The sequence below is a fragment of the Melozone crissalis genome, unplaced genomic scaffold (assembly GCF_028551555.1).
Source record: "Melozone crissalis strain CALT ecotype California unplaced genomic scaffold, PUWL_Pcris_2 ptg000013l_1, whole genome shotgun sequence".
In the NCBI taxonomy this organism is placed as follows: Eukaryota; Metazoa; Chordata; class Aves; order Passeriformes; family Passerellidae; genus Melozone; species Melozone crissalis.
In genome coordinates, this window is record NW_026535791.1 from 55,661,838 (window position 1) to 55,733,926 (window position 72,089).

The following is a 72,089-nucleotide window of genomic DNA, read 5'->3' on the forward strand; positions in this document are numbered from 1 at the left end:
GATGGATGGATGGATGGATGGATGGATGGATGATGGGAAGTATTAAGAAGTGAAGGTAACAAGGATGAAACCTTTGAGGGAGGCTTGCAAAGCATGAATTTGACACAGAAGATGGAAGGAAGTCAGTTTGGCACTTAAAATGCAGTGCCAGAAAAACACAAGGGATGGTGAAATTGCAGTTTGCCTCATTTCCAAGCTGCTGTGAGTACGTATTTCACAGAGCAGCCCCCTGGCCTGCCGAGTCACCAGGATCACTTGCTGGCATGCACACAGCACACTTCCTATGCTTTTACCTCGTGAAAAACCTGAATGTTGTGCTGTTGCATAAAGAACGCACAGAAGGACTGATTAGCCGAGGTGAGGGAGTGTTGCAGTGCGAGGAGCAGGCAGGGTAAAGAGGCTTGCGGTTTAATCCCGCAGGATTGCAGCGGCTGCGTGTGCCCGATCCCATATCCTATAGACGGAGGATGCAGTCACATGATTGTTACCGCTTCCTCCCCATGACATCACTGCTGCTGCAGCCAGACCGCCCAGGCAAGGATGCTATTAAAATCATTGCGATTGGCCTAAATGATGTTGCATTGCAGGTAAGCAACATAATTCTTCGGAAAAAAATAATTTGCCAGTTGCTCTTGTGCCGCAGTCGTAGAGCCCAGCTCCGTCGGGCAGTTTCTGCTGGAAAATGAAGCGGCACATTTCCTCTGCGAGCCGAGGGTTTGCAGGTGCAGAGGCTGCCTGCTGGCTCTGTGCTGATCTCCCGGCTGGCATCTCCCGTGGAAATGCTGCCAGATGGAGCTTTATAGCTAAAGGAGGCCCTTTGTTCCCTGTGCTTTCCGATGGCTCCTTCGGGTGTCTGCGGAATTCTGCATTTACGTGAGCAGCCATCACCATTCAGTCGTGCAAAGAGAGCAGCAATAGTGTTTTGCTTGCATCCCCTGCCTTTTTTTCCCCCCTGAATCCTTAAAGGAAGTTGCTGTTGTGTCTAAACTTATAAAGGAATGAGGATTAACTTGCTTGAGGGGTTAAGAGGTGTATGTGGGAAAAGAGGCTTTTCCTTTATTGTTAATTTTTGCTGATGTGGTTTCGAAGCACCTAGTCTGACAGGTTTCCTGCATAATTTGCTGTAGTAAAAGGTCAGTTTTTCCTTGTCCTATATAAATGTGAAAAATCCTTTTCCATAAAGAATGTAGGAGACAACAGGCGGTTTTTTTGCACCTTTGCAAAATGCTGATCACCAAAAGGCCGAAAAATCACAGGCAAATTGTGCTTTTGGACTTAATATTTGTGGAAGCAAAGTCCAGATGTGGATGTTTAATTATTCTCCTGGTGTGGATGTTTAATTATGTGCTCTGTACAAATACATGAATATATATCTGTAAAGGAAAAAAAATGGTGACTCCCCTGTGGGGCTTTTTTCTGTATAGCTTTTAAAATATATTTTAGTGGTTTAAAATTTTTAATTTTTTAAAAGCTTTATTCTAATGCAAATGTTACAGTGTGAGGAACTAAATTAATTTTGAGCTAATACTGGTCAGAAAAGAAAATTATGTATTTTTTAAACAATTGTGATAGATAATTCTGTGCCTTGCCAGAGAACCGAGGATGACTAAGCTCAGCTTCATCAGGCAGAGAGTCAGGTGACTTTTTACTCCTGGTCTACAGGACGTTTTTTTTTATTCTTCCAAATCCTGTTCTTTGTTCAAATAATTTGTTCCCCTTATTGGAAAAATGTGAAAATTTGGCATGCCTAGAATCTCTGTGTGCTCACCTATACATTAAGGGGGGATATTTTGGATCTCCTGTGCTGAAGTAGATTGTACATCCTAGGGAGGGCTGAATTCTGGGTTCCAGGGATCAGGTATGCTGTTGTGTCAGCATCAGAAAATAAGGTGTGGTGGGAGGGATAAGTAGATAATGAGTTATTGAAATACAAAAATACAATGGTTGTTCCAAACTGAAAAGAAAAATAAATTTCAATTTTATTTTTCTCCAAAAGAACCTCTCCTGTCTTTTCAAGACTGAGCCTCTAAAGTGATGGAAATACAAACCTGTTGCTGCATGAGGTGATAGGGGTGGGGGGGGAAATTGCATCCTGCCAGTGCCAGTGCTGGGTTTCTTCTCCTTGGTTCCCTCTGGAGTCAGGGCTGGCTCAGTTCTCTCCAGCACTGGCTGTGAGCCCAGCTGTGCCCTGGCCCACCAGGATCACTGGGACTGTGCTCTTTGCCCATGCAAGGAGCACAGCAGGGCTGCCATGCAGGGTTCTACAGGTGTGAGGGGTTCCCCCCTCCTCTGCATCCTATGGAAGTGCCCTGTGGAAACGCGTGCCAGGCAGGGCTTCTCCTGGTCCCTCAGTTTGAGTTAAACGTCCTCTGTGCAGGAAGAAGGGCACCAGCCTGATGTGTGTGCTGCAGGCCCTGGAAATTAAGGATTTAAGTGCCCTAAGAGTTACTTAGCATAAAAGTGGGATCCAGGGGTCATCCCCAGCTGGAAGGGGCTGTCCCTGGCAGCACTGGGATGCCATGCCAGGGCTCCAGCACATGGCTGCAAGAGTGCTCAGCCCCTGTGCCCATAGGGGCCTCTCTTACACACCTTGTACCTTTTCAAAGGCAGTGACTGGAAGCTTTTAAACAGGGACCAGAGGAGGAGGAGGAGGAATGGAGTGTGTTGACCCTGGGTTAAAGAACTTCCTATCTGCCTGAACAGAACAGGCTCTGGAGCACTGTAACCTCCTGGGGCTGGGAACTGCTCCATCATGAAGCTGCTGTTTGCTGATCTGGAGGGCAAAGTGAGCAGGACTGTGACTGTAGCCAGGTGCTAGAGCAGGGGAAAAGGGGATGCTCCCAACACCCAGGCTCCTCCACAGTCCAGAGGCACCTTGCTTGTGTTGGAGGTTGGTGTTGTGTCATGTTCAGCTTTTCTCAGGCTGAACAGCTCCTGGCTCAGCATGGTGCTCAACCCTCAAAAGGGGTGTGGTGCCCAGAGGTCCCAGTCCTTTCCCTGGTTGCTTTTGCCACCACCCTGCAGCTTTCAGGGTACCCAACAATAATTTTTCCTCTTTGTGAGAAATTGTAGAGAAAGTGTCTTAATTCATTTCTGAGTGTGCATACATACACACCAGGTGTTGGGTTTTTTTTCAGCTTACTTCATCTCTAGCCTGGCAGAACTAAAAATTCACATATGATTATTAATGTCAAAAGAGAGACTCTGGCAGGGTTACACGAGGCTGCTGTTCCTAAAACACTTAACATTTTGCTCTTAAGCATCACCCCAAGGGAAGGGTCTCCCCATCCCGCAGAAGCTTCCTCTCAGGGGATGCAATAACTTGTCTGGAGCTGTGCAGCCCACTGGCATCAAAGGCAGCAGTGAAAACCAGTGCCCTGTGAGCAGGCAAACATCACCCTCCTGTGTGAAAATGACTCATAGCCTCTGCCCAAATCATGAGAATGACATGCTAGAACAGATGAATGGCTTTCCCAATGTGGGTTTATCAGTTTTATTTCAAGCTGAAGGCTCAAAAAGGTTTTCAGTGAGAGATGCATTGAATGCCATTGAATATCCCATTTCAGGAAAGAGCTGTTTAGGAATAACTGTGTACCAGGGCCCCTCCCTTCTGACAGTGCAACTCTGCTCTCTCTGAACACATTCACTTTTTCTTTTTGCAGTTCCGAACCTAGTTTTTCCTCTTAATCTTAAAATTGTCTGAACGAAGAGGCAAAGAACAGCACTGGTGCTGCAAAGCTCAGCTGTGTCTGACATGAGGAGGAAAACCCTGTAGCACCCCTGACTCTTCAGAGATGGATTAGAGCTCTGTGGCAGTAAAAACCATGGGTTCAGAAGGGAAACTCCCCCTCTTTTTTGTGAAGAAGAGGACTTGAGGAAAACCAAGAATAGAAACCATGCTCCTGTACTGTTAGGGCTGGTTTCCAGGGTGTCCTGTCTCCTGAAATGTAGTTTCTTACCCAGAAGTTGAAGGCTTCCAGTGTTTTACCTAATAAAATCTTGTTTTCTTCAAGAAGTAAGGGGGTGTGGGGTTGATTCAGTTCATGAGGCTCATCTGCCCAAACTTCTGGGCTGTTAGCAGAGGAGCATCCTTTAATAGAGATGTTTCAGCTCAGTTTCAAAACTGCAGATGAATATTCCAAAGGCAGTGATGCTTCCCTCCTGCTTTTTCCACAGCCTCAACATCTGCACTAACAAGTAAATTTATTGGAGGGACCTTTAAGACTCACTGGAAACAGAGATGTGAGTTTAACATTTTTTATATAGAGCCAATTTTGGCAAAAATTACATTTGGAGCTTGCAGGGAAAGAGCTGGGATTTTTTTCCCCCCCTTTTCTGACATAACTGAGCAGCTGAACTAATTTTGCTCAGACTTTCCAAGAAAACTTGAAGGGGAAGCAGGCACATGGTATTTCATACCAAAAGAAATTGTTTTCTAAAGGGACAGTCATCATGGAAGGAGCAGGGACGTTGGGATGTGGTTTACCCCTCAGAGGAAGAGAATGGAGGAGAAAAGGAGCAGAGGGAGTCTGGCTGTGATGGAAGGCTGGGGAGCCCTGGTGGCTGGGTATCAGCTCCCATCCATGCCACCCTGAGCCTCCCTTTGCCTGTGCTCCTGCTCTGTTCCCTGGGTCACCCCATGAGTACATGTCGCCACATGTACTGAAGGCTGTGGTTTGGTCAGAGGAGTGCCTCAGTTTTCTGCCATTTATCCCAAATGTTCCCCCCTGCCTTCCCCTGCTCTCCAAGGCCCTCTCTCCTGTGATCTGATGCCCTGTGTTTTCTGAGCTCTGCTGTGGCTTTGTAATTTTTTCCATGGAGGTTATTCAGGGTAAATCTGCACATCAAAGATGTGACTGTATTTAACTTGACCACACTATCATAGCTGGAAACGCCATAATATGTGGTGGTAGGGCCATACAATAAAACACTGCAATATTTTACTGTAGTGTTTCTGCTACTGCAGCCTGCCTGTGCTAGTGTGGTGAGAAACTGAGGGTTTGCAGAGCTATTTACTTGTATTTGGAGGCTGTGCAATCAGTCCTTGAATTGTAGGAAAAGCATTTGCCAATTTAAAAATCTTGTCTTTCCTCTGTATTTTCTCAATTTGTAGGGATTTTTTCCCCCATACTATGTTTCAAAAAAAGGGCTGTAAGCGAGTTCAGTATTTTCTGCTTTTTCCAGGAATCTGAACGTGATTACTCTGGTTCAAGGCCATTTTAACACCTTTTTATAAACTTCATCATTAAGACAGAAGGTCAATAACTTGTTTGGCTTGTTCAGTCTGAAGCTTCTAAATTGCATAATCTTAGATTGCCTGTAAATATTTTTCAACCTATAGAAAATCATCCATTTAACTTGCTGGGGATTCAGCCTGCTTGCTTTTGCTGAAGAATTTTTCTTTGTAAAATCACCACCCAACAGCATATTACTTCTTGTTGAGAAGAATGTTTAATAGCTGTTTACCTGTCTCCTCTATCACACATTGCCATTTCTAAATCATCTTCTACATGGCAGGTGGTGGAAGGGGAATTACATCCACACCACCTTGGCCTTTCTTGGTCTCTTCCAGGCTAAGCAGACCTCAGTCTCTGACCCCTCTATAAAAGACATAATCATCTCCCTGTACTTTTCATGCATGTCTTTCATGGTGACCCTGTTAATAATCTTGCTTGCTGCCTTCTCAGCTGCCAGGCCCATTTTCTCTGGCCAGGTGGTGCTGGAGACCCGTGGTGTAACTGTGCTCAGCTCTAGGAACTTTCTCCCTCAGCTTTACCCTCTTGGGGCTCCTTCTGAGCCCTTCCAACCTGAGCATTCCGTGGTGCTGTGATTCAGCTCACTCTGCTGGCAGCACTGGCCTGTTTGCCTGGATTCAGGCCCTGTGGCACCCTGAATTCAGGGTCTGAATTCCTTGGGAGTGGGGATGGATGGATGCTGGCAGAGCACCCAGCTCTCAGGAGGAGGTGCCTTTGCCTGACAGATCCCTTGAGCAGAGAAAGGCCAAGAGGCTGGGGCACCAACAGTCAATACAAGTGTTCGGGGCACAGAGGGGCAAACCACCTGCCTGTGCAAAGGGATTGCCAGTGTGAGGACTGCCAATAAAATTGCATTGTTCATTACTGACTACTACAGAAAATAAATCCCAGGGGTTTTCACAGCCCCCACGCTCCTTCCTTTCTGCAGTAACTGCTGTCATGTCATGCTACATGAACACAGCTCATCTGACCAGCAATTCAGGTGAGTGGTGGGCTCAGCTCCGATGGAGTCATGATTGGAAAGCTTTGTGTCTGGAGTGGGATCTCCTCTGTTTTATCACAGTGAATGTGTTGGTACTAGAGCATAGAGGAGCCCTGAGGCACACTGTGATCTCCTTTGGTCTGTTGGCTCACACATGATACATTGTTAGAGATGGAACAGGTGATGCTTTGGTCACCCTGAAAAAGGCACTCCAAATGTGAATTGAGAAACTTGCAATTGGCATTTAGGCTTTTGCTTTCTTCTCCCAGCCTCTTGCAAGGGTCACTTATGCATCCTGCCGTGTGTCACATAGCAACCCCCCACTTCAAGGAAAACAGCAAAGCATGTAGGTGAATGTTTGTCTGCTAGAAACATTTGAAGTGTTGAAGTAATTCAGTAACTGTGATCTCTTGAAAGTAACTTGAAACTTGTTGGAATTGCATTAAAAATCACACTGCCTGCCTCAGTGCAATGTATCCAATTAAAACAGAAAACAGGATGAGGAGAACATAGCATGGAACTAGCATGTCTAGGAGCAGTAGGTCAGGGCCAAGAGTTTTCCTTTGATGAGTGTTCAGCTCGTTGTTTTCCATCAGGATACTTTTCAGCCTCTTTGAACCGTAGGATGTTTTGGTCTGTGCTTGCCATGTCAGATACATTTCATGTCTGATCAGTCAGTCAGCATACTACCTGGAATGTCAGTTCCCTGATAGGGCTCTTCTAGCTGTGGCTTTACATTTGCACGTGCTGTAACAGTGCTCTAAAGCTGAGTTTGTCAGCATTTTCACTGTAAATGTGATTTATCACTCTTCTCTAAAACTTAGCTCCAAACTGATCCAAGTCAAGGGACGAGTTTACTCACTGTGAGGCTTGCAGAAAAAATGTGACCCTAAATACAGTAATACTACTGCCTTTTGGTTCTTTAGAAAATAACAAAAGTGAGTAAATGTAACCAGATCTTGTGTTTATGTAGTACCAGCTGTGCTTGTTGGTCTGTTCTGGTCCAGCAGCTCCCTGTGTTTGCACCCTGGCTTTTCTCATATGTTTACATGAATCTCTGCTTTTCTCATGTGTTCAAAAATGATCTGGTTTCCCACAGTTGTAAAGCTTCACAGGCTGATATTTGGACCCTTACTTCCAGCTTGCTCTCATGCAGCACCTCTGATATTTGTAGGGTAACTAATTCATTCTGGCTTCAGAACACTGTGCACCAAACATGGCTGTCTGGGAGATTGGGGACTGACCATCAGATTGATCTGGCCCAAGATTTCTGGAAGATGTGTAAGGTTATGTGGCAGACAGGAAAGGCTCTATCAGGAGGCACAATTGTCAGTCCAGCACTGTGGCCTTTTTTGATTTGTGACTCAGTCCCTGCCAGGACTGCTACATCTATAGGATCACAGTAGTCTGGCATGGGTCTAAATCCAGGGAAGCCTGCTAATGAGACCCCTGTGAGTTCCAGAGATATGTGATTCAGTCAGGTTTCTTTGTTATCTAGTTCAGTTTCTAGAAAGAACCTGTTTGCAATTATTACAGCAGACTATTGACACATGTGTTCAGTTGTAGATATTGTAAGCTAGTTAGTAAAAATGAGTGCTCACTGTTAAGGGTCTCTATTGTAGGGAATAAAATGGCTGATGGAATTCAAAGTGGATAAAAGGGAAAATGTCCCTAAGAGATTACAGAATGATGGGCTCCAAACTGGCCACTGTCTCTTAGGGAGTCACAGGAGACTGCTTAGTGTTGGATGTCTGCCTCAGGAAAAGCTGATAGAGTGCCAGAAATTATTAGGAAAAGACTAGGCAGGAAACAGCCCTTGCACAGATTATGTTGCATCAGCATCTGCAGATGTAGTGGAAAGGACGGCAAGGATGTCTAAGTCATGGAACAGCAAAGGGATAAAATAGAGACGTTAGACATTTCCTCAGAAAAACTCAACACCTTTCATTGTATACAATAAGCTCTGTCAGAGCATCCAAATCTCTTAGATGCTCAGGTCTGAGGAGCTGCATTTGTAACTAATTCTGCATGTCATGGTATTGCAATGCTTTCTTTTGAACTGGTAGTGTTGTGCTTATTAGACCAGATTAGAAGATGTCTACCTTTGACGTCTCTTTCTGATCAATAAACAGAAATTATCCCTTCTGGGAAGTAATCTCTTTCATTCTAATGTAAATAGTTCATTTCCTGTCATCAGCTCTGAAAGGAGTCTAGGTTTTAGTGTCCTGGGTGTAGTGCAGGTTTCTCATGCCAAATGAGACAACCAGCACCATGGCTGTTCATGCTTTTGCCATCATTGGAGTGTATTGCTGCAGTACCCCTGGCTATAATTCATGTTTAGATGAGGTTAGTTTGCCCTTAATTTATGTGTATTAAAATATCTAATTTATGTGTATTAAAATATCTGTACCTGGTTGATTGGTGTAAGGCTCCAGTTCTGCTGACAGAACCAAGAACATCTCTGCAAGCTTCACTCCGAGGCCAAGTTAGCTCATCCTGAAATAAACCTTGTAAATTATTACAGATGCCAAAGTAAAGTGAGGGAAATAAATGCAAAATAAAGACAAGGAAAGGGATACTTCTAGTGCTTAGTGATAGGATATAAGATGGAAACTCTAGTACTCAGTTTGAAAGTGCTGTAGCTAGGTTTTATTTACTAAAATTTGTTTTGCATGATCTGATATCACATCTCTGCTTTCAAAAGCATAGTACCTGAAGTGAACTTTAAGGCTGGCAGTCATCCACTTCACTGCAATTCCTAGGTACTGGTACGGCACCTTGAGTTCAAAGTTTGTTTGTTTTCTTAGTCTTCCATGGCCCTGTGGTCTCTAGCACATTTTTCCTCTCCTTGGACATGTTGTGTAGCACGTATTTTTGGGATAGATTCACACTGAGATTGTAATTATCCTACATACTTGTGGCCTGGCCTGGTATTATCCATCACAATACTGTCATGTGCTGGGCATTGACAACGTACTTAAAAAGCTATTTTTTACGTGATATAACTAGCATGGTGAGTAATTTTCTTGTGGTATGAAGGAAAACTTGCCAATGCTTTCAGTTTCCAGAAGTTTGTTTATTTAGCAGAGGGTGCTGCCTTTGCAGGCAGACAGTCTGAGCTGCACGTTCTTTACAGGTCCTTCTTTGCTCTATGGGAATGTGAGTAAAAACTGCTCACTTGGAAAGTCTAAAAAGGTTTATTAAACCTTAACAAAAATACAATGAAAGGACTACATAAGGAAAAAGCTGCAGTGCTGGGAACTGCCCCTTGTGCACACCACGTGCCCAGTTCATCTTCCAGATGGATGCTCAGGGTTTTGTACCCCTGGGGTTGCACCAGCCAGCCCTGGCCCCTCCCAAAGTCTGTCAGTCAGCTCTTCTTGACCATTTATCAGTGGAAACTGCTTTCTTATTACTGGATTGGAGGTCAGGTGTTGCCATGCTGCTCCCCCTAAGCACCAAGCTTTTCCATTCCCAGCTGCCCCATGCCAGGGACACCTGTGCAGCTTCTTTGTACCTGTGCTAGACAGCCCAGGCTGTCTGATGGCAACAATACAGGGGGGAAAGGGAGCTGTGGGGAGAACAGAGGACATCTAAACTACAATAACATAACTATACAGCACTAAAGCTTTTCTTAATATTCACACAATAGTCATACCTTAATTGCGAGAGCCAATCATCTCATTATCCATCTATAACAGGAAGAATGGGGTGAAGCAAATGATCGCAAAGTATGTTAACAAGTAATAGCATGGTCTAATCCTTTCACCTCATTTCAGCTTCCCTTTCCAGTCCTGGTGGGAGACACTGAGCTCAGCATCCCCTTGCAGCTCCAGCTCCTGTAGTCAGGCACTCATCCCACATTCAGATTCCCGTTTCACTCAGCCACCGTGGGAGCGTGCTCTCACCTGCTTGGCAAAGGATTGCTGCTCCCCATTGCTGCTCTTCTTAACTTCTGCTTTTTAAATCATCCCAACTTTGTGGCAGCTTATTTGTGCTCTGCAGCACTGCAAGGGACACCTGCTTTGCATTGAGTTTCCTTCCCCAGGCTGTGATTCACTTGCTTGATTCCCTTTCAGACAAACACGCCGTGGTGCTTGGAGATTATTTGATTTCTGCATTTGAAAGGGCTTCTCTTAATGGTATAATGGTGACCTGCTGGTTGCCTGTAAAATAATGCTTTTCTCAGCTGCTTGTGCTCAGCACATTGTCTGTGTCACCCAAAACCCCTACACAGTGGAGAGCAGAGCCTGACACAGCTGAGTATTCCTACTTATTACATTGCTGAGGTCCCCACCAGGGCAAAAAAATTACACGGTGAGGTTTCAAGTAAAACAGATGAAAATGGGGAGAGGGGAAGAAAAAAAGACACCACGTAAAGAGGGCTGAGCAGAGTGTCAGGGTTTATGGACAGTCCACTAAAAGCTTATCTGCTACATTTTTGCCTGTTCCAATTACAGAGTTAGGAAGTTTCCTCACAGTTTCAAAGATTCAAATTCTTGTGAAATTCCCATTTCTATACCTGGTGGAATGAACTGGGCAGCAGTCATTGGTGCTGTGCTGGCCTGGCCTCATCAGTGACCAGCAAAAGTTACCTTGTGTCAGTCAAGGAGCTACAGGCTCTGCAGATTCTATACAACCCCTAAAGTCTGTCTATGTCCCCGTTCTTATGTGGGTTTGTGTTTTTCCCTTGTAACTCCATGGTAACAGATTTTTTTAGATATACCATTTCAGATTACAAACCCGAGGTATTCTCTGCAAAATCCCATTTCCCAGGCATCTCTTTTAGGATGGGTGGGATTAACAATCTTTAGAACAACACTTTGTTAAGTGATGTAGAAGTGCACAGCTGCTTCCTCCAGTCCCAGCCCAGGACCCCTGCCCAGCTGCTGGAGCCCTCCTGGACCTGGCTGCCACTTTGTCATGTGCAGATTGAGCCAGCAGCTGAGCCTGTGTCCCAGGGGCACACACACAGTAGCTCTCCAATTTGTGTGAGTGCTGAGGTTTGCTTCTGCTCATGTTCTGCGTGTTTGCTCTGTCAGGTTTGTGTCTCTTGTACATTTTGATTCTGGTTTCTCCTCCTTTGCCCATCTTATTCCAATGTCCCTGAACAGACCACCTTGCTGGAATAGAAGTTCTCATACCTCTAAATGCCCTCATCCAAGTTCCCATCAAATGCCTCTTCTAACTGTTTTAGTTTGTGGACAGGTATCTTTTATTTTGTCTTGTGCTTTAGTAGGATATGCGGTGGATATTTCTCCCCCTGCTTTCTTAAAAGCAAATATGAAGAGTTTGTGTATGTGCCCTAGGACTACTTCTCATGCTGGAAACTTGATTCTGAAATGCCTGACAAAGCTGCTTGAATTTATTGAAAAACTTGATTTTCCTCTACACACAGATCCTAATATGGTCAATGCAGGAGACATGAATGGTTCAGGCAACCTGATGGATTTTCTGGATGAGCCTTTCCCTGATGTTGGAACTTATGAGGATTTCCATACCATCGACTGGCTGCGGGAGAAATCGCGTGACACGGATCGCCACCGCAAGGTACCCGTGCCAGCTCTGATGTGTCACACCCCTGGGCCACAGCCATCCTGGCAGTGACAAAACCAGTGGTTTTCCAGGGTTACTGCTTCCTACCTTCTTGGAAGAGGAGAACTTCTAAACATATAGATGTGGGATGAGTTGAGGAGAATTTTAAAATTTTTAAATATATGCACATGGGATGTCCTGAATTTGTAAGTATCCCTGCAGCTGAGCATCTCTGAATAAATTATTAGGACTGAAGGAAGTAGGGAATGGAAAAATGTTATGCACCATCTAGGAGTTTAATTATTTTAAACTTTGTACTCTAAAACTGTCAACCTGAATCAACAAAACATCTATATGTGTGTTTAATTTCAGATTACAAGCAAAAGTAAAGAATCCATATGGGAGTTCATCAAGAGTTTGCTGGATGCCTGGTCAGGATGGGTTGTCATGCTTCTCATAGGACTGCTGGCAGGTATGTATGTGTTAGTGCTACAGCTGTGCCTGAAGCATCTCACTCCAGCTGCTGCACCACCATCTGCTTCTCTTTGTACTTCATTGTCTCTCCATTGATTTTTTGTTTTTAAGCTAAAAAGACAACTTGCATTCATGCAGTTATGATTCTAAATAAAAATACCCACTTGCAAAGTCTCCTTTTGAGTGCTGACCTAGAAAAAATGTTTTCACCAGCAGAGGGATTTTTCTATTGCTTTGGGAAATCTGCATTTGAGTGCTTCATAGTCAATGGGCTGCTTTGACTTTCTGAATCTTTGCTTTGCAGAAGTAAATTTTATTTTTAGGATTTTTTTTCCTTGTCATCACTTTAATTCTACAAGTCAAAAATATGATGTGGGGAAAATATTGGTTGTGGACACTCAAAGGGGGGCTTTATAAACTGCTATTTCCTCTGGGTTATCTTCTTTATGTATGCATGAAGGCAAAATACAGATTCAGACTTGGTTTCAGATCTGCTTCCATGCCAGACAGACATTACATATTCAGCAGCCTGCTCAAACTCACATGGCAAATTCATTAACTTCCTCAATTGTTCCTGTCTTCTCCTCAGTTTAGCACATCTTCCTGCCTGGAAAGCTGCACTTCTCTGACCCAGCTCAGACAGCTGCCATTTCTTGTGCTTTTTCAGTGATGTCAGGGTGCTCCTGTGTCATGCTGCTTGCTGAAAGCACCATGTCAAGTTTCCCAGTTTCCAAGGGGTGATGGGAATTTCCTGCTCAGCATCTGTCAAGTTAATATGTTCATTACAGTTGTTAGGAGCTTCAGAAGCGCTGGTAAAGTTCTTGAGAAAACATTTCTGAAGTGATGTGTTTGGCAAATTATGTAATTTCATAGACTTGTAATTGTTTCCACAAAAACTTGGTTGGGAGAGTGAGATGGGAAGAGAGTCTGATAGACTGTGTACTACCAGGGCTGCTGAGTCCTGCCTGAAGGCCAGGGTTGGTCTCATCTGGGATGAAGAATTCTGCCTGCAAATAAAGTTAGAGCGAGCCCTTGAGGGCTCTAGTGACCTCAGTAATCCTCCCCTCATACAAAGAATGTGGTAAACATGCACACATTCCCGTTTTAGTATAAACATCCCAGAAGGTTTTATTCAGTTCTAATTTGCAATGAAACCTCGTGCTGAATCCTCAAGGCTGTTAAAAGCCAGAGTCACTGTCCTCTGATAAGCCCTAACATTGATATGCCCAGCCTGGGATGGGGGTGAGGGTGAGTTACAGCTGAGATCTGGCAGCTTTTGCAGCCTTTCCAACAGCAAGGGTGCAGACCAACATGTTTTACCTCAGAGAGTGAAACCAAATTAGTCAGGTATCTTAACCAGATTTGGGGAGGGAGGAGATGGTGGTGCAGTCAAGAGGCACTTTGTGTTGTTTTCCTCTCTTTGTACAGTATTGCCTGCTCAGAGAAGAAAGTGGCATCTGTATGATTAGACGGGATTGCAGGGACCAGCCTGGCTCCTCCATGGCCCCTCCTCTGCTGAACAGGCAGAAGCTACTCCTGCTCCAAGGGGAGCAGCCTGGCTCTGGATGGACCTTGGGTGAACCCTTGAGCAGCTGGGTGCAGGCATTACCAGAGGCAAGCAGAAAGTATGGCAAGGAGTGGGAGAGAAAGGGAGAAGTGGCAGCAGCAGTGCTCAGGCCATCAGAGTCCCATGGAGCATTCTGCCCCTGCTGTCCCTGTGCTGGCCATGGAGGACAGCAAGGTGGGACTCTTGGGAAGAGGCTGCCAGGGCCTTCCACAAGTTTCCAAAAGCACTTGGGTCATTTACCCACACCCAGGAGTTTAAATGGAGTTAACTGATCTAGAAGCCTAAATCTCATCAATTTGGTAAACTTTATCTTTCAGATTTTGTAACACCTAAAAGGCTGCACCTCTACTGCCAACACAATCCAACAAGGCCAAAAGGAGCAATCCTTGTTCTCCAGTGCATTTGTCACTGGGCCCTGTAGCCCTGTGCATGTATAGCTGCACTGGGCAAGAGAATGTTGGTTCTGACTTCCTAGAAAAAATGGATTTTGGCCAAATTAGTTTTCAGTTGATTTGTGGGCTCAGCAGTGCTAGTCACCGCAGAGCAATAAACAAACAAAATATTGCTGATGGAGGCAGGAAGGAGAGGATCATCCTATTTGGCAGTATGATACATATATCATACATATATATATTTTTTTTTGGTTGGATTTTTTCTGTATTTTGTTAGTTTTGGACTGTCATCAAACCTGCATCTTTTGTTAGTCCCAGAAAAGTGTAGGTGGGAAAGAGATGTCTGGAGCGGGTTCTGCTCTGGCTTCCTGCTCACAGCAGAGCCAGCTTCAAGATTACAGATAACACCAATGTATATTCAGAATGTAACACAGGCACTGGGATCATATCATAGTTTCCTGTGTGAGTGTGCACACATAAATTAGCCTGAGCAGAGTCCCTCACTGCCTCCAGTCTGTGGCAAGTACCCACAGGACCTTGAACCTCAGGCTGGAGGGAGATGATGGTGTATGACACAGTCAAATGGCAGGAAGGGCACTGAGGAGCTCCTGGAAATGAGGCTTTGATAGCCAAAGCCTGCTAATTGCAGAGAAAAGGGAAGGAACAGTGAACCCCAGAAATGTTTGGTGAAGACTGTTTACATAATGGTCTAGAAAACGATACTGAACACTGCCTGGGCCTGTCTCAGTCAGTTTCCATGCTTTCCTCATATAAAGCAGTGCATGGGGAGTGAGCCTAAAAATTTACATATGGATGCCAAAATTTTAGGCATTTGTTTTTAAGGAACTGAATTTTGCTGGGCCCATCCTGCCTGCAGACCAATGGCTGCTCCTCAGCCTAACCCTTACTACTGGCTAACTGAAACATATGCTCTTTATAGATCATAAAGTGTCTGTGTTTACTAAAGCTATGTTACAAAAAGTGCCATCATAGTAGTGCTGAAATGCTCTGAGGCTGAGGCTGGATGTGCATGAATTCCCTTTAATTCTGTGCTGCACCACTTGGGTGATGCTGTTTTCTGACACTGGTGCAGGAAGAAAAGCATCTTTTCAAAGCAAATCTTTAGCATTCTCATTAGGGCACTGTAAAGGAAGAATTTGCCATCATCTGCAGAAGGAAAAGCAGAGAGGTAAGAGGCTAATATCTAAAATGAGGTTCAGCATTGTCTGGCTTTGGAGTACTTTGTTATTTTTCCTTCCAGGCAGGTTACATGGAAGGGGAAACAAAGTCAGCTTCTTTGATGGGAGAAGCAGGGAGATAAATTTATGCTCTATTAATGTCTTGGCAGCCAAAATAAGCACAAGAAATTAAAAGCTTGACCTTAAGATGCTGAACTGTCTAGCACCTTCATTAATTTCACTTAAAGTTGCAAAAATTCAGAACTTGAAAAACTCCTAGCTCTGGTCACGCAGGTGGTGAAGCATTCACTATTGCATTATTATCCTGGGTCTCCTTATGATTTTCTTCTCTTGAAGGCTGGTGTAGTAAATTGCATGTAGTAAAAAGCATTTTCCTCCTTATGTGGATCCCCAAGAATTTGACAAAGTGATTAGATCAGCTCTATAATTAAGCACATTGTGTTACTGGTGCTGAGGTGTCTATTATATTAGAGAACTGAATGTTTGTTCTTCAGTATGGTTATGAACTTTATTGGGGAAACACATTCTTCCTTTGCACTTTTTGCTAGGTAGCATTAATATGCACCTTAATATGGTTAAGTGTAAACTTTGAAAGTTACAGAGAATGTTAAAGATCCATCAAGAGGTGCAAGAGGCACAGCATTTGGTGCTCATGTCCAAGAGATGAAAATTCCTTGTTTCTGAAACTTTCAGGAAGTTGTAGGAGAATTCAGAGCTCACTGCAAAGCAGGAAGCTTTGCCTGCTGCTGTTGCCAGCAATGCAATGATTCATCGACATCTAGCAGGATGGTTCATTGTTTCCATAGAAACTTGGGAAAAATGGAAAAGAATAATCAAATTAAGGCAAGATCTTAATGAAGGAAAAGAATTGTTAAAGACATCATCACTCCCTTCTGCAGCCTTTTTTTTTGTGTGTGTCATCCTGTCTAGAATATCTGTATAGTGCTTCAGATTATTTTTATAATAGAAATTCTTATTATTTTTTAACAGAATTATTTTTTAACAGAATTATTTTTTAACAGAAGTTCTTCACTGCTACCCTGAGCACCACTGCTTGTCAGTGTGGGGGCAAGTATCCTTCTTAAGGGTGGGAGAAGAACCCCTGTGTTTTTTATGGTCTTTGGAGGGAAAAAAAGGGTTCTTGAATTATTTGAAATGTGTTTTCCTCCTGTCTCTTTTACAGAAATGAAAATCAGAAAACTTTAATTCCAGATGAAATAAACCAACTCTTGGACCCACTTGTGTGCCCCAGCTGCTGGGGGGAAGGGAGCAGCCCCCAACCCTGCTTCATGTAATTGCATTTTTAGCAGGAGACACAAATCTATAAGTTTTGGAAACATAAAACCAAACCAGTTTGCATTTTACAAAGTGTTTTTCCCCCAGTACATTGATATGCATTGATGAATTCTGTTCCAATCAATTAGCAGTCTCCTGGAATTTTATTAATGAGTATTTGTAAAATAATGATGACTTTTGCTTTCCATTGCATATGAGAGGGATCTGGAAAATACTAAATGACTCTTCTGTCAGTTGGTGGTTTAATTCTTTCCAGAAAGTATGGATATAGGGACAGCACACAGGTCTGCCTCTCTATGTTCTGGCTGCTCCCAGCCTCCCATTCCTGCTGCTCTTGCATTCCAGGGGACCCACCTGCTCTGAGGGTGCTGTTGCTGGGACAGGTTATTATTGCTGATGAGCAAGTGACCTAGAGAAGCAGAAATTTTCTTTCTTTGTGTCTGTGTAGACACAAAGTTTGCCTGTGTCTGTTCCTGGTGGCCAGCGGGTGTCACTGTAGCTCTGTGTAATTACCGGGGAGCAGCTGAAACAAGCGCTGTGGTACACGGAGGACTTGAAGGATTTTATTCTGCATGTCCCGATTGCTAATCACTGTACACACTTATCAAAAACCCCATTCTGTTAAGTTCATAAGTCAGAATATGGCATTATGTTGTGTCTGTAATGAAAGGATCCTTCTAAGAAGTTGCTGTGCTGGGACCAGTAAAGCTGTACATAAACACAGATGTCCTTCTCCTCCCTTACCCCTGAAATGCACAATAAGGTTTATACACATGGTCAGGTGTGTGTATAGAGACCCTGCACGATGTCTTCCCTCCCTCCCCATCTCAGCCAGATGGGGAACCTGCCTGGGACAAGCTGCAGGCCTGCATTGGTTATATCCCCCCTAGTTGGCCATCAGTCAGTATGAAAATTATAATGTTTGAAATAAAAGCCTATGAGAGAGCACTGAAGGTCAGAAAAACTTGCTATTTCCCCCAGTTCTTTGGCATGTTTGCATTTATTGATGCAGAGAATGGTTTGGGTTGGAAGGGGCCTTTAAAGGCCATCCTGTCCTTCCTGCCCTTGAATGTTTCCAGGGATGGGGCATCCACCTCTCTGGGCAACCTGTTCCAGTGTTTCACCACCCTCATTGTAAAAATATTTTTCCTTATACTTAGTCTAAATCAACCTCTCTTAGTTTGAAATTGTTCGCCCTTGCCCTACTGCAGCAGGCCCTGATAGAAAGTCTGTCCCCTTTTTTTTAATAAGCCCCCTTCAGGTGCTGGGAGGCAGCTGGGAGGCTGCTTCTCTTCTCTTCTCCAGGCTGAGAACACAGCCTTACATTGTGCCTGCTTACCCAAATCATGGCTTTTAATATACTATTAAAATTAGATATTTTAAGTCCTTGCAACCTGATTGTTTTTAGGTTGCAAGGACTTAAATTGTTTTTCCTGCGGTTTTTTTTTTTCCCCCAGGTACATTGGCTGGAGTGATAGATTTAGCTGTGGATTGGATGACAGACCTGAAGGAGGGTGTCTGTCTGTCTGCCTTCTGGTACAGCCACGAGCAGTGCTGCTGGACGTCCAACGAGACCACGTTCGATGACAGGGACAAGTGCCCCCAGTGGCAGAAATGGTCGGAGCTGCTCGTGAGCCAGTCGGAGGTATGGGATGAGCTTGGGGGCACAGCACAGGCAGTGCCCTTCTTCATAGCTGCTGATGGTCCCTCCAGAGAGTTTCCCTGAAAGAGCAAGCAATGAACTGAGCACACTGCAGAAAAAGACATTTCCACAAGCAATATCTGCTTAACTTGAAGGAGGTCCTGTGGTTTCAGTGCAATGGAAACTGGAAAACTGTGAGATTGCACTCTCTTTTTAAACAGTATTAAACTAAAAGTGTTTCATAACACACATAGCATAATCACCAGGGGGCCTGAGCTGCATTTTATTTTTTTCCTTTTAAACATAATTTTATGGGACAAAAAAAAAAAAAAGATGAGCACTGACAAATACATTTATGAGGGTATTTTTGGGATTGCAGATGGGGTTTTATGTATTCTAATACAGGGAGCTGCATAAGAACTGCTTGTTTATCCCTTTCAATCAGTCTCTCTATGACACATCAAGAGACTTAGCTAGCACCAAATCTGGGGAAAGAGTGGACTCCCTGGGGGTCACCACAGTGAAGGATTTGCAGGGCTGTTGGACAGGAAGGTAAAAAGCTGATGTTTTACCAGACATGAAACTTATATTTTCAGATTTTTTCCCCTTCCTTTTTTCTTTTTCATAATTATAGTAATTTTAAATACAAAGAATGCTGTTTCACAGCAACGCAGGTGAAATTTCGTTTTGAAAACAATAAAAAGAAGCCTTTCTGTACACCATTTGGCAGATAATTCCTGTAAAAAATACAAAAAACACATTTCATTTTCAACCTAAGTTATTTAATGTATTGAATAATATTGATCCCTTCACAACTCAAATCTTTGGCAGAATTATTGTCTCAAATCCCTCCTTCCTCCTTATTTCTGACTTGAATTTGGCAAAAGCTGAATATGATGAGTGAGTGGGTGATCTGGAGAGGTTGTCTCAGATCTTCCCCTCAGTGTGGAGGTTGTCTGGTCCTGCAGACAGTGTTTGAGGTCACCTTCATTGCCAGGCAGGTGTGTCATTCATGCTCCCTTCAGTGCTGCTTTAGCTGTACAGGACAAGAAGTACAAGGTGGGAGTGTCTGCGCATAGGTATAGCTCCATTTTCTGTAGTTCTAATGAACCCCAGGGGAAGCAGTGGGGTGCTCACTGGCAGGTTGCCAGTCACAGTGCTGAGCTTCCCTTTGCCAGAGGCTTGCTAGGTTCACCCTGGTCTTCATTAACTGAGCAAAATTTTGTATTTCAGTTTGCCAGACCAAGCAATATTTCAGATCTGGTGTCAGTCCAGTTTAGATACAAATGGAACACAATTGAAAAGAACCCTCACAAACTCAGACCACTGAAATAAACCCCATCCCTCAGGATGCTCTCCAATGTGTGGTTACTGCAGAGGCCCAGAGCCCTGCTCTGACTCCATGGGGATCTCACACTTTGCAGACTCTCTCCTGTGGATGTTACAGCTGGTAACAGCTGTTTGGGGTGTCTTTGTGAAAGTGAAGAAATATTACCCTGATACAAAGCTACAGCATGGGGCTCATGTAATGTAAGAGAACAAGAACAAAAAAAAAAACAAACCCCAAAACAAAAGCAAAACCCCCCTAACAAAACAAAAAAACCCAAACCGAACAAAAAACCCAAAGACCAAAACAAAACGTGAGAAGGGAAAAAAGAGGAAACTGTTACAATTATTAGGGGATTTGGAAATCCTGTACATGTGTTTGTCATTCTGTTACTTTGGCTGGAATAGAGGAAAGATGCATGTCCTTGAGAAAATTTATTGCTTTCTTCTGCTTCTCAAAACCAGCAGTCATGACTGTTGCGTGCTGTGGCCTTTAGAAAAGCCATCAGCCAGGTGAGCACTGTGAAACTTCATCACTTTGTGTTCAAATTGAGCTTCTCACGTCCTGCTGTACTGTCATAGTAGGACAAAGAAGAAAAGGTTCATCTTGGCTTAGTTTTAGTTACTTTCCTAAAACAAATGTGCCTCTAAGATCTGTGGGTTCCTGAGGGTCTGCTGGAGGCTGTAAATATTATTAATATACCTGTCTGTTACTGTTACACTGAAATCCCAGGGAAAGCCCAATAAAAATGTAAATTGGAAAGGAAAAATTCAGTTTTGTTCGAAAGACTTCTGTTCAAAAGGCTTATAATTTGGGCAAGTTTTGTGCTGTATGGTTCCTGTAGAGGTAGAGGATTTTAGGAGGTATAAAAAGACACTGAACTTGACTGAGTTTCAGAATATATACCTGTCTGTTACTGTTACACTGAAATCCCAGGGAAAGCCCAATAAAAATGTAAATTGGAAAGGAAAAATTCAGTTTTGTTCGAAAGACTTCTGTTCAAAAGGCTTATAATTTGGGCAAGTTTTGTGCTGTATGGTTCCTGTAGAGGTAGAGGATTTTAGGAGGTATAAAAAGACACTGAACTTGACTGAGTTTCAGAATAATTTTGCTGGTTTTTTTCCTATGTTTCACTTTGTGCCTGACATTTACAGAAGAGCCCTATAAAACAACAGTGCTCATTGGAGCACGATTTAGGCAAAAAGTATTTGGAGCAGTTTCCCTAAAGGTACTCCGGTCTGACATGCCTTCTTTTTTTATGTATAACTGTGATTCTTTCTTGTCATAGCCAACTAACTTTGACATTTTGAGGACTGAAATTTAGATCAGTTCTTCCTTGTGGTTTTGCCAATTTATGGCTGTGATAAACCCTGTACATACATTTTCATGGAGAATTGTGACTTTTCCTATGGCATCTCTTGAAAAATGTTTCCATTCTAGCGGTCCCATAAAATGAGCCCAAAGCAGAGACTTGCTATAAATTATTATGGAAAACATAATAACCCATTAGACACCTACCAAGCTATGCTTTCTTCCCTAATCATTGTTTGGTAGGCCAATTATCCTTCACCCTTCTGGTCTGGAACTACTTTTGAAGAGGAGGTGAAGAGGGTTTTTTGGTGTGAGGGAGTTTCAAAACCTCAAATTCACTGGCAGATCAAAAGGTCATCAGATGTCACTGGTGATCTGGACTTTCCCTGTTCTGCAGATTGAGTTTGGTCCCAACCCCAGCTTCAGTGGAGCTGAGGACCCCATTTTTGGTGGCTTGCACGTGTCCAGTGTAAGGATAGAGGTTTTGATGGCTGGACACATGTCCAGGGTAGAGGAAAGGACCCCATCTCTCCATGGATCATGACACTGGATCCAGCAATGGACTGAATTCCTATCCTAGGGCTTCCGGATCTCCTGTCATGAAGCTGAGGGCTACAGGACAAGGAAGCCTCTCTAGACCTGGAACCCACTTCTCACTTTTGCAGCCTTGAGGACACACCCTGCTGTAACATCCACAGGAGAGAGTCTGCAAAGTGTGAGATCCCCATGGAGTCAGAGCAGGGCTCTGGGCCTCTGCAGTAACCACACATTGGAGAGCATCCTGAGGGATGGGGTTTATTTCAGTGGTCTGAGTTTGTGAGGGTTCTTTTCAATTGTGTTCCATTTGTATCTAAACTGGACTGACACCAGATCTGAAATATTGCTTGGTCTGGCAAACTGAAATACAAAATTTTGCTCAGTTTTCCTTCTTGCTTCATTACTATTGCTTCCAGGGTGAGTCTTTTGAGCTATCATGGCAAAGGTCATAGCAGGATCAGCTCTGCTGGTGATCTGCTTCAGCCTCTGACTCCAGTGTACATGCTCAAGACTTTCACTGATTCAGAGCCTTAGTAATGGCATGTAATGGATGAGAAATGAACCATTTGCTATACTGAGTTACTGCTACTTCACTTCCCAAAGGTTTTCATATTATTAATCATTAGAAGCTGTTGCAGTTGAACCTGCAGAATGCCAGATATCTGGAAAATGTAACAATGAGAGATGTCCCAAGGGATAAGATTGAACTGGCCATACAGACCCTTGTGGGGTCCTGCCACAGCACTGTAGGTGTATGTGTGACTGCAGTAACGAGCTGACAGAGGTTTCTTATGACTTCTGAGATGCAAAGAAGAAGAAGAAGTAAAAAGAAACAAATTTAATTTTTCTCCAGTGAATTTAGAAGCAAAACTACAGCTTCTACTCAACCCTAGAAGGGCCAAATTTTTGTAATCATGTTGGCCTTCTTTGGAGGTATTCCAGGTTCACACTGACAGGAGGATTCTGCCCTGAGGCAAGATATCCAGAGTTTTCTCTAGAGGAAGAGTAAATATTGTCATAGCTGTTTGTAATTGAAAGCACTAGGAGAAGACATTCATGAGACTGTCTTCAGCTGTAGCAACAAAGGCCCTTGGTTACCACAGCCAGATGTCAATCACTGCCAGTGTGGGATCCCTGACTGCTCAGTCCCAGGGCTTTGGGGGATAGCCCTGTATTGCTTCAGGATTCTGCTGTCATCAGCAAAGCCAGCTGCTAACTTCAGCAAGCACCAGCTTAACAAAATGCCCTTCCTCCAGATACAGCCATAAGGATAAGGGTTAGTGGTATCCTTACTGGATTTTCATTTGGACACACCTGAAAAATGAAGCTAGCAAACATCCATGCTATTAAAAGTTTATTCCTTGCAGATTTGAAAACAGGGAGACTTCTCATCTCTTAAGTTTTTTATGACTGGGAACAAGGTTTGGCCAGCTCTGTTGACTGATACAATTGATTAATGCCTGTTTTCCTCCTTGATTTATCATAATGTTGATATCCAGGCTGCTGTCCTGCAGAGCAGAGGCAGGGGCCCTGATGCTCTCGAGCAGCTGGGATTGCATCCGGTAGGAAGAGTTCACGTAGAGGTGAAGGATTCATACCAATTCATGCACTGAGATCCATCTCAGTCTTTTATTCTCTAGTGTCATGTTGCTGCAGGATATTGTTTGAAGGCTTAAGCTCCTTGTATTGATTTGATGCTGCTGAGTAGATTGTCTTTTGTCCATGTAGGTGGGTTTTTGAAATGAATCTAAAAAATATATGCATGTGAAGAGGCAGAGGTATTCCAAGGCAGATTTTAACAAAGGTTTTGACTTGATCATTGGAAAAAGGTAGAAACTTGAAGGTTACTATTGACTATGCTTTCACCATGGCACTGCACAGTCAACCATTGCTAATGATCATTAGCATTCCCATTCTGTTAGAAAAGTAAAGCTAAAAGCTATTCAGTTTGAAAATAGTAATTTTTGCCCTAATATTTTAAAATTGTTCCAGTCAGTAATAAGCTGAGATGTGTGGGAGGGTTCTGCCAAGCTATGATGTTTCCAAATTATTTTCAACCCTTTCGTGGACAGCATTATATAGAAAGAAATTATTTTTGTATGGTTTTACACTTCCTGTTTGTGAACTGGACTGGCTACTGATACACACAGGGATGTTTTTGAAAAATCAGCATCTGCATGGAGAACTGACCTTTGAATACCAGCCCTGGGAAAAATTCCCATCAGGGTCTCATTCCTTGTCCCCCACCATGGGATGAACACAGCAGATTCCTTCATTAGGTGCCTTTTCATTACCTATTGCTTTTGCCCTTATGGTGCTTTTGTTTGATGTTTTGGAACCTTATGTGGGTTAGTTGGATTTTTTATTGCTCGAAAGATGCTCAGTTTAAGGTATTTGGGTCCCTTGCAAACAGACTGTGTGGACTGGGTTAGGTATTTATTAGTACGCTGCTTCTTTCCATGAGTAATAAAATTGTTGGAGTATATAAAACTACTTGTCCTTCCTGAGGAAAAGCAGCACTTACCATGTAAATGAGAAATCAGGCTCCATGCCATCATGATTACTAGTAGAAGTGTGAGATTTGCCAATCTGCATTTGTCTAACAATGTTTGTTACTGTTATTTTTCTAGGGTGCAAGTGCTTACATTCTAAACTATTTTCTGTACATTATGTGGGCTCTATGTTTTGCTTTCCTGGCAGTCTCCCTGGTCAGAGTGTTTGCTCCTTATGCCTGTGGCTCTGGAATCCCAGAGGTGAGTTTCCCTTTGTGCATGAATATCAAAAAAACTCCAAACCACAACAACAAAAAAATGACTGTCTTTTCCCATTCCAGAACTGTACTATGGGATAGCATAGCAACAAAGAAAATTGTCTTTCCATCTCATCTGCCTTCATTCCTTTTTTTATGCTTTTATGGTGATCATCATTTACTACTTTCATAGTAAAAAGTGCTCATATGTCACTGTGACAGGTTAATGCATGTACTTGTTCGTTGCCAGAGTGTGAATTAAAAATCAACATCTCCAAGAGACACACTCACTAGAAGATTATAGAGAATTTTCCTAGGATGAAATTACTTGGGCCAGTTACAAAACCAGTTATTTTCTAGGCTAGGCTCTAAATAAAAGTGAAATAAAAAGAAGAGGGTGGGCTACAAAGCTAAGGTTTCCTAAACTGCTGAAGATGCCCATCATTTGGGATGCCTGAAAAGTGTCTGGTGCACATCTTTTGCAAATTGTTTTCCTAAAGACAGAGTAATGTACATTGTGCCAGCATGACAACATTATAGCAGCCAAAATATGTACTTGGTTTTCAGTATTTTACATATTAAGCCTCAGTCCATATTTAAGCTGTTGAATGAAGAACCTTGTAATTCAACCAGCAGAGTTATTAAAAGTCTTTGAAATCAGGGCAGTCTCTTGTTAGAAGTGCTATGGAACTACTGGAATTATTGTTTAGGAATGTGGCAGACAGAATTAACAGCCCAAAGCTTAGAAATCTTGGCGTACTTTTGCTCTTGATCTCTAAGAGAAGCATCCAAATGTTTCAAAAAAACTCACCACAAATAATTTAAAATATTTGAATAATTTACATGTTTGAAAGTAGTTATGTGTGTCTTTGTTATGTGTTTGATATATTTGTGGTTTTAAAAAGTTCTCATAGTTAACTACAAAGCCAGTTTCCAAGTGGTAAATCCCTCCTGTGAGGTGAGGCTCAGCTCCAGCCCATTTGCATGCATGGAGTCCAAACCCAAATCCCACCCTGCAGCCTTTGTGTCATGCACAAGCATTGTGCTTTCTGAGCCACACACTAGCAAAATTAAGACAAAATGTTTAGAAATATGATCTTTTGGACTTTCTTATTTCGGAATATGTGCATGCTTTTATGGCACAGTGATTCCAAATACCTAGAACTTTTTTTGTGCATTTTATCTGGAAAAAGTCTGTTGTTGTTTATTTGCTTTTTTTCTGCTTTGCTAAACTCAAATCCAGCTTAACTCTGATCTTGTAAGGCAAGGAGATATGTAAGAGTTTCATATTTCTATTGATCTCTGTGAGAGTCCTTACTGCCTGTTATGGGGACCACCCGTAACAGCAGTAAAAGTGTGGTCTGCCTAACCCCTGCTCAGATATTGCTGTGGGAAAGATGCCCTACCTACAGTTTCTTTCTCTCCATCACTGTCTCTTTTCAAGCAGTCTGCAACTTTTTAAACTCTGCTGGAGTTTTAACTCCATTTGAAAGTTCAGAGTAGAAAAGGATTCTTCATCTTTTCAACATGTTCTTCCTGCTTTCCAGATAAAAACCATCTTGAGTGGGTTCATTATTAGGGGCTACCTGGGAAAATGGACACTTTTAATCAAAACAGTCACCTTGGTTCTGGTGGTATCTTCAGGCCTCAGCCTTGGGAAAGAGGGCCCATTAGTCCATGTGGCCTGTTGCTGTGGAAACTTCTTCAGCAGCCTCTTCTCTAAGTACAGCAAGAATGAAGGAAAGAGAAGAGAGGTGAGCTTGGCTCATAAATTTTTATTTTCCCTGTCTGGATACTGGGGGTTTCATACAACTCATGCCTTGTATGTAAACATTTGCTTTGCAGGTACTTTCAGCTGCAGCTGCTGCAGGAGTTTCAGTTGCCTTTGGGGCTCCAATTGGAGGTGTGCTTTTTAGTCTGGAAGAGGTGAGACCTGGCAGTTCACTTGCGTCAGTAAATATATTTCAATTTGATACCTTTCTCCGAGATTACTCATTATTTTTCAAATATTTATATGCTTATTTTTTCCCCTATAAAAAAATCTATGATTTCCAATAATAAGAAACAACCAGGTATTTTAGCATAATCTGAGTAGCCGAAAACAAATTAGATGACTGAGTATGGAAATATATCCCTCTGCTGAGGTTTCTCTAGCCTCCAGCTAGCTAATGCATGGACCAAGCTGTCAAGCATTTCTTATACTTTCTAGATAGAAAGTATGGGTTTAAATTTTAAACTAGTTGCTACTCCTTTTCTGAAATCTGAACATGCCTTTTCTGATACTTTTGTGAACACATTCTGGCTGTGGTAAAGTCTAGTGCTCGCAGTAAAGTCAAATGAAACAGATCGTGGTGGTAGTTAAAGGAAGCACCCTCTGTGACACTCAGTGAAATGTTTATGGCCTTTGCTTGGTTTTAGGTCAGCTACTACTTTCCCCTGAAGACCCTCTGGAGGTCATTTTTTGCTGCTCTGGTGGCTGCCTTCACGCTGAGATCCATCAATCCTTTTGGGAACAGCCGGCTGGTGCTTTTCTACGTGGAGTACCACACCCCCTGGTACATGGCTGAGCTCTTCCCCTTCATCCTGCTCGGCGTCTTCGGGGGCCTCTGGGGGACCCTCTTCATCCGCTGCAACATCGCCTGGTGCAGGAGGAGGAAAACCACCAGGCTTGGGAAATACCCAGTGCTGGAGGTGATTGTGATAACAGCCATCACCGCCATCATCGCCTACCCCAACCCCTACACGCGCCGGAGCACCAGCGAGCTCATCTCCGAGCTCTTCAATGACTGCGGCGCCCTGGAGTCCTCGCAGCTCTGCGACTACATCAACGACCCCAACATGACCCGGCCCGTGGATGACATTCCCGACAGACCTGCTGGCCCTGGGGTCTACTCTGCCATGTGGCAGCTGGCCTTGGCCTTGGTGTTCAAAATTGTCATCACCATATTCACTTTCGGCATGAAGGTAAATTGTAGCGCGGGCCGCAGATGGGTTGCGTGGGCTCTCTGTGGCTCTGACCTGCCCCAGCTATGGGGCTGTCCCTGAGGTGCTGCTGGCCCTGCCCTGCCCCGCCCCAGCCTCGGGGCTGTCCCTGAGGAGCCCACAGGGCTGTCCCTGAGGTGCTGCTGGCCCTGCCCTGCCCCAGCCTCGGGGCTGTCCCTGAGGAGCCCACAGGGCTGTCCCTGAGGTGCTGCTGGCTCTGAACTGCCCCAGCCATGGGGCTGTCCCTGAGGAGCCCACAGGGCTGTCCCTGAGGTGCTGCTGGCTCTGAACTGCCCCAGCCACGGGGCTGTCCCTGAGGTGCTGCTGGCTCCTCTCCCTGCCCCAGCCATGGGGCTGTCCCTGAAGAGCCCACAGGGCTGTCCCTGAGGTGCTGCTGGCTCCTCTCCCTGCCAGCACCATGCCCTGTGGGCCCCTGTGGCAGCCCAGGACTGAGCCCTGCTTTTCCACCTTCCAGTCATCTGCGGTTGTGTTAAGTGAAAAAGAAATCTGTGTGGAAATCTAAACCCGCTGTTGCCAATAAGCAATTTCAAGATGATTCCCACTGCAGCTGTTTTTTAGCTCTCTCATGGATATGGACTATTTACATTGTTGTTTGTCTTGTTGGATTAATGTCTTAATGTGCCTCAAGGTAGCTATACTCAAGGAAGTAATAATTTTAAATTTACTATTTTACACATTTAGAGCATCACAGAAATATAAAAGTGACTGAAAAGTCTATTTTTGAATACTTTTAAGCACTGTAGCTCAGAAAAAAAGGGGAATGAACGAGAAGACTAACTGATGTGTCATTTGAATATTCTGGATTTGCAGCTTTTTCCTTCAGCAACTCCTTCTCCCCATAAATGAGTGATGAAAGGTCCAAGAACAATGTATCCAAGCTTTCCATATATACCAAGCTATTTGTGGTGAACTCTATATATCTGATTAATAGAGCACATAAAAAACAGGTTCTGTCTGTCTACAGCTCCCATTATCTGAGCATTTATTTGTGGATCTGGTGACTGCAGACAATGAGAAGCTTTTTTTAGTTATACACTGTATTTTATACCATGCTCAAAACTAGAGTATCTCATTTTTCACTTAAACACTACACTTGAAGTGAGTGTAGCCTTTCACTCTAGAAACTGATTTATGGCTGACAGCCCATTGTTATGCTTGTTCATGAAAAGCTTTGTTTCTTTATTTAAAATGTGATTCTTTATTTATCCTGTATATTTAAAAACTGTTAGAAGCAATTGACAGTTTCAACCTGTCTGTAAAAGAACGGACCAAATAGCTTTACCTACTAAATCTAGAAGACTCAATTGAGCTGCATCAGCAAAGTTAACACAATGTGGTGAGGGCTGTAGCATCCGCTGTTATCAGCCCTAGATGCCTCTGGGCTCTGCTGATGAGGTGATTAGTTAAGTTCTCTAGGAAGCTCAAGGTATATTTTCAGACTTTAAAAGATATAATAGGCTTTCCTTTCTGCAAACAACAAAAGCTGCCAGCAAGCCCCTGTCACAGATCTGAATTGTCTTCTCCAGCAGGAAATACATCTCTAACTTGCTGGTGCACTTGACATCTAAGTAGAAATTTCCTAAGAGGAAATGCACTTATCCAAGGCAAAATACATTTTCATTCTCTTTTTTCCCCCCCTCCATTCTCATTTAAATACTGTTTTTAATGATTTGTGACTTGTCTGTATAGCAAACAAAGTTATGATTCACACAGCTTTCTGGAAAATATATTGTAAACTGCGATGGAGAATTAGTTGTCCCTGAGCAGTCAGCCTCCTTTCTCTGAATTTTTACTCTTCATTTGACATTTAATTCAAAATCTGGTCTGATTTAGCCTGAAAAAGTAGTAATAAAACCATAAAGTGCTCCATCTGATAGAGGGTGAAATCATTATGTTATTTTCAGTTAAGCTTATTCTCAAGCCTATGACAGAACCATCAGCAGCTCCTGACCTCCTGCTGAGAAAGCAATAAAGGCAAAGCCAGGAACATCTTGACTTCAAAAGCAAACTATTATTCAGAAACAGCATTTGTCTCCCTATTTCAGTAGGATGCAGCAGATAGGGTTCAAAATTTCTTTAAAAAGTGCACTAACTTTTTATAAAGCTATTAATACACATGTAGCCACATAAACTCTGTCACTGCAGAAAACTGTCAGACCATGGGGATCAGCCCTGTAGGCTGCCATGAGGCTATGGAAACTTGGTTCTCTTACTGTCAATTAAAATTGTTTGATACTTGCCATTTTTGTCAAGGTGCTCATGTGTCTGTATTTCATTCCAGATCCCTTCAGGCCTTTTTATTCCTAGCATGGCTGTTGGAGCCATAGCTGGCAGGATGGTTGGGATTGGAGTGGAGCAGCTGGCATACCACCATCATGACTGGATCATCTTCAGGAACTGGTGCAGACCTGGGGCAGACTGTGTTACACCGGGCCTTTATGCCATGGTGGGAGCTGCAGCTTGCTTGGGTAGGGTCTCTGCTGGTCATTGCTTTGTGTGTGACCAACACTGGGGACATGCTTGGGGACATGCTCTGGAGGGGCCTGGGTTGGTGTTAGCTGCCTGTGTTGGCATTTCTGGGGGCAACAGAAGTTGAAATCAAGATGTGATGGGCTAAAGAGCAGGCAGCTTCCTCTGCTGGTTGCTCCAGTGATCTGCCAGATAGTCAGCAACAGAAAGGCTTGCAGTCATTGATGTCTACTCCTTGTAGTCTGCCAAAAGCAGAGAAAAGGAAAGAATAAATTGAAGTTAAGCTGCGGGTTTCCAAGCAGGAGTACATTTGATATACATTTGCTTGCATTTTTTCCATTTGATGTAATGAAATTCACTGTAACTGGACTTGCTTGTTTAGACTGTGCTCTCTCTCAGTGCAGGAAGCAAACATCCCAGTTTTTGCTAAATTTTAAGCTACACAGAGGCAAAAATTCTGGGTCTTATTGGCTGCGTGTCATGCTATGGTCAACTGAGCTGTATTTTGGTTTACATTTTGATCATAGGCCAATACTGGATTACACTCAATCAATAGGATTTATTGGATATAACAGCAGCGATCTGTTAACTATTAAAGCAAGATAATTGAAAAATATCTCACATATCAAATTTCTAGCCATAGAGTAAGAAGTATGTTACAAGCATACCATCTGAGCATGTTTTTACCTGATCATATATTTCCCCTCATGTACTTGCATATTCTATCTCCTTTTGTTGCTGTTATTGATATCATCATCAGTGTATGAAAAATAGTGGAGAGGCATAACACACGAGTAATGTGACTGGGTAGGTTTGAAATTAAAGATGTACTTAAGGAAGAGCTGGAAAAATTTTGGATTTGGATGCTCATATTGGAAAAGCAGGATCATTTGTGTGATCATTATAGAGGAAGGAAGGGTGGGATTTGCTTGAAAATTTAATGTCTGTAATGTAGATATCAACAACTGAGTTTAACTGTCTTGATACCCCTCACAGTCAAAACAGAAAAATGAGGTATGGGAAAGATCAGTCTCATCTGCCCATACACATCTAAAACCAGGCAAAGGAACAGATGAATTTGGCCTCAAAAGGGCCTGTTTTTATCTAGAGGTTATAAAGGCAATCTGGGTCATCCCTTTGGATGTGAACACCCACAGCAGAGTAGACGTTTTAAAAAAAGCTGGGATGAATCTTACTGTCCAAACAAGTAAAGCACTTCCTTTTTACTGTAAATGATCTTCATATTCATTAAATAAATAATGCACAAAAATGTGGCTCTGATGTTGCAGATGATCTGGTAGTCAGCATAGAATTATAGAGGCATTGAATATGCTGATTTGGAAGGGAGCAATCAGGATCATCAAGTCCAAATCCTGCCCATGCACAGAACACCCCAAAAATCACACCAAGAGAATTGTCCAAATACCTCTTGAACTGTCAGGCTTGGTGCTTTGACCACTTCCCTGGGGAGCCTGTTCCAATACTCAGCCACCAGGTTCTTCTGAGTGAAGAATCTTTTCCTGATATCCAACCTAAACCTCCCCAAGACAAGTTCAAGCCATTCCCTTGGGTCAACTGTCACTGGTCACCAGAGAGAAGAGATCAGTGTCTGCCCCTCTGCTTCCCCTTGTGAGAATTTTGTAGACCAGAATGAGGTCTCCCCTTAGTCCTCTCCAGGCTGAACAGGTTAAGTGACCTCAGCCACTCCACAAAAGCTTCCCCTTCCCACACTCCATCATCCTAGTGGTCCTCCTTTGGGTGGTTTCTAATAGCTTAATGCCTTTTTTTTTATACTGTGATGCCCAGAATTTCACATAGGATTCAAGGTGAGGCTGCAATTTCTTCCTCTTTTACACAGTCCAAATTAAGGTGCAGTAGTTTTTAATAGTGTGGTGAGAAATACAGTAGAAAGGTCACAGCTTGTACTTAAGCTGTTCTGTACCAAAGACTGTCTTGCCTGAAGTAAGAGAAATGGAGTATTAAATGATCCTTACTCTGATATTTGCTCTCAGCTTTTCACAGTCAGAAGTTTAAGGCATTCCTCAGATGAAATTCATATCTGGATCATAGTGTTAAGTAATCAACAATCGAATATTTCTGTATGCTGCTAGATAAAAAGATCTTTTAATGACCTGTTTCTGATTTTTCTCATCTAAAATTGGGCTGTATTTTGAGCCCCAAAAATAGCAGATTTATTACATTTACCTTTTGAACAGGGGCAAAGAAATGTTACCTAATAATTCAGAGATACATACACACTTGTCCTCAGTTATGTGATCGTTTTTATCCTTTAATGTAAACTGAAGGAGTGAGGAACTTGCTTATGAAATTAATATGGAAAGACTAGACTGAAAAATACAGCTACAGCCCTGCCTGTGGCTGCATGCCTGGATGGCCTCAAACCAAGTTGTACTCAGTTCAAACTGAATTACTATAGTGCTATCCAAAGCAAGAGTTTAAGCTGTAACATAGCTCTTGCAGTGGCCCTAAGCTGTTCCAAGGTAGGATTTTGTAACTGTGTTGTGCCCAAAGATAATGCTCAGCTTTCTCCTCAGTATGACTGCAGTAGACAGGCTGGTGTAGAAGAGGCTGCTATAGACAGGCTGGTGTGAAGGCCACCTCTTCACGTTCCTACCTGCCTCAGCCATGGCACTGAACTGATTCTTGGAGTCATTTAGAGGGCTAACAGCAGGATTCAGTTTTACTTTCTCAAGTATCCATTGAAGCTGATTTTTTTGGCATCCTTTTTGGATTTAAAGCTCTGTCTTTTAGTATTCATTGTTTGCTTTTCAATGCTAGCAACTTTGGCATGAGCAAGTTCCCTTAACCTTTGCGATGAAAATTGCAGTAGATGAAAAATACCTTTCTGCAGAGAAACAGACCTAAGAGTATAAGGGCAAAGTACTCAGCATAAATAATTGCATGCATTTTTGAGTGCAAGACTCAAAGATATAAGTGAGTTGCTTAGTATGTATACCAGCCCTGAGAGAAACTTGAGTCTTCTCCTTGTTGGCAGGTGGCGTTACTCGAATGACAGTCTCTCTGGTGGTGATTATGTTTGAGCTAACTGGAGGCCTGGAGTACATTGTGCCTCTTATGGCTGCAGCTGTCACAAGCAAGTGGGTGGCAGATGCCTTTGGGAAAGAGGGGATCTATGAAGCTCACATCCACCTGAATGGCTACCCCTTCCTGGATGTGAAGGACGAGTTCACGCACCGCACGCTGGCCACGGACGTGATGCGGCCGAGGCGGGGCGAGGCGCCTCTCTCCGTGCTCACCCAGGACAGCATGACCGTGGAGGACGTGGAGACCCTGATCAAAGAGACTGACTACAATGGCTTCCCAGTCGTGGTTTCCAAAGACTCAGAGAGACTTATTGGATTTGCACAGAGACGAGAGCTGATCCTTGCAATAAGTAAGTAGAGTGTCAATGTTCGAAAGATTGATTTTGAAAGGGGTTTAGACAAGATAGGAGGTTAACAGTGTTATTCACCTTGAAGAATGGACAAACAAGCACCCCCAATCTTCAAATCTGACCTTTTCTGGGTAGTAGGACATAGAAGCTTTTCTATTGCATCATACCACTGATAGAATTTTGTGGGCTTGACCCTTGTGGGCTTAATTTTGCTGTCAGTCAAAAGAGTAAAATAAAATTCTTCTAGAGACAACAGAGAGAAACTCAACTCATATGCCAGAATTTTTGTCAGAACCAGACCAAAAGCCAGTGTAGTGATTAGTTTCTTTCCCTCTTCATGGGCTTCCAGAATGGGCTGGGGCAGTCATGAACTTTGGTCACCCATTGATGAAATAGCCTGTGCTCCTTTCTGTTGCTCTGTCTCAGTTTTTCCTCACATGCAGGCTTTTAGTGCTACAGGTGGAAAGTTTTCAGTGCACAATATTTTTTGGTAAAGATGTGTGAATTTTGTCTGGAATCCAGTGGATAGCTGGCTGGTTACCTGAGAGTCCAAGTCCAGGTCACTAAAGATTTTGACTGTCACGTCCTTTCCTGGTTGATCTGATGACAGAGTGGGGATTGTAGAACAAGTGTATTGGATGAAAGCAAGTTTTTTCACCTTTTCTGGACCCAGGACACCCAGAAATGCAGAGATCTGCAAGGCTGGCCCACTGTCTGCTCCCATTTCTGGCAGTCTTGTGGTGTTGAGGGCCAGCTGGGCAGGCAGGCAAGATGCCATCTGGGCATGGTTGCCTTGGAATTTGCAGGGGAGTGGAATGTCTGGTATATCCAAACCTCCTTGACTTGGAATTATTCTTCTCTGCATGGTTTTGTTTCATCCCTGTTGTTCAGGCACCTTAAAAAAGCTGTTGTCTCTGATGGAAATTCACATATTTTTCAAACAAGAAAATTAATAAATGGAAAATTTGGGTTACTTTGAAGGTCACTTTTCAGCTCAGTTCCCACAAAGCTAAAACAAAAATTGATGTCTTTAAAGCACTGTTTTAGATGTATTTAGCCTACCCTGGGTCTGTCTTTTATACTGCCCATGTTATGTCATGACTTTACACTTGGTACCTTCCTAAGTTAATAGTCATTTGCACCTCCTTTTCAGGAAGGTTTGTCAGTGGGAAATTGCATGGACTGAAGATGAAAAGCCCTTACTTTAAAATCAGAAAGATCAGAGGCTGCTTGAAGTCAGTCAAAGAACTTTGAGGAACTGAGTCTTTTGTTTCAGGTCATAAATGGCAGTGTGGCTGAATGGGCTTGCTGGAAGATGTGAGAAAATGTCAGGCTATGAATGGACAACAAAGAAATCAGTTAAAATTAAACTCAGTAAACATTTAGATCAAAATGCTTTCCTGTTCAAAAATTGTTTGACATCTGCATTTTTCAGAGGAAAAGGTACTGTTTTCTGATCAGTTCTAATTAAGAGCATCTTTTATAGAAAATGACAGAGAACTTAAATTTAAAATTAAATTGTTATATGCATCTATAAGTTTTTCTAAAATCCTCAGCCACCAATGATTTTGGGTAACCCACCTTGGGCTGAGTGTGAGTGCTGTCATTCTGTGCTGGCACTATGATAAATGGTTAATCTTTCCAGTACGGTTTGTGTCCTTGTGACTTAAAATCTGGATTTGGTTTCGAAAGACACAGTATATGGTTCCAGTACAGAGCAGGACAAACCATGCTAGCAACTTTTTGATTGCTAATCCTCTTTCTCTGAAGTTGCTTTGCCTGAATTTCAGAGTTGGTGTTGTTGATCACTACCACAAGGGTAGCCAATGTGTTCTGTACCTCCACCTCAGCTTGCTTCATGGTTGTGATCATGGAGCCATTACACCAATTCTCCTTAAGCCATAAAATTGCTTAGTAAGAGAAAAATATCACACAAGGTGAAGCATCTCTGATTCATCTGTTCAGGTTCACCTGCTCAGCCTGACAGAGATACTGGAGTTACATCTCAGAACAGTATAAGCCCCACCCATGCAGCACTTCAGCCAGGAAATGAGGTCTTACCAAAAGCAGAGTCAGGCCCACTCCAGTATCTCTTCTTTCACCAGTATCTCTTCTTTCACCAGTATCTCTTTTTTTTTTTATGGCATTGTACCCTGCAGAATGCCTCCTCAGTTTTAACAAGCTCTGGCACATCTACATAAGAAAAATTTGCACTTCATGGAGACATGGTTTCAATCAAGAATTTCAGCTTCTTTCTCAGGCCCAATTAATTGTGCATCAGTAGTATGGTGGTCCAGGGAATACTCTGGGGAAATACTCCAATTCCCTCACACATCTATCTGCCTTCTAGGATGAAGGCAATAGCTGCTGAGTCTTGCATCAAATACGTGTTCCCACAAAGCTATCTGCCTCATGATTTATCCCTATGTAATGTCTTTCCTACTGAGTGGAGCATGCTCTATAAATGCATCAAATACCTGTAAAGTGAATGGCAATGCCATTGCCAATTGCTTAGCAGCATTCTCAGGAGGATTGTGTCCTTCCATTGATCCTTGTTGAGTAGGTAGGCAGGTGGGGTGGCAGAGTCACCCTCTGGGAAGAGGTGTCTACATTTTAGATGACACCTACTTTTCAGTCTTACAGAGGCAGAGTTTTGACACTGTAAAGCTTTTCTTCAATTTGGCCAACTCCAGAGGCACCATGCAAAAGGCAGAGCCTTGGACAATAGCCAGGTGGCCTGTATAATATGCTTTTCCCAGTGTGGAGTTGAGAGATCAACATAGTTGATATAGGCTGTGAAATGTGAACCCCTGAATATGAGAGGCTGTTTCACATTTGGGATAATTAATTCACTCTCTAGCTATGACAAGAGCCTGCTTAGATTGCTCTGTAAAGCCAGACATTGTCATCCATTTGCTTTGCTCTTTCTGTTAATCTGTATCTGTTTTTCTTACCCACTGACTGCAAAAATTATCTGCTCTTCTGTTTTACCTTTACTCCCAGTCCCCCATCCAGTGAGACTGCATACAAAATCCACCATTTTTCTGATGCCACTGAATTGACTCCATAGTACTACATCATTCAAATTTCTCTAGAGAGATGTTTGACATGAAAGAGTGAAATCATGGTTTTGGCTAATCACTGCTGTTCAGGGTCACTGCTGCCTTGGGAACAGCAATGTGGTAACCAAAATGCTTGGCCCTATTTCTTAGGGTGCAGCTTTAGGAAGGAAATACCTAGCTGTCAAAGGTTTTTATCAAAGGGTGGGAGTTACCTTCAGTTTGATTAATGTTACCTCTTAGCACAGATCATGTATCAAAGAAGTATGCAGGCATATTCACACTTGAAATTGGATGTATGAATTGAAACAAGCTGAGACAAAACTAACATCATTCCTGTAAATTGCAATAGGGCTTGTAATATGTGGGGTGAGAAGGTTGAGACTCACATACTGTACTGATGTTAGGTTTGAACCAGCACTGCTCCAGCTCCAGAAATATTACAAGACAATGATCGGTGAATGTAAAAAAAAAAAAATTGCAGCTGGAACATGTTGGAAACCATCACTGTCTAGATTACAAGTCACAGGAGCAGGTTTCTCACTCTGATTGATGGCAGAGAGCTCCAAGAATATTTACATATGCTTGGAGTATGAGTTCAAGAGCAGAAGCAACCTATGTTAATTGAAAGTAATAATTTAACTATTTCCAAGGATTTATTAAAAAAACCAAGTTAAACCCTCAGAGCCAAACACATGATATGCTTATTCTGGGGAGTGAAAAGTTGTCTGTCATTTGGAAATCTGTCTCATATAATGTTTATACCCTGTAGTGTTGAGCAGAGATGAGGTAAACTCTACAAAGAAAATAAAGTACTCCAGTGGTAATTCTTGGGGCATGCTTTAAGTAGAAGGCTTATACTGATCATGCCAACTCCAGATGTAGTAATGTTCAATTTGTAGTTTGATCCAAGTATTAATGATAGCTTTTGAACTTCTGAAAATGGTCACACATGTGTTGTTTACAGCTATATTTTTCCTCCCTTTACTATTTTTCCTTTAAGTAGGAAGGTAATTTATTTTTCCTTTCTAAAATCTAGCTTTGCAAACAATTTAAGGCATTAATTGTAAACACACAAAGTTTCCCTTGCATGCCAGCAAGGTGTGCCGATCTAGAAAAACACCCACACCACCCCTGGACCCCTGGAATGTGAATTTGTCTTTCCCCAGCTTTGTGTTCATAAATCCATTTACCATGTCCACATTTTCCCAAACCCACTGAAAAGTTTTGCTCCAAGCCAGCTGGGATCTTACACAGCTGTTGACTCCACTCCTTCAGACATGTAATAAGGTTTCTGTTGTGATTCTCACAATGGAGGAAATTACATACAGTGATCTGAATTTGACAGAAATTGGATTAGTGAAGTTTGTAAATGCAATGAGCTGCATATTTATTCAGAAAAGTATTATCCCTACCAAGGAAAAATATGTGCCTATAAAAATACCACATTTGCTTCGAGGGAGTGATGGCTCAAAGAAGTTCAAGGTTACTCAGTGACCCAAATTTCTGGGATTTCAGTACATTAAAGACAAAATCAAACCTTGCTTTCCAAAGGAGTGATTTTTTTTATTACCAAACTTAATCCACTGTCTGCACCAATTTTTGTGCTGTACAGAGAATGCGCGCCAGCGCCAGGATGGGGTGGTGAGCAACTCCATCGTGTACTTCACCGAGGATCCCCCAGAAGTGCCACCCAACAGTCCCCACCCGCTGAAACTGCGGAGAATTCTCAACCTGAGCCCTTTCACCGTCACTGACCACACGCCCATGGAAACTGTGGTGGATATCTTCAGAAAGCTCGGGCTCCGGCAGTGCCTGGTGACTCGCAGTGGGTGAGTAGCTGGCAGCCAAGTGAACATTTTTATTTTGTCTTATTTTGTGAGTGGATGAATAAGGGAACCTCACCTGTGTCTCTCCAGGGCAGCAAAAGAAGTCAGACTTGGAACCAAAATGGTGCAGGGTGTTATATTTCATTCTGCTCCCCCAAATTCTTAGTGTATTCTCATTTACATAAAGTAAAAATAAATAAAAAATAAACTGTTCTGACTTCCACTATCATTCAGTTTTCAGCAGAGGCAGATCTGGAAGCAGTGTTGTTTGCAAAGAATATGCCTGTTTTGAGACATCCAGCTAGATTAGATGTTTGTGAAAATTGTGATAAAGGTATCACTGGAGGAAAATGACTCCATTCAACTTTCTTTATTGGATAATGGAAAGGTGTATAAACTAAAGGCCCTCAACAGCTGAAGGAGGTGGGCAAAAATGAAATTAGGAGAATAAAAAGCTGCACCATGTGGACTAGACATAACATCCCATAGTTCCAATGGAATTTGAGATATTTGGGCATTGTGGCTCATCCCAGCATCTAGTGATAGCCAAACCACAGCCATCACTTCCAAATGTGGAAGACTAAAATTTATTCTCCTGTTAGAGAGTCTTTTTGTTATTCAAAAATATTGCATGTCAGTTGTTACTGTCAATGCAGTATCCTCAGCATTAAGAAAATAAGAACCATTATTGGGACACAGATAAAGGTTCTGATTTTAGGTGCCTGGATTCAGAAATTTATACCTGGAGTTTTAGAAGTTATGTGAAATGAAAGGTGGAAAAACTATTAACAGTGACATAGTTTCAATATTCAGTGCCTAATGGTCTTCAAGGACTGGAATTAAAAAGCCCTTGAATACTGAAGGTTATGAATTTTTTTGACTCTTGGGGCCAGACATCCCATAGGCCTCATCTTTCTTGACAGATATAATTCATTTAGGTTCACATAAATGAGAAATTATCATTTAAATTTGAAGGAATTATGCTGTCAGTGAGAGTTTCAGAAACCCTGTGCTTTAGCTTACTTTGTGTATTACCAACCACTGATACCTCGGGTTTGACTGCTGGTCCTCACAGCCTGAGCCTAAAGAAACTTATTATTTTGTTGTACCAATTATTAATTCTTGTAGCTCCTCATTCAGTCATGTTCCCAACAACAAGAGGTAATAAACCAAAGTATTTCACTTAACTATCGTGGCTGGGGTAGCAGAAATACATGAGGTGAGAATACTTTTATAAAAAGGTAATAATCGGGGAATACATGAGATGGACAGTACTGTATGGAAGCACTCACAAAATGTCCCTGCAGCTGAACAGGGAACAAACCTGGATGATATATGAGATTGTTGACCTTTCACTTCCTTTTCTCCTATAGGAGGCTGCTGGGTATCATAACTAAAAAGGATGTATTAAGACATATGGCTCAAATGGCAAACCAGGACCCTGAATCTATCATGTTTAACTAGACTGGTAAAGAAGAAGAAAGTAACCCCACAGGAATCCCTTCTAGATTAACACGAAGGCTGTGTTTGCTGTTTCATCTTGTTTAAAGAGAAAAAGGTAACAGATATGAGGAATGGCCTGATATGCCTCTGACAGAGGGAGTGGATGCAGGACAGCACTTATTTAATGAGGGAGGCAGTTTAGAAGCTCTGAGCAGCTGCAGACATCAAGCTGTGTTTCCTTAATGAGGTTCCCAAGAGCTCAGTTGGAGCACTGGTGGGTGTGAGTGATGCTGGGCTTGGAGAGAAAGAGCCACGAGCATCACTGGGAGGCATCAAGGTCACAGTAACTCCTGAGGCAGGTGTGAAGGGTAGCAGACACTGTTCATGTACAAGCTGCTAAGAGACAGAAAGGTTTGTGTTCCAAGCCATTGAGTGTAGATGAGTAGTGTCAGTTGCTTTTGTTACTGGAATCATGGCTATTTGTTTGCTACTGAGTTATACCATTTTCATGACAAACAAAAATTCTCATATTTTTAAATGAAAGACTTTGCTATCTTCATTTATTTTGTAAATGTTTAATGAATCAAGTCAAATATTTAATGAATCAAGTCTTAAGAGTAAGATTATGCCTCAAATCACTTTAAAATGTAGTGTCCCTTGCTCCCTGCTTTAGTCTTTTGAATTTTATACTGCTTAGCATTTCTGTCAACCAGCTTTCCCTTATAAATGTTGAAATGGGATTTATTTGTAAGAATTTATTATCTCTCTATGCAATTTTGCATACAAGTACTGTAAAATTTAGTATTTTGTGGTTTGCTGTGGTAACTGGAAAAAACATAGAAGCCCATAAAATAGTTTTCAAAAGCACTAAAAGGACAGTGGTATCTGTCTCTCATCAGTGTTAGTGACCAGAGATTGAATCCCTCACTGTCTTCCCTTATGTACATCACAATTTTTCACAAGTGAATGACATTCTGCATTGATTCTTGGTTGTCCACTTAGGTCCTTTTTGTCATTGCTCTTTCTTGGCATTTGTCTGTATTTGCCAAGAGATGGCTGAAATTAATTTAACAGTCATAGACCCTTATTCTGTAAGAGATCTACTTTTTATGCACTTGTCAGTCATAGGGCTGTGGAATTCCTCTCTACAGCACTGTGACTGGATAAGATCAGAGGGACTGAGAATGCAAATGATCATAGGAAAGCTTTAAGTATTTATCTGTTTGCACCAAGAACACAAGATTTACCAGACCCTGGTAGAGACCTCTAAGTCACTCAGGTAAAAATGTTACATTTTCCTAAACCCTTGTTCTGGTCCTCTGTGAGATAAAGAGGGTCAACCCTTTAGCCAATACTGCTATCAGCAACAGAATACCAAATTGTACTCCCTGTAACACATAATTCACACTGCCCTTCCTTTATAGATGCAAACTTAAAGACTGGAGAAAGGTTGTGCTCTGAATCCCCTTCAGACCTCATGGTCCCTTCATTTAGGCATCTAAGACCTCTGGTATTTTTGTTCAAATTCACCCAGAAAACTGGTGGTGTTTGGATGCTCCTCATGGATAGAGATGACTTTCCATGCCAGAACAGCCTGTTGCTCACCCCAGCCCAATGCCAGCCTGTTGATCTAACGTGGGCAGTGTACATGATTATTGTGTCCCTGAACTGAGACAGCTGCTCAGGTGCACCCTGAGTTGGATGCTGAAGTTCTATGTCACAAATTCCTCCCCTTATCTCTGGGGACCCTGCTTCCTTCTGGCCTGTGTCCCACTGCATTCACAGGGTATGGCCTGAATTGCTGAAGTAAAAGAAACGGAAGCAGAGGGATAATTTTAATCTGTTAAGTACTCCACCTAACAATGGTGTGTGCAACAGACTGACATAAAGATATGTAGTTCTGGCCAAAGCCCATAAATATTGCAGTGTATACTTTTTGTTAACTGAACAGCTGCAGTACAATGTATTATTAATGGGATAATATTAACACCATGTAAACTGTAGGACTGAGCAACCCCTTTCCTCTGAAAATAGGAAATAGAACATAATGTGATTATTTCTTACATTTTTCTATGAAGCTGTCAGCAGCCAAACTCATAAAAAACCAACCAAGTCAATAACAATGCTCATAAACACTAGATTCCCTCATTTGAACAGAGAAGCCATCATAAAATCAGCTCATTCCCACAACTGAATCCAAATGGGGTTTTATACAATTGTCAGTCTCTACCCATAACTTCTAGAATCTAAGGGATGTAGACTAAGCTAAAAAGGCTGATTTTTGAGAGCAATCTCATTCTTGGATTAAAACTGTATGACCATATTCTACTTTCCATGTTTGCTAACAGCAACCAATACAGTGTATCAACACTGAAAAACATTATAATTTTATGAGAAAAAGACATGGATTTGCCTAACTGAGGTTAATCTGGCTGTGAATACAAATTCACGTATGTATTGACTTGTCTTATCAGGTTAAACTCCATCTGTGGTTATGCATTGGCATGGATTTGTGTGGTTAATTCCCATTAATACCCAAAGGCCTGATTACTGAAACCAAGTCACCCCTGTGATAGCTTGTTGCCTTGCCTTATTTGACTACTTAGGAGGAGCCCTCAGGACTTAAAAACAAGACCCAAAAAACCAACATGGTGATTTGTAGCAAGCACCAGCAGAAGGAATTGAGATTTATGTAGTTGTTGTGAATGCAGTTTGACCCTGGACTGCCACCCAAGTAAAAGGCAGGGGAATGGGTGTACAGCTCTCTTCTGTCAAACACATTCCTCTCTAGATGGAAAGCTCTAAATACCTAAGGGGTCAAAGGAAAAAGCTTTGGACATGTAACCATGTAGTGCTGCTCCTTGTTCCCGTGTCTGTTCAGAAGATGTTAAACCAGAGCAGGGGCTGCTATCTGGCTGTCCAGGGGTGGCACTCTCATGGCTAACTTCAGCTGCCTGGTGTTATCATCAAGGCTGAGGCTGATGCTAGAATGACATGGAGGGCTTTGAGACAGGACAGACTTTGCTAGTTAGAAAACTTCCTCCATGCTACAGCCTTTATTGCTCTGCACAGTGGTGTCTGAAAGGGAACACTCTTAATATAAATTAATAACGTGCTTATTAATCAAAAAATCAAAAAATCAAAAAATGCAGTTATGATGTAATGATTTATTTCCCCTTAACAAGCCCATTAGCAGGCATTGTTTTCCGTCTGTATTCCAAAATTTGTTGCAGAAGGCACTGAATAGACTCCAAGAGGCACAGATCTCAGCCCTCTTTGTTTGAATTTGTACAAGGTAGTCACGAAGCATTATCAATCTGAGTTACACGAGCATTTTAGTATATACTGCTGAATTATGCAACCTCAGTTCAGTCCTTCAAGCAGTTGGCCTTCTAACTATTCTAAAAATGCCCAACTAAACCAAAATAAAAATCTTTAAGTGATGGAGGTTCAGTATTGTACCTTTGTTTTGCATGAACTGTGTTAAGTTACTTTCAGCTTCTGTTGTGTCCTTGAAGCAATCTGTACCGGAAAGTTTAATAATAAAGTACGGAAATGGATGACATTAGAAAGACCCTTTGGCTGTCCCAGTGACACTAATTATTAATTCTCATGCTTTGAAGAAGCAGAAAAAGAATGTTTAAGGATTACAGAAGACTCACTGATTCTGTGTTTGAATGACATTATATTTATGACTATAGTTTTGCTTTGGCTCTGTTTGTTGTTTTGGGGTTTTTTTTTAATTGTAGAAAACAGTGTATCTGTTGCACCTTATAAAAAACAATGTTTGGACTCTATTTTTTAAATAAAACTGACTTACAGTACTGGAAACATTTCTTGTATATCTTATTAATTAGAAAATTATTTAAGTTAATGTCGCTATGATTTTTGTGCTTTCTTTTCTCACTTTCTCACTCACAGGGATAATTCATGTCTGAGTTCTAGAGATCTAGGATATCCAATTAAATTACAGGTTAGGTAATATTAAGAAGGGAGTTGGTAAAGTTCATGCAGTGGACTTCAGAGAATCAGTCTTGATAGCTGGCTATTTTATTTTCAGAGAAAAATGTTTTTTCTTCAGCATCAGAAATACCTTAGAAATCTAAAAAGAGAAGCAAAATCATTTATCTAACCAGGTTATTCTGTCTAAAATGGTCATGAAACTTTAAAACTAGATGTTGCAAAGCCCCTATGATATATTTTTGGATACATTTTTCAATTGCACATTAATTCAAAGCTAAGATCAAAGACTGAAAATGACAGGTTCAATCATCCCCATTTAATTGGATGAAACATATGGTAAATCTATGTCAGAGACTAAATTCTAGGTAGTAGCAAAGAATATGGGCTTGATCCTGATCAACACTAAGGTGAACATGGCAGCAATATCCTAGCTCAAATTAAATTACTCATTTCAGAATGGCAGTCCCATGGCCTTCAACTCATTCCATGGATTGCTGTGCCCTTAACACAACCCAAAACCACACCATAACCCAGGAGTCATCAGGCATGCAGCAACTTCAGTAAGTTGTAATAATTCCTGTAGTTTGTATTTGGTCATGGGGTTCTGAACTTTAGACTTACCTGTCATCACTTGTGGTGGTGCAGCTGGGAGATGGAATAGAAAATGTTCACAGCATTTAGCACTGCTGTGGTGCAGCTGTGCTCCACACACCCTGGCCTGCTCTCCAAATCCAAACAAGCAGCCTGTTATCATCCATGTGCCTTCTGGCTCCTTCAGGGGAGGCTCTTCCTCCCCATCTATTTTCTACCAGCTGTTTTATTCCCTTGTGCTGTTCTGCTCCTCTGCTCCAAATGTGATCTTGCTTCTAGCTCCCCACTGCTGTGGTCTCCCACTATGCCCAATCTCACAGACACTGTATCCCAAATAAGAGAGGTGCATCTCCAGTGGAGGGCCTTCACTTGTGGCAGACAGGATTTTGCACTGCTGCTCCCTGGAGGACACGGCAAACACAGTGTTGCTGGAATGCTGCACAGAGTTTTTTGATTGTTTTTTTTTTTTTGGCTTGCTATCTCTTAGGATCTGGTTATTGAGTTGTCTCTGCCCGAATCAAGGTGCAAACAGTAAATGTCAAGTAGGGAGAGATAGAAGAGAGTGAGGCAAAGAGAAAGAGAGGGTGAGAGAGAGACTAAGCAAAGATACCACCACCACATGGAATCCTGTGATGTCCTGATGGACCTTTTTCATCCTGGCCTGCTTGCTGGTGGGGGTTCCTGTGTTCTTGTGGAGGTACCACTTTTCCACAGTCCAAGTCCTTGTTATCCATAAGGCATGGGTGCTGTTCCCACCCGACATGGGATGGCACTTGTGTAAGATACTTCCTTCCTCATAGTTTGCCTTGGTGGGAGCTTTTGTCCAGAAAGTTACCTAGATCTGCCTCACCAGATGTGGCATCTTCCTGTTGCTGCTGTCAGTGCTTTCCCCACAGTTTGCCCAACAGAATTTTGTCCAGTGTGTTAATTCCAAACTTTCACCTCTGGTTAGGTCTGGTATTACTGCCTTCCTTGTTGCCATCTGTGCTTCTTCTAAGGTCCTGTTGTGGTAGCTTCCCTTGTGGGAACTTTCTTGTTTGACAGTGTTTGAGACTGTTCATTGTGCTTCTTGAAGTCCCCACACTATCTTAATACAATATCAAAAAAAAATGAACTTCTGAGAAAAATAGCTGCTGCATTTCACAGGTCAGTCTAATATGTTCACCATCTAACCAGTAACTGGTGACTTCCCAGTGAGGTCAGTCTGGAGCTGGGATGTGACTGTGAGAGCTGTATCCTAAAGCAGTTTGGGCTCTTAGGCAGGGTGAGACAGGAACTGCTGACCTGTAGCTGCAGCATTTGGTTAACTCTCCATCCCTCCTTTAACCTTATTGTATTCTGAGCATAATTAATATTCTTGGTTTGAGCACATAATAAACCCTGTTTTATTACAGTTAATGATTTCAACCCTTGTTATCTTTCAGAATTATCTTGTATAATCAGGATTAAAATAATCTGAGTGTTCCTACTGTCTTTGCCTAGCCACAGCAGGTAACTGGTTAGGAAGACATAACCATATGTAACAGCCAGCCTGGGGAGAGTCAGCATTTGGCACTTCAGCTGTGTTTCATTTGAGAAATGATTGTGCAGCCTGAACAATCAGTGCACAACTCTCTGTGGGGATTTACAAAGCCTGATGATTTGTTCCTGGCTTGAACAGCATTTAGAGCAATGTTTGTGGCCAGCTGATGTTACATACCCTTCAGGGTAACCAGTCTTTCTTAATCCACAAAGATTCAGTAAGGGGCACTGAATAAAATGTGCAGATTGCTTAGGAAACTAGACAATCTAGTATAGATTATATATAATCTAGATAAACTAGACAAAACTAGTATATTAGCTAGGAAAAGCTGCTTTATTGTCTCAAAGTTATGTCCACAGAGGCATGCCACTTCCAGAAGAACCATACCATACACTGGCTGGTCTCACTACTAGGAAGAAATAATACCTAAAATTTGAAATAATATCTATTTGTATTGATGCATTTTGAAAGACAGTTTTTTTCCCTGAAATAAGCTTGCTGTTTCTACAGTTGCTAGTGAGAGCTGGACTGTGGCCATGCACAATTTGATGTGGAGTGCTGCAGGACTAGTGCATTAAATGCTACTTGAGCATTTCTCCTTTGATAAATGCAGTAAAAAGGAGTGGGTGCCATAGTTGTGCCATGCAAAAGGACCATTCCAAATAATTAAAAAGTCAGATGAGCTGCTTCTAAAGATGCCCAACAGGTAAGATTGAAAAGTTGTGAAACCTTATGATTAGATAATTTCCAAAGCTGCAATTTGCCTAAAGACAAATTTTACTTACCTAACTCTCAGATTATGTGACCATTAGAATCCAAAATTTCTGAATGACATACAGCGGGCAACTAGACCCCTGGAGTCCCCAAGCCTGGGAAGAGAGAGAGACACCTAAGCTCTGCTGTGGTTCACAGATAAGGGAGAGGACACTAACTCTACCAAAGGCTCCAAAATGACCCCAGTCTGCAGTGAAGATTCAGGAAAGAAACACAATATGTGCCATCACCAGCCCTTCCCTTTTCCACAGTAACCTCGTGGTTAGAGACTCTTTGTTAGGTAAATGTCCATGCAATACAGGTCTTGCAGGTGTTGATTTAAGTGCAGCTCACTAAGTTACTGTAGTGCAGCTCCTTCTTTGCCAACTTCTGCTCTGGTGGGCCTTCTGCCAAACCAGAAGGAGCATTCTCCTAAAAGGGACATTTGTAGACTTAAAGATAACTCAGCTAGCAATTCTAATCACACTGAGATGCAGAATCTGTATCTAAATTGTTATAGGAAACTTGGGCTTCCCATTTTTCAGATATTGGGATGTTCATCACATTTTTAGGCCTTGCTGTAGCCCAAACATAGTATTTTGCTTCATGTAATTGAAGTTAAAATCTAACAGCTATTTGTCACTGGCCAGAATATTTAAACATGCAGTCACTGCTTGAGATCAATTATCATTTAGATTATTGCAGTAATTCTTGATTTTTAATCTCTGTCTGACATTTAAGCACCTGTATAATACTACTACTACCACTACTACTACTAATAATAAATCAAATTAATTAATTCAAATGGTACAATAATTAGAGGTACAATAAAGCTGTAAGTAGTCTGCCTGAAGATTTTCCACCTCATAGATAATTAACAATGATGCTGAATTATGTTTTGGCCCTGTCTCTAACCTTTAAGGAACACTACCACAAAGCACTAGTCACAGGAACACAAGGAATAAATCATAAGCTCCTCTGCACCTCTTCTTTCCAAGCCTGTGGGAACATACATGAAGCCATTCCTTTTCTCTCTCTCAGGCCAGGTTTAGGCAATAGAAATCCCTGCTCATTTGATGACTACAACAACTCCTGCTTAATAAATCTCTCCATGTCAGGCTGCTTCCTTCCAGATAGACAGCCACCATTCCAAGAGTACCAGTTTTCCTTCTGTGCAAGGATAACCAGGTGGGGCAGGTAACTAACACCTCCATCCCCTCCTACTTTTCTCCCTTTGCTGTTTTTCTCCTCATTCAGTTCCAACCATCCAGTCCCAACCCATCCTGCCTCTTTGCTGCAGCTTTTCTGTAATAACTGAGGAACTCCCAAACAAATCAACATATCTGCTCATTCTGTTCACTTGGGACTCCTGCACAGAATGCAAATTTGCCAGCAACAGTCAGTAGCTAAGCTACAGTCTAGCTACCAGCATTATTTCCACCAAATATATATTCAGTGTTCACAAATTGTAAAATACAAACCATTGAGGGACTAGAACCAGGGGCCAGCTCAATCATCTGATGGCCTGGTGCATACAGACCACAGTAACATATACTGCCTTATTTGCTCTTTTTCGGCTTCATGTTAGAATTCTGCCTTCTTGCTGTTCAAGCTTCAACAAAATACAGGACAGGAGGAGTTCCTTTTGCCAAGATCCCTTTTTTTTTCTCAGAATGATGCCCCATGCACAACACTACGAAGTTTTTGCCTCTCTTACTGAAGTTTTTCATTCCTCATGAATACATACATTAGTCCAGGGATGAAAGCAGCCTTAGCAGTGGTTACATTTGCTCACACACAGAAACAGCAGGTGCTCCTCTCTACCTAGTGACACGGGAACAGCAGCTGGAGCAGCAGCACAGACACCTCCTCCCCAGCAGAGCTGGAGGCCACTGCCACCACTCTTCCCACCTTCATTGGAACAGGGCTCTGGGAGCAGGAATGCACAGAGGAAAAAGGTGGAGAGCTGTGATACTTGGCTGATGATACACCCTGTTTTAAGCTGGTCTTTTAAGCTGGTCCTCAGGAGTTCTGGCTGGCCTCTTCCATCACACTGCTCCCTCCTGCTAAGCTCCCAGGGAGTCAGGGGAGGAATTTTCAGTGAGTGACTGCATCACACCACACAGCCACACCAGGAATTGTGTTTAGCTTTTCTGCAGTTGCACAAAGTCTGCCTTTCTCAGATCAATGGGTAACCATCCAGTGTCTGCCACAACTCCATGTGCACTGAGCACAAGGGGGTGGCAGTTTATCACAGCAAACAGCCCTCATATCTTTCCTGCCCTGACAAGAGGGCCCCATGATTTTCCTTACATTTAGATTTTCTCTGAGCTTCAAAGAGAAGATATTATCAGTTATAACAATGTTCAAGTACCAGAGCACCCTTGAGAGAGGCCAGCATCCTCATGTGATAAGGAGAGCTAGCAGTGCCACACAGGCACTCTGTGCTGCCTCTGAACCAGCCACTGATATTTTGGGTACATCTGCAACATGTTGGGGCAGACGCTCCCGAAGGGGTAATGGCTTTAGTCTGAAAGATGGCAGATTTAGACTCGATATTAGGAAGGAACTCTTTACTGTGAGGGTGGCGAGGCACTGGAACAGGTTTCCCAGAGAAGGTGTGGATCACTGGAAGTGTTCAAGGCCTGATTAAAGGGGACTGGAGCAATTTGGCCAAGTGGAAGGTGTCCCTGCCCTGTGGGGATGGAACTGCAGGATCTTTAAGGTCCCTTCCAATCCAAACCATTCATGATTCCATTATTTCATTTGGTGCTTCACCAAAAGCTTGGGGTGTTTAGTGATCCACTGCTCCAGGCCCTAAATTTATCTGCAGTATTTATTAATCAGGGTGAGGACAATGAGCAGGGATTTACCAGCTCTGGTGGGTTGGAGCAAAGGGGTCCCACTAGGTGGCAATCCAGCCCTCGGCAAGGCTGTGGTGCCACCAGCCGTGCTCAGGCTGACACAGGCCACCGCCGTGTCCTTGCTGTGCCCCGACTTCTCATTCTGGCAGGAATCAAAGCCGTATTATTGTTTGCTCTAATTGTGTAATTTACCTCATGAATTTTCGTAGACATGACAATTAAAAGCTATTAAAAATTGTATTTATTTGTGTATTTATTTATTTTAGCTACATATATTCTGTCAGGAAAGGGGGAAGAAAGAAAGAAACCTTTTTCTTTGTTTGGAATATTTGGCAGGGCTAAAGCACAACTGTCTGCTTTGGCTCCATAAACCACATATCACATCTGTAAAAACATAGTGGCAAAAGGAGGAAAAAATAATCTGCGATGCTTTCCTGGTGGTTTCTATGAGGCTTTCATGTAAACAATACATTTTCATCAATTATGCATTTAGGTCACAGGAAGAGTTGGTTGAAGGAATTCTTTTGCCATTTCAATGTCGCTGTCAGGAAGAAAATATAGCCAAGCTGATGGAGCTAGAAGAAACACAGTTTTGTTTTGACCTGATGTTTTTCTTCTTCACTTTCTTTACCATCATTCCTATTTACATAAGTATGTCCTTCAGCATAGCAATGTCTGTGTAGGAAATGCACAGAGGGCCTTTGAGCATGGAAAGGTCTTATTTTGCAATGGCAATTCTAAAACACGTTGTTATTATTTATGTTGTTTACATAAAACAGCACTAGAGAATTGAGTAAAATGCCTTCCCTGTAAAACGTTTGGTCAGATCTGGAAAGCAGCATACACTCCTTGGTAGCATTACCATATGTAACCTTTAGGCTTCTGTGCAATTTACAACCCCATGTTACCTCCTTAAATATTCTTTTAAAAGTATAATGAGAATTAAGTGCTGAGAAACAGGTTTCACAGTAGCTACCACACAGAACAGGCAGCAGCTGCTATTAGCTAACAAAAAATGCCAGAGAAGGCCTTAAGGTCTTACCTCTTCCCTGTACTGGTAATCACAGACTTCTCAGAGCACTCGCTTTCTTTTTTCTTGTGAAAAATGCCTGAGAACTTGTGGAAATGCTTCTAGTGCTGTGGTGCATCTTACATGTGCTTAGAAAGTTGAACAAGAAACAGAAAATCAAGGGTCTGGGCTTTTCACTGCTACACCTAAGGAAGCTGACTCCATCCTGCAAACCCTGGCAAAATTAACACATAAAGGCAAAAGGGAGAAGAGAGAGATTGCTACAATTAGTAGGAGAAGAAAACTCTGCATTCCCACTCCTTCTCCCATCTTTCCTAATGTATTTTATTTACCTTTCTCAAATGTACAATGCATTACCAGCCTTGGGAACAGGGACAAAAAGGAAGTCTCCCACCTCAGAAGTAAATGCCACTGCAGTTAGAGATTTCCTGAGCATACTGTGGCCAGCACCACACATTCCTGTGGCCCAGCTTCAGCAGAAAAGGGAAAAGTCTGCTTTTCTCTCCATTCTTTCCTAACCTGAAAGTCAGGGCTCCAGACTGAGGAGGATCATAGAGCCAGGTGATGCTTCTCCAGTGCATCACTTCTTCCTTGGTTTGACATTCAGCGGTGCCAGAGCACCAGCTCAGGCTGCGTGACAGAAAGCTGGCTTGGCTAAGACAGACCAAGTTGTCCCATGTGCTGGAGGCTGTGTCCACGAGCTGAGGGACTCATAGCAAAGCACAAAATGCTTATTTAGAGATCTATAGATGGTCTGAAACATGGCTCCTTAACAGGAGTCAACTTGGGCTAGGAAGTGTGGGGAAAAGGTTAGCTGGGAGTAAGTGCTGTGCCCACAGAGCAAGATACCAGGGCTGGGGTCTTGACACAGCACAAATTGCCCAGTACTGCTTGTTTGGATCAGTGTATTTGGCAATGAGTAAATTGCTTCCTACTGACTCTGAGGGATCCAAGAGGGGTGATGGAGAATTTGTGAAACATCATTTGACGTTGTCAGGGACCAAAGCTCCTTATTACAGAACAGGTACCTTTACAGCCCTGGTCTGAGGTGTTTCTCTGCTGAGAATGAAATACCAAGTATGCCTCTTTAATCCAGAGCAATTTTTATTAATTTGTTTTCATTTTGGAAGTGAAGAGCTAAGCACTACTTCAAAGGTTAAGTTTAGCATATTTGTACTAGATATGCATAATCATTTCAGATATTTAAATTGATTCTCAAAATAGTCTTACCATCAAGAAGAAAACCTCCTAACTGCCTTAAAAGTAAAAAAAAAAAAGTCAAATTCTGCTATAATTAAAGTTACACATGCAAAATTAGCAGTTCTTCTATGTTTATGAAATAAATTAGTCCTCTGAGACAGAGAGTTTGGAGGCAGGGCTCTTTCATGCTTTCCTCTTGGATGTGTCCTATTTTCCACAAGCACTTAAGAATGCATTTCACAGTATGAATGTGACTTTAGCATTGGAAGGGCTGCCAAGGAAAGTGGTGGATGGACCACCCTTGGAAGTGTTTCAGAAGTGACTTGATGTGGCATTTAGTTCTATGGTTTAGTTGACATGGTGATGGTGCTCAAACATTGGACTCCATGATCTTGGAGGTCTTTTCCAATCTTAATGATTCTATGATTCTGGAGAAACCTCTAGGACTTTTATCCAAAGCCTCTGGTTCTGTTGCTTGCTGCATTTCTTCACTAAGTCGATAGTCAATACTGACCAATAAGAATAAAAAATACAAACTAAAGGTTTTATCTGAGACCATCTGCTAATCCTGGTATTCTCCTGGGAATGACCCCTAAATCACTGCATTAGAAAGAAAAACTGGCATTTCCGAGAGTAAAAGTCTTCATTTCCTTTACTTTTCTTGCAGATACAATAAAGTGGGTCATGCTGAAGGAAAGAAAATCTTTTTGTGACATTTTTGTGAGGAAAAAGCACTCCAAAATATTGCAGTCTCCCCCCACCCAAGAATGCAGTTTTATTGCTTAGTCAAAAGCATAAGTCATTTCTACAGCCCCTCTTAACCCCTTGAAGGCACTTAGACTCAGATCTTACAATTTCTTCCAAGGCTGTATCTTACTAAATTGTGGGAATGAAGTCTTGTCCTTTGTTAGAGTACTAAGCCATCCATTTACTTTGTAGGGCCTAAGATTTACAGCCTGTTTATGAAAGATAAGAAAAATCAGGCTTTGAAATTCCCACTGACAAAGTTTGCAGCAGTGGAAATATTAGCTTTTCTCTTTTACTTATTCTTACTAGGAATTAATTCTGGTTTACTTTGCTCTAAATCCTGTTTACTTTCTGTTTTCCAGCATTGCTAACAGCCAGAAATTACCTTTCACCCTAGAACTGTATTTTTTTCTATTTCTGTGCAACAATATATATTAAAGCATGTTAAGTGCTTTTAAGCCATAGACTGGCAGGTACTATATAAATATTTATCCTTTTTATGATTGCTTAAAGCAGAAGACTCAGAGGTATATAAAAGAAAAAAATAAAATAGCCTCACCTTCTGCCCTTAGTTTTCACATCTATTTCAGTTCAGAAAAAAAAATCCCTCACAAAAAGGAAATATTCAAACTGCCTTGCAGCACAAAACAAGGATAATTTCACTTCATGGTAAATTCCCACATTTGCACTCACAGATTGTGTGTGTGCAAATGTGGGAATTTTGCAATGGCCTTTGAAACAGTTTATCCCCAAAAAATGTAACTGAAGGGGTTCATAACAAAACATCCTTTTTATTATTTTCTTTGCAATAAATCTGTATTCTTTCTTGCTTTTATTGAAGGGCTGTTTATTCAGACTATGTGAGCTGGTGGGATGGTGGAAATGGGAAGGATGCCTGTCTTTGGGAAAAAAAATCCATGTGACACGCAGCAGAATATGTGTTTTCTGGACTGTTCTTTTACTATTGTTCCAGGACCACTAAGGTTTACTTAAAAAACCAAAAGTTTCAGAGAGGCCAGGTGCCTTATATTATATGCTTGAGTGTTCCTTCCTGACTGAGTTGCTTTTCCCATTAGAGATTTTTGTCCCATTCCCATTTGAGGTTTGTTTCCTGTTCCTTTTCATTTCACCTTAGCTTTTCATGCAATGACATCCAAATAGAAAGAGACAGTCATTGCCATGGTTTTCACTCTAAAACTGAACTTCCTGGCTTTTATGGTTCATAATCAATCCCATAATGTCCTGTGATTTCTATGTATGAGTGGCAAGAAGTAAAAGGGAGTTTATTTTGCCTGTATGCAGACAGGCCAACTTTCACACATTAGGAGTAGCAACTAATCACCCACAACATTTCCTAAAGTTTATGGTGCTGGCAGACAGCTGTTTTTGTTCCAATGTGATGGTTTCTTTGCAGACTTCTGCTGCCAGCAGTGTCTCAACCACTTTACTAGTGCTCCATGCACCACACATCCTGGACCACTGCCTTTAAAGCTCCTTTCTACTTTATACAAACAAAAGCAAACTAGTCTGCCAACAAATACTAAGGAGACAGACACATTGTTACTGCAGCCATATGCTCTGTGAAAGGGAAATTTCAGTTACCAACACCTAGAACTGAAAGAACAAAATGATAGTATGGGGCATGAACCCCAGCTCCTTCAATAAATATTTTACCCTTATTTTTTGTTTTGATTTTTCCCCCTTTTAAATCTTGGCCCTTGGAAGGATGAAAATTCACGAAAACTACTACTCCTGATAAAAGAATTAAAAAAAAGGTTACCTATATTCACTGAAAGTTAACCAATGTTACTGTAAATGCATTTGTTCCGTGTGTGTTGTAAATGTATAGAAGTGGGGCCTTGCCTAAGCAATTGTTGATAATATTTGACAGCCCTTTAGTATTTGACTTGATTAACATGGAGCTTAAGAGACTGAGGAAAGCATTCATTTGATCTCTGCAATGCTTTGTCTATAATCTCCCATCTGCAAACTTGTCCTGATGCTCCTTGTCTTCAAAGACTTCCAAAGCACGTCCTTGAAGCTGAGAACACGCCCACTGCTGACAGCCCGAGTGCCTGTCTTTAAACAGAGCTGGTGCTGGAAGACTGGCATCCTATGCTATGGATAGTGTGAGGCTGAGCCCACAAACTCCAGTCAGCCTGAAGACAAAACCTTCTAGAAAATAAATAGGTGAAAACCTTACGAAATTCAGCAGAACTCTGAACTGCAGTCAATTACTAAATACAGGAGACGAAACAAGTGGACTTTCCCTTTATCAAATCATTAAACAATCATCTCCAACTAATGAGGTGTAAAACTGAACATTTGAAGTGGACTCACTTTCCTTCTCTCCCACTGATACAGACACATTTGCAATCATGTATATTTGTTCAGTACAGTCATGCTGGTTTTAACTTCCATCTAATTATTATTTATATGATAATAGTTTCTAGGAGCCCAGACACAGAGCAGAAGGCTGCTGTGCTAAATGTAGAATACTTGCAAAAAAATTTATTCAACCACAAAGATGACAGGAAATCCACCCAATAAATTCAGTGTTGGTATGGTAGTTGCTTCTAATTAATCTCCTATGAAAAAAATACAGTAGCAAGCATATTTTACTAAAAAAAAAACCCCTCAATCTTAAATGTTGCATGATTTGTTGGAGAATCTAAATGCATGTTACATTTTAAAATTCATTGCAAATCTTTATTTATTTTTTAGAAACCTTACAACCACAGGCTCAATAAGTAATGGGTGAAGGCATTACTTTATTCGTCTTTTATGTGAGCAATTGTGATTGCATGGAAAAAAAAAAGAACAAATCCCAAATGCAGGAATTTGAGTGAAATTCTGTGGGTCCTCCATTACACAAGAGCTTGAACTTGTCAGTTATAATGGCTTTGTGTTACTTCTAAGGGACATAGATTTAAAGAAACTGAAATAAATGAATAATGCTTCTTTTGGAAGGTACCTAATGCAAAAAAAAAAAGGAAAACATTATCCCAAAAGACACCAAAAAGCACTTTTCTCAAGCAGGAAAGAGCTGCTTGGCTCTTACAGAACTGCTGGAAAGGATTATCAGAAGCTACTTAACTAGACATCAAGGGACATCCTTCCTCCAGGGGAGTTTAGATTGGACATTAGGAAAAAATTTCTTCACAGAGAAGGTAAGCACCACATTGGAACAGGCTGCCCAGGGAAGTGATGGAATCACCATCCCTGGAAGTGTTCAAAAGGCATGTGGATGTGGATGTGGCACCTGGGGGCACGGTTTAGTGGTGAACTTGGCAGGGCTGGATTAACGGTTGGACTCGATGATCTGAGAGGTCTTGTCCAACCTAAATGATTCCATGATTCCTCAGGTGGTTTCTCCAGTGACCCAAAGGCACTGGCACAGCTCCTGCCATGCTCCTTTCCATGAGATCACTGGAGCTACTGTGGCTGGGCAATACCCACTCAGCTTTGAACAGCCTTTGCTCCCAGCCACATCCATCACAATGCAAGGCTGTGGTGAGGGTGGGTTTGATAATCAGGTGGGGGGAAGAAAGAAGACATGTCCCAGCCATGTTTTAACTGCTGGCCACAGGCACAGTATAGCCAAACTTGTAGGTGCACAGCTGGCTAAATACACCAGGCACTGGGAACCACTTCACATCAGCTAGAGTTCTGTTAAATGCTTTAGTGTATTCCTATTGGGAATGGTGCCTGGTGGCTTGTTTTAGGGCTCAGGCCACATTAGGCAGAGCATCACTCTAGACCCTGGAGAGATTAATCTCCTCCAACAAGCCCAGCAAGTGCAGCCTCAGCAGAGCTCTACTGGGTGTGATCTGTCCCTGCTCCCCTCCCAGGCTTTGTTTTCAGCCAGTGGGCAGATTTTCCCTTGCCCAAAGGAAGGCAAACATCCCTAGTGGTGCTACTTCTGAAACCTCAGGGGTCCCCCACTGTTAGCTGTCTGCCTGAGGAAGGTCACTGTGCCTCAGTAATGGAAACATGGGCTCAGAATTAAAGGCAAGACTAAAGCTGAGGCCCTCCTATGAGGCCACATAACAACATCCATCCTATGGATGGGCACAAAGCAGGACAGGTAGCCCTGGAGAGGCACCCTTCATGTCAGACCTCTGACCTGGGTGTGCCTGTGCTCCTGAGACCCTCTTGCAATCAAAGAGGCAGCAAGCCTCTGCTCTGAGCTATCTGCTGGATGCTGTGCTGTTTCTGCACTGGCTGCCTAGGGAACCAGCATGCCCTGCCTGGAAACATAAAGGTCTTAAATGCCTTAATAGATTGTGTGAGAGACTCCCTCTTCTGCTCCACCTCATCAGTGGGCTGGCAATTGGTGGTAACACACACAGGTGAGAGAACAAAGGAAATCTGCTTTATTTCTGGAAGAAGAAAAATAATGCTCTATTTTTCTTTTAAAGTACTCAGGATTACCGATTCATTTATTCATAGTACTTGGGTTTTAATCTGTCAGGGAATAATGACCCATTATTTTATACTTATGGGAAATGACACTTTCTAGTACCTGGTATTTGCAGCTGTCAAATTATATATGTCAGCATCTGTCACTCTCCAGCGTTACTTAACGAATGAGTTTTGCATATCCCAATGAGCTTCTACTAGAATGGAGAAAAATATTAACACCTCTTCTGGCAGCTCTACAGACTGACTGCTTTTTGGCATATTAACTTCTGCTCTGTATAGTCTTACCATATACAGCCTAGGCTGCATTGTTACAAAGGTTGTAACGGGCCTATCAAATACACTAATATACTTATTTCTGCTTCAATGAATTATTTTGCTTTCCTAATTCGACTGACTTAATGAAAAATGAAAATGACAGTGTTAAATAACAGAGAATCAAAGAGAATCACAGACTCATTAAGGTTGGAAGGGAACTCTGGAGATAATCTAGTCCAACCACCCCCAAGGCAGGGTCTCCTAATGCAGGTGGCACAGGAACATGTCCAGACAGGTTTTAAACATCTCCAAAGAGGGACATTCCATGACCTCCCTGGGCAGCCTGTCCCAGTGATTGCTACCCTCAATGAAAAGAAGTTCTTCCTCACATTGAGATGAAACTTCTTGTGCTTTAGTTTATGGCCATTGCTCCTTGTCCCGTCTCTGGCCACCACTGAAAAGAGTCTGGCACTATCCTCTTGGAATCCATCTTTGAGATATATGCATTAATGAGATCTCCTCTCAGTCTTCTCTTCTCCAGATTAAACAGGCCCAGCTCCCTCAGCCTCTGCTCAAGAGAGATGTTCCAGACCTCTAATCATCTTTGTGTCCCTCTGCTGAACCCTCTCCTGTAGCTGCTGGACCATACTTGGAGTATCCAGTTTATAGCTCATCCATACACAGAGGCAAGACCCTTCTTTTGTAGATATTCTTTACACGAGCCCACAGAAAGAACCCTTTTCTTCCTTTGTCAAAAATTCTTCATATTTTTCTACATTGCAAAGTGATACAAACTTTTAAAAACAACTTATCTACTGCAACATAGAACAAAGTTTAGCTGGACACAATATACCAACACAAGTGGGCAAGCACACCATTAGCACAAGGGAACAACTTTGCTTTAAGGCTCATTGCATCACTGTGATTCAAGTAAAACAAAACAGGACAGAAGCCAGACAAGTCAAAGAGCAAGGAACAGGTGATGCTGCTCCAGGGAGGAAGCATATTTTTACCATACTAAAAGGCATATTAGTATTTTTCTGCTTTCTTTTTTTTTTATACAAGAGAGACTCCAATGACAACTCATATTCATCACTAATGAGCTTTCCAGAACTACCCTGGCTTTTGGGCTCTTCATGCAATCCCTGGACCTGTCTTAGAGACATGAATCTACCCTAAGGCTAGAAACTTGGAAAGGGGCAACATATGGGGCTTTGGTCTAGGCCTTTGCTACAGATGGACCAATAACCTGTCACCTTGATTTTAGGGAAAATGACTGTGGTACATTGAAGCACCTGTATTTTTTAGTATTGAGTTCTGTGCATTCTAACATGATGTGTTAACTTTTCTCACTGGAATTTCTGTGAGGGAGAAGTGTGATTTCCTCAAGTGAATCATGCAGAGGAAAATTCCTGTTGAACTTTCATGTCTAGACACAGCTGCTCCTTGTATCAGATACAAAACCAACATATTTTAGAATCAACCTCTATATTTAAAAGAGGATCCTGTTTGCTGGGATTCTCTACTCTGATGCACAGGATTTACCAAATCTCAGTAACTATTGGCACTTCACAAGCCTGTGAGCCTACGTGTTTTCCATGGCTAAACACGTGGAAGTGCTCAGGGCCAGGCTGGATGGAGCTCTGGACAACCTGGCCTGGTGAAACTGGCCCTGCCCGTTCCAGGGCCACTGGAACTTGGTGATCTTTAAGGTCCCTTCCAATCCAAACCATTCTATGGTTCCATGACTGAACCGCTGAGTTAGCAACAAGTAGGACTGATCTGCCAGAAGTCTATGCCCACCTTGCTTCCTTCATAGACCTACTTTTCTACAGTTCAAATAGATGAAAATTCATGCACCAAAAAGGGATGAAAGTTACTGGATCTTTCCTTACACCAAATTGAACTTCATATCAGCACAGTTGAGTCCTGAAGATTTCATTAAGTTTTCTGCTGATGAAACTGGTGAATGCCACCCACAGGCAAGAGAAATCCCTACAGGTAGCTGAGACCTGAAGGACAAGGTAGTGAAACTCATCATCCTGCAGGAAGTCCCAGAAACTAAAGCTGGCTTCTAGTTCCAGTTTACTCATACCCACAAACATCTGTGTCATTACACAATACATTTAATCAAGGAAATCATTTAAGTTGTTCCCTTGGTCATACCATTTTAATAATTGAGCAGAAAATCAACTCTGAGAGGTTTCTTTCCCCATAGTATTACATATGAAACAATATATGTCTGTGATCTAATAGCCAAAATGGAAAGCCAAGATGAAGACAGAGCAGTACTACAAAGAAAAATAAATCATTGATGTCATGAGTTCATCAAGTACTGCTATTAAAAAGGAGAATTATTTTCTGAAATTCTTCTTCTGTTGTTTCCCTGGCCAAAGTTGGTGATCAGATTCAAACTGGATATATGAAATTTCTTTATATCGTGAAAGTAAAAATTTTCAGCAAAATTTATATTCTTAAACAGCACTTTTTGGACTACTTAAGTACTCATAGATTTGTCTGACATGTCCTAATAACAGTGATTCCAGTTCTTTGTTTTGGAGGTCGATTTACAAATTTTTTTTCTCAAGCCCTTCATTTATGCTTGTATTGACAAAAGGAAAAAAAAAGTACCAGTATTCATAGTGACTGGAAAATATTTTAGCAATATATCAAATATTAGCCATGGGATTAAACTGGCTAAGGAGATACCTGCACTGTAGATGTCTTCGAACTCTGAACTAATTAGCTTTGGTTTCCTCAGTGTGGAAAAGAATAGAGGTATTACAGCACAACCCTAAAGGCAGCACCTAAAATACAAATCCAGGGAATCTTACCACGCATCCAATTCTCTCTGTTAATGAAGGAAGAAACCTGGAGTAATGAGATGAGCTGTAAGCATCTATGGGGCAGAAATCTAAAGTAAATTCAGAGGAATTCTAAGATCAGAAAATACAAAGATTAATGTGCATCAGGTTACCCTCATGTTTATAAGTGATCAGCTCTGTACTCATGCGGAAACCTGAGTACTCAGTGTTCCTTTCTATGGAAAACTGTGGGCAGTAGGGATTATGTGAGCAGCACGTTTAACAGGGAATAACAAAGTTTGCTGGATCAATAAAAATAAATAACAAGAAATATCATCAACAGAGATGAGCATAGCAGATAATTGATCTCAGTTGGCAAAGGCTCAAATAAAAGCACTTCAGTGAAATAACCAATAGTAAACCATGAAATCAGAACCACTGACCTGAAGCACAGGCTAGACCTAGCATCACAGTATTTTTACTCTTCTAAAATGCTTAAAGACAGTCTTTCATGTTTTAGCCATTTGGACATTAATTCACCATGTTTTAGTGTGCCTACAAAACCTTTTTCAATTGGGCAAATGACCAAAGTAAAATACAAACCAGCAGTGAACTAATGTAGTTTGTGTGGCATTAAAGAACATGCATGATAAATTTTGGATTTTAAATACAATGAATCAGTCATTTAAATTTAATATAAGCAGCATAATTTAATTCTGCTTCATTAGCCTATATAAACACAATAAAATCTGTCAAATGCAAACAAAGGGCCTCCTAGAGGTGATATTTTAATTGTAATAAAACTGTCATCTAGATTAATAGGCCAGCCGAACAATTAATTTCTTCATAGAAGTTAACACCGTTCTAGAAAATGAGCTTTGGGTTTAATTTCTCCTGATGCTTTTGTGCTCAGGAAACAAGAACTTTGCTTGCAGTAGAAAGCAGAAACAATAGAAACAATCTGCTCCATAGCCCATCAGAAGAAAAAGGAGAGGGGGTGAAAGTCTGGGTTACAGTACAAAGCTCTGCTTCTACTGCTTCCTTTAGACTGCTGCATTTAACATAAATGAGCCTGTAGCTTAGAGATGGGATTTAGGGAAAGATCTTTTGAGCCAGCCAAACATCATCCAGTATACTTTAGCCAGGTAGGAGGAGGGGGTTTTCCCATATGCCCACTGCATGGACCAGGGCACCACAAATGCACACCCAGAGTCCCCTGGAATATTGCCTCCCACAGAGTCCTGTTCCCTCAGATGGGGGGTAAGTTACCACTCAGCAACACACACTCACTAACAAAATTGTACCTGCACTTCCTTCTGGTTGCCAGTGGAAAAAATATATCAGTTTTAGAATTTTTTTCCCCCTTAAAACCTAAATACAGCTTGTGGCTTATTTTAGTTGGGTGAGAAACAAAACACTGAGCTCTTCCACTGATTGGCTTTAATTGCTTCACTAGATGCCTTTCAGCTGGTGACTATGAAATATTCACAAGTGATAGAATCTAATTCCAGCTGGGACAGTTGACTATCAGAGTCTAATTTTATTGGATTTACCTCCCCCTCCCCTCTCTTGTCCATATACATTGGTGCTGCTTTTCCATATTTTATCACTTCATCTGAGATCCTTTGTAGTCTATACAGGGAAAAAAGCAGTGAGGGCCTCTTTCATCAGCTTGTTGTGAGAGCACTATCCTGCACTGATGGGAAAAATCATCTTCTCGTTAGAGTTATGTGAAATTGTTTACCTTATCCTTTGAATTTTAATCCCTAAAAGCATTTCTTTCCTAAAAATAGAGCTGCATACTTTCTAAGCCATTTAGCAGCCAGACAGAAAAACACTAGTGTGCCTTTGACTCTGTTTTATTAATATCACACTTAAAAAAGAAATATCTCTGTGCTCTTCTGAGTGACAGAAACAATATAAAGATTTAACAGGGGACAAGAAGCATCGTAATTTCTTTACCAAAGAAAATAATCTGCCACAGATTTTATGAATGTATTTACGGTTCTTCAAAGCCACTTTTTAAACTGTGTCAGTCCCTTGGATTTCTTCATCCTGGGCTGGGAATCTCTGCTGCATTAAGGGGCCAGTGACTGCTCTTTTATTTGACTAACTGGGCACCTGTTCCTGCCAAAGCCATTACCCAAAACATTCATAGCTGAGAAGGAACCGTGAGAGCCTAAATTTCCAAAAGTTGTGATTTCAAGCACTAAGACAGCCTCAACATTTCTGACAAGGCCCTCCTGCATCTATCCAGAGCCTGCACCCTTGTCCCCTGTGGGATCTCAGTCTCTCAGAACTGGGGTGCAGGGTGAACAAGACCCCCCCTGGGGGGCTCGGGAGTCCTGGAATGCTGCCAGAGATGTCTGGTGGCTGGACTTTGATCCCACATGGGAGATGACATCAGTATGAGGACGGGAGGATTTCACTGGGGTGAATGGTGAAGGGACAAGTTAATTGGAGTGTGAGATACAGGGCTTAAGATTTCTGTACAGGGGGGTCTAGAGAAGTAAGATGGAGGAATTGGGGCGTGCCCTTCTCCTTCTTCTTCTTCCTCTAGACCTCCATCTTCTGTGGTGATGTTGGCACTCCGGGATTGGACCTTACTAGGGGAACACTGGTTAATAAGGGTAGAGGGTATTGGAGAAAAATGATAAATATTGTATACGTAACTCCGGGTATAAAGATAGGTGACCGCCCCAGGGGCTTTCAGTGTGTGCCCATGGCTGACTGCTGAGCAGAACTCTGTCAGGCCAAGAGAAAATCTTTTAGATAAGCAATTAATAAACACCAAGACCAAGAACAAATCTGAAGCTTCCTCTCGTCCTTTCGAACCCGGGGGCCCAAGGCCATCTTTGGGCTTTTCCCCAGACCATCTGAACAGCCCAGAAATCCCACAGTCCCCCAGCTGCAGGGAAGGCTTGGCTCCTGGAGCCTGTGCTGCTCCCTGCACTGGGGAAGCCCAGGGGGGTGTTTGCAAAGTTGCCCACGGAACAGGTTAGACAGATCCTGATGATTGGTACAGCCCCCTAGAGTTTTCCCTCCCTCCCTCAATGCACAGCCCTCCCTGCCAGGCATTGGATCTTGAAACAGAGAGAACATCCATCTTCCAATGACTCAGAGGTGTTTTTAACAGAAGAAATGTTCTGGAAGATAAAGTGCAGTATTGGCCTTACTGGATAAACTAGTAAAGAAGTCTTTCACATATGTTAGACACTTAATGAATCAGACAGTGAGCTGGGCTTGAAGGGTCCTTAAAGAGTATCTAGTTCCAGCCCCCCTGCCATGGGCAGGGACATCTTTTATTAGACCAAGCTGATCAAAGTCCTGCCCAACCTGGCTTTGAACACTTTCAGGGATGGAACATCCACAACTTCTCGGTCAATATGTTCCAGTGCCTCACAACCTGCACTGTAAAGGATTTCTTCCTATCACCTAATCTTAAACCTATCCTATTTCAGTTTGAAGCCATTCCCCCTTGTCCTGTCACTACAAGCCCTTGTAAAAAGTCCTTCTACAGCTTTCTTGCAGGCTCCCTTCGGGTACTGAAGGTACTACTGTAAGGTTTCCATGAAGCCTTCTTTTCTCCATAATGAACAACTCCAAATCTCTCAACCCATCCTCATGAGAGAGGTGCTCCATCACTCTGATCACCTTCATGACCCTCTTCTGGACCCACTCCAGCAGGTCCAACTGAACCAAAACATTTCCCTCTGAGTTTCATTATTGTGGTTTTCTTGGCCCCCAGAGGACACCTGAAGATTCAGAATTAAAAGGCCAGTGTATTAAAATATCTTACAATGTTACAAGATCTCTAGATATCACCCTTATTTTGTAGATGAAGGTAAACACAGTTTGTGCAAATTATAAACCCATAAGAGACAAAGACAATTTTAACAAGTTCAAGATGATGGGTTTCTGTTCTTGAGGAGCACAATCAGCCAGCTGGTGGGCACAGTGGAGTGGGAAAAGGAGAGCTCTCCACCACAGCCAGACGTTGTGCTTCCCCAAAACCCCTCTGGGCTCACTCCTGGGATGCTGTCTGTGCTCATGTCAGCACTCGCTGGGCTGACGGGATGGAACAGGGGCTCAGGTGTCCCTCCTGCTCACCCTGCACCCCCAGCAGGCACCAGAGCTTCTCCAGCACCACCCCTGCCTTGGCCCCAGCCATTCCCAAATGTTTCTGTGTTCACAGAATCCAGGCTAAATCTGTAAGCCATTACAGATAATTTCAGCCTCCAGGGAAAATGTAAAGGTTCTCTTTAAACTGGTCACATTCCAATTGAGCTGGGAGTGCAGGAGTACACACTGGCCCATGCCTCTCCCTCTGAGGTGCCTCCAAACATCTCTACCTGGAGCCCTGGGCTCTGTCTGCACAGAGAAGTGCAGCCAAGGCCAAGACACTCCTTTTTTGGAGGCAGCTGAGTCCCTGAAACAGGCTGGGATCACAAAAGCCCGTGAAGTACTCTAACAAAGTCCACCTGGCATATTTTCACATTGACATGATTGTATAGCTTTAGGAAGGGAGTTTGTTTTTAGCTGGCCACTTCAGACAGGAACCTGTATAAACACAGTTCTGTGCAAATATATATACAGCCTGTGCAAATGTTAGGATACTATGCATGCAAACAACCATATCATTCACTTCTCCTCAAAGTAAAAGGTCCCTGGAGCAAACATTGATAATTGCCTTTGTGAGAGCATGATGTCATTTTTTTCAGTTGAATTTAAAGGTAAAAATGAGCTGCAGTAAAACTTACCTTCCAAAGGTTTGGTTTCAAAATGCATCATCACAGAGACTGTCAGACTGTGGACAGTTTATATGGGACTGGAAACTGTTTAATACAATAGAATTTAACAATACAATCAGCTAATGCCTTTCTTAAGACTTCATGAGAGTGCTACCAGCTGAAATCAGTTGGTTTAAGTAATTGATGAAAACTATGGAAAACATTTCCCCCTTTCTTTGTGTTCTCTTTTGTTTTCCTGGAGTTTAAAATTACACTGTTTGTGTGAGCCTTTTATTTAGCAGGAGAGCGATGGAATAATTCCTGTACCTTTTTATAGCAGGAGGTAGTACTGTAAATAAAACAGTTATAAATTCATCATGAGGATTTTAAGTTTATCACATCAAGCTCTTCCTAAAATAGCTGTGAGTCATTCATACTCCTGTTGGCATATTACAGTTTTATCCATTGGGAATCTTTAAATGCTCTCTCACATATTTTTTATTTAATGCTAGAATGAAACCAAGCAGTAGGGCAGCAACCAGCCATTTCCAACTGGTTGAAATTCAGCAAGTTTTTATTCTGATCACTTAACATAGCTGCAAGTCACTTGAAGCACCTGCATAATTAACAGTATGCTTGGCATTGATAGGTGGAGTGCCAGCAATGATGGCTTTAAGCACTGACACTGACATTTGTATCTTCTTTTGGCTTTAAGACGTATCAAGGTCTGCTAAATGTATAACAAAATTCATTCAGGTACATGCAAACATTTACAGTTGTCCTGTTTAGCAGAAGCAAGGACATGGGGTTTGTTCTGCAGTTCTGCAGTTTGTTCTGGCTGTGGCACACTGGCTATTACATACCTAAAAAAGAAGAGATTTTTCCTGTTGTAGGACCTCCAGACTGAAGTTAAAAGAGTGACATCTTGATCAACATTAATGAGTAGTCTCATCTCTTGACAGTAGAGAATCACATTTTTGGATCCTCAATGAATGTAAGATGTGATGTAAGAGCAGCTCTCACTAAAATAAGTTGAAATTTTTTGTACAGATATTACTGGATCAAGTGATATCTGATATATCATCAATATATCACATGTAACTGCTAGCAAAAGAATTGAGAAGCAAAGTATTTCCCTCTCCTTTGATCATTTGTGTGCTTACGGTTTATTTTCCATCCAAAAAGGAATTGGAGAATCACATTTACTAAAATTTCCATTGTTCATTAGCCTGAAGTATTTTTCTTTGGGCGGGGAGGAAAGAAGAAAAAGGGCGAAAAGGAAGATTAATAAAATGGAAATAGCAGATTTGGTCTATAGATGCTTAAAAGACAAATTTCAACTTTGCACATGTTCATAGAAATGTTTCAGTTTCAGCTGACTTCTGCATGGTTCTCCGGCTGCATGCAAAAACAAATTTAATGGCAAAACTTTTGTTTATACAAAGGGAGTACAAGAAGGAAACGTAGGTCAAAACCAACAAAACCTAGCTGATATTTCTCCTGTTTTGTTTCACCCCCATCTTTTCACAGCATAGTGCACAGGAAAACTCCTGGACTCAAACCAATCCTCATCCATCATTTAGGAAATGCAGGAGCAGGAGTGCTGTGGGAAAATGCAAAGGTCTCTTTTTTAACTTGTACTTGGATATAACAGATGGGATTTTCCTACTGGATAAGCCAATGTAAAAAAAAAAGAAAACCAACAAAAAACCAGAGGAAATGTGGGACAAAGTCACTGGAAAAAATAATTAAAGATCACAGATGTATCAAATATTGGGTATGATTATATTAAAGGGCAATGCAGTTTTACAGCTTGAGACCAGGGGATTTCATTATTTTTTTTAGAAGCCAATTATACCAATGTAAATTGCATTTTAATTAATTCATGTATTTTTCCATAGAAGGGTTAGAAAATTCTAAAAAAGAGTTGAAGGATATATTTAGGAATTTTCAGTTGTTCCAAAATTTTTCTTCTTAATCCAGAACTGGACACACCACACTTTATCAAATAAATGAATTGAAGGCAGCTTGTGTGTGTTATGTGCTCTGCAGTAGTCAAATGACTGTCAAAGAGAAAAAATAATGTACTTGAAGAGAAAATAGCTTTCTACTAGAGAAAATTAAGGTTCATATGTCACTGAAGTTTATTAAAGCTGGGCTCAATGCCATGTTTTGCCTTGATCCTTCAGATTCCAGTAAAAGATTGATTTTTTCCCCCCCAACAATTAAACTCCCCTGCTATTCTTACAATCATGCAGAATGATACGTGTTAGATTAGTAACAAATTGCTTACATTTTTTTCTGAGTATGAGGTCTGTTGATTTTGTAACATTAAGCATTTTCTTTCTTTTCTCTGTCATGTATTTTTGTCTGCTTAAGCCATACAGAGGCATGTCATGTATTTGTCCTGTGACAAATTTGCTATTCTTAAGGAAAACCACACTGGCTGTGTTGGAGGTAGAATATGTGGCTTTAGCTTCAACTTTTTCTGGTCATTGCATACAAAGACAAAAATGTGCAGACAAAGCTATTTCTGTGTAAAACCGAGATATTTCTCTTTGCATGGAGAAGAGAACAAGGACTCCAGCAGAAAACTCAGCAGTGCTGCATAGGAAAAAGTTGTATGTGATTAAGTGAATGAATGTGCAGTTTATTTTTTCCCCTTGTGAAGAGCTACCTGCCATAACCCTTTTACCCTTTAGCTTTATGCCCGCTGCTACAGTTCAGACTAACCATCAGCATCAAACCTTTAAACTGACACAGTTACATCAATTTTTCAATCATATGTCTAGCTGCAGGAAAGCTTGTAAACTGGTTTGGTGAGCCCCATATGCATGGTGACTGCTGTTTTCTCACCCAGACAAAATCCATGACCATAGAATCATTGGATCATTTAGGTTGGAAAAGACCTTTGAGGCCATCAAGTCCAACCATTAACCCAGCCCGTCCTTGTTCTCCAATAAACCATGATCACAAGTGCCACATCCACATGCCTTTTGAACACTTCAGGGACGGTGATTCCACCACCTCCTGGGCAGTCTGTTCCAATGCCTGATCACTCTTTTACTGAGAAAATGTTTCCATATCCAATCTAAACCTTCTCTGGCATTGCTTGAGGCTGTTTCAGGAGTTGTTGAGAGAGAGAACATCCCAGTGAACCTCCTCTTTTCCAGACCAAAAAAGCACAGCTCCCACAGCCACCCCTCCTAGGACTCCCTCTCTAGACCCTTCACCAGCTCCACTGCCCTTCTCTGGACTCGCTCCTGCACCTCAGCGTCCTTCCTGAACTGAGGGACCCAGGAGTGGACACAGCATTCAAGGTGTGCCTCTCCAGTGCTGCCTACAGGGGGGCAAGCATGGCCTGGTCCTGCTGATCACACTGTTTCTGGCACAGAACTCTGGCATTTTTGGCTGCCTGGGTGCACGCTGGCTCTTGTACAGCAGCTGTTGATCAGCACCCTGAGGTTGCTTTTTGCAGGACAACTTTCCAGACACTCTTTCCCCCAGTCTGTGGTGCTGCATAGTATTCTTGTGACCCAAAGGCACTTCACCTTATTGAGACTCACACAATTGGCCTCAGCCCACTGATCCAGCCTGTCCAGATCCTTCTGCAGGTCCTTCCTACTCTCCAGCAGATTGACACTTCCTCCCAGCCTGGTGTTTGGAAACTGACTGTCTTCAATACCCTCATCCAATTCATTGATAAAGATATTGAACAGGACTTTTCCCAAAACTGAGCCCTGGGACTGTGTGGAGAGCTCAATGTTTTTTTTAAGACATGCTGTCAAGCCTTAATGCAGTACAACATTTTTGGCCTCTGTCCTGCTGATGGGCAGGTAAGGAATTTCATGCCTTCCTGACATCAGTAGCTGCTCAAGTGGCTGCTGCCCTCTCCTGCCCTTCTCAGCAGCACCTTGCATGTGTTGAGAATTGTGGCTGTACACAAGAAAAGCATTGCTGTTCACACAGCTTGGTCTCTGGCTGCTTTCTTCCAGTTAGTGTAGTTGTAAATGTCTTCATTATCTACATACACATATAGAAACTGCAGGAAAGAAATTCCTTCACAGACCAAGTACCAAGAGACCAGGGGTGAAGGACTGAGCTGCTTTGTCTTATGTTTCTTCAGAGCTGGGGGTACTTGAGCTTGAGAGCTTGAGCTGGAGAAAGCCCTGGAGATAAACTTCTGATCTTGCATGGGCTGGGATTGCTGGCTAGGAGACAGCAGATGCCTCTGGCTGGAAAGTGCTCTCCTAAAGACTATTTCAGCATCTTAGGTTGTTGCAAACCTTCCATTTACATTCCCTGCCTAGAAAGTTTGCTATATGAAATATCTAAGCCTTGCATTAGTAAAGCAGACCTGTGTATAGACTGGGTGCTGAAATTTTCATCCAGAATCTGCTTTGTCTTGTGTATTTTTAATAGCTCATTTACAAAATAAAAGTGGGGATATCAGCTGAATTCCTTTGGTTTTTTTTCTTTTTATTATACAATTCACATGGCTCCAAGACAATTAAAAGAAGACAGACAGCAAACTCCAAAAATTAACACTGCTGCAAATACCAATACAGTCTTCAGTGAGTTGAACTGTGAGGCTCTTCAAGGCTCAGACATATTCTCTTCTAAAATGTATTCATGAAAATGTGTATGTATTTCTTCCCTCCTTACCCAAGATATTCACAGCATTGTTGCTTATACTAAAAATTGTCTTCTTCCTCCTTTGACCGTTTTTTTGCATAATTCCCTTGAAACAAAGAAATCAGAAAAAAAAAAAAAGAAAAAAAAATATTGGTAAGGGCTCCTGTTCTGTCATCTGGGGATTATTAGTTTACAAACCCTCAACCTTTGACCTGGCATTTTTGCTGCAGTCTGAGTGAAGAACAAGCTCCCTTTGAAGCTCTCCCCATCATGTCCCCAGGAATGCAGGATGGCCAGGCTCTGACTGCTGAAAGCCTGGATGAGTTATTGGAGCAGGTTTCACTGGCTCAGGGCGGGGGCAGGGCTCCTTCCCCCATGAACAATTAAGAGGGATCCATCTCATCCTTTTTTTTTCCTTTGTACAAGCTGCCTATCTATTCTCAGTATTCATCAAGGAACCCTCCATGGGGACATGCAGGCACCCAGAGAGAGCATTTCAGCTGACACAATAGGATGTGCCTGGAGGTGATTATTTTTCTCTGCTGAATGCGGAGGGAGACCATACAGATGATGTCTGATCTGACAAAATCAGCCAAGAAAAGATTCCAGTTTACAGACACAATTTGAAAGAAGGCCAAACCCTTATTTCTTCAGCGTTTGCAATACCTCTCTGTTACCCAGCACTGCCACACTCAGCACTCCAGACAAAGGACTTTGGGATTACTTCTCCAAAAGAAATATGTTCATTTGTGTGTGTTATAGCCAAGCTTGGTATAAACCATTAAAAGTCCAATCTCGGGGCTTTTTTCCTTCTTGTTCCAAATAAGCAAAGAAGGCTGAGGGAGTCTCATTTCCTATAATTTGGAAAAAAAAAACCTGGTGAAATCTTGGTACTCCAAACAGAATTGCTGAGTTTCACAATTTCTGACAAATTCTGAAATTTCACAAGAATTTACACTACTTACAATTGTCTTGAAATCATCCAATATTCAAGACTTTTCTTTTTTTAAGAAGAGAAAATAGTGTTTTAGCCATTATGATTACAGAGAAAAGGTAAAATATGCATATGACTAAAGTGCACTTTAAAATGTAATAAATATTAAAATAACCTATGTTAATTACATTAATATGTTCAGTCTGTTCTAGTCCATTTGGTTCTGTACAGCTTTACTCTATTCTACATATTTACATTAAGACTCAGCCAGGAGGTAATGTGTACATGTTTTCAGAGCAAGGAATAAATTCATTAAAATAAGATCAAGATCACAAGCAGGGCATGGAAAAACAATCATGCATGAAGAAATGAATGTATTCCACAGGAAATATGCAAGAGAAACAGCAGTTTCCCAGTTGCTTCAATGTGTATCCTATATGCTATTTCAAGGACCTACATTTTCCCAGAAATACAGATGTCACCAAGCATACTTTTCAGAGATATGAGCTTCATTCCTATGAGCTATTGCAGAGGGAATAAAGGTATTGAATAAAAACAATGAGACCTATTGTTTGGAATAGCATTACCTTTTATAGTCACTTTATTAATGGAAAATTAAAATTTTGCACTTGTTTTATTCTTTCCTAATTTGAAAAGCACTAAATGGTTACTCTCTAACAAGTAGCAAGTGTATCATACTCTTAAAAATCTGGAGCTTACTGAGTGCGAAAGGAGAGTCCCTTTTTGGAAAGAAAACTGAGTACTTTGGAAAGAAAAAGAGTACTTCCCATTAGTCCCTGCTTTATTCTAAAGGGAATCCTAGTTTAAGGCACTACAATATATGAAGTTAAAAGACACAGCAGCAATGGGCACAGGACCAGCAGAACCCCACAGCTCTTCCCTCCCCACAGCTGCCCTTCCAACAGCTGTCAGTTGGAATCAGGCTTTCAATTTGTAGCACATTCTGAATGACAAATCATCATATGTTTTACCCAGGAGACATCCCCAAACCAGACAGAAATTCCCCAAGTTGCACAAGATAACTTCACTAATGCATTGAGGCTGAAATGGAGACTGCAGCCAAATGTGGTAAAAGAGGAAAAAAGCTTAAAAGGAAGCACATTTGGGAGCACTAGCAAATGGTGCAGACATGACAATGAGTGCAGCTGAACACTTTTTAACCAATGGGGAAAATGGGAATAGTAGCAATATCCCAGAAGGCAAAAAACCACCACCTTATCAACTAGGATTATTTGGTATTAATATAACTTTACTATAAAATCCAAACAAAAACTGAACAAAATGGTGACCTCTTATGTTTGTGCTTTTTGGGCAAATGTGCAGCTCTTATCAGAAAGGGGGAAAAAGGCAGTAGCTTCAAAGACAAAGGGTTTTGTGGTAGGTAACTATAATGTATTGATTTTTTTCTTGACCTTGGCCCTGTGACACAGTAGGTAGGAAGATGCACGAGAGAGTGAAATTCGTTGGCTGGGTTATGCTCTCTGCCATTACCACCATTGCTTTAAAAAGATGAAAGACATGAAAGACTCCTGTCTTTGTTTTACCATTAAATGAAGACTGATGATGGCTCTAAGGCATGATATGGGTAATGTGGATGTGTTGTCTGGAAGTGATTCTGGAATTGGAACTCATCCTACCTGACTTGAAATGCCATAAGAACATTGGCAGTGCCTGGGTTGCTCACATATTCCTCTTTTCACAGTCAGAGAAAAGAAAGAGGCACTCATGGCATTTGGCTCTTGTAGCATGTATAGAAGCAAACCTTTGGAAAGGAATTACCTATTTCCAGATGCATTTCACCTGTTAAGTCCTTCCTAGGTAAGACAGCAAGATGACTACTCAGATGTAAACATCTGCATCTGGTCAGATAAATCTGCACATCTTATTGACTAAATTTCTAGTGTAATGTGAAAAAAATGCATTGATATCTGCAAAAAGATGAAAGGGATTAGAAGGTAACTGGAATTTTCAAATATGCCTACCTCATTCCTTCTGGCATAAGGTATTCAACATTTTCTCAAATGTCTTATTTTATCACGAATACAAGTCATGTCAAGAAGAAACATGTCAGTGGCTGTTGGATTCCTGAATAGTTTATGCAATTTTTCTTTTCAAAAGTCTACCAATTCTT

The 72,089-nt window shown here is 41.9% G+C and overlaps 1 protein-coding gene across 1 annotated transcript; it reads left to right on the forward strand.

Annotated features, from left to right (window-relative positions):
* The first annotated feature begins 504 nt into the window (after positions 1-504).
* Positions 505-40,068, forward strand: CLCN4 (chloride voltage-gated channel 4). Its single transcript, XM_054271646.1, has 12 exons — positions 505-587; positions 11,636-11,787; positions 12,145-12,244; positions 18,158-18,345; positions 24,148-24,270; positions 25,814-26,020; positions 26,112-26,192; positions 26,685-27,230; positions 29,551-29,737; positions 32,755-33,153; positions 37,828-38,044; positions 39,415-40,068. Exons 2-12 carry the CDS (start codon positions 11,644-11,646, stop codon positions 39,503-39,505), a joined length of 2,283 nt encoding a protein of 760 aa, XP_054127621.1. The 5' UTR covers positions 505-587; positions 11,636-11,643; the 3' UTR covers positions 39,506-40,068.
* Positions 40,069-72,089: the final 32,021 nt, after the last annotated feature.

What these genes read in the sequence shown, in the direction of transcription:
- CLCN4 (XM_054271646.1), top strand. Translation starts at nt 11,644, where the DNA reads ATGGTCAATGCAGGAGACATGAATGGTTCAGGCAACCTGATGGATTTT. An exon ending in TCTCATAGGACTGCTGGCAG is followed by an intron (nt 12,245 to 18,157) that starts GTATGTATGTGT and finishes TTTTTCCCCCAG; the next exon opens with GTACATTGGCTGGAGTGATA. An exon ending in GTGGCTCTGGAATCCCAGAG is followed by an intron (nt 24,271 to 25,813) that starts GTGAGTTTCCCT and finishes CCTGCTTTCCAG; the next exon opens with ATAAAAACCATCTTGAGTGG.